Source organism: Phycodurus eques, chromosome 1, assembly GCF_024500275.1.
Source record: "Phycodurus eques isolate BA_2022a chromosome 1, UOR_Pequ_1.1, whole genome shotgun sequence".
NCBI lineage: Eukaryota > Metazoa > Chordata > Actinopteri > Syngnathiformes > Syngnathidae > Phycodurus > Phycodurus eques.
Genome location: NC_084525.1, coordinates 20,805,051 through 20,872,419, shown reverse-complemented (window position 1 = coordinate 20,872,419; position 67,369 = coordinate 20,805,051). Strand labels below are relative to the sequence as shown.

General features: G+C 42.4%; 5 protein-coding genes across 14 annotated transcripts in view; 1 reads left to right on the top strand and 4 right to left on the bottom strand.

Moving 5' to 3' along the window:
- rprd1b (regulation of nuclear pre-mRNA domain containing 1B) overlaps window positions 1–4,305 on the bottom strand; it is a 10,226-nt gene extending 5,921 nt beyond the window's left edge. For 2 of the 4 annotated variants that reach the window (XM_061688354.1, XM_061688611.1), the window contains exons 1-3: window positions 3,614–4,305; window positions 1,401–1,530; window positions 1–6 (exon numbers count right to left, since the gene is read on the bottom strand). The exon at window positions 1–6 is cut by the window's left edge and continues 128 nt beyond it. In XM_061688354.1, the coding sequence (XP_061544338.1) occupies window positions 1–6; window positions 1,401–1,530; window positions 3,614–3,764 (287 nt within the window). In that variant the 5' untranslated portion in view covers window positions 3,765–4,305. The remainder of the gene's footprint in view (window positions 7–1,400; window positions 1,531–3,613) is intronic. The other 2 variants (XM_061688525.1, XM_061688441.1) reach the window with 2 other exon arrangements.
- Window positions 4,306–7,258: 2,953 nt separating this feature from the next.
- Window positions 7,259–20,407, top strand: LOC133413933 (taste receptor type 1 member 1). The gene is made up of 6 exons (XM_061698875.1): window positions 7,259–7,446; window positions 10,318–10,624; window positions 12,441–13,202; window positions 14,405–14,626; window positions 18,186–18,306; window positions 19,482–20,407. The coding sequence occupies exons 1-6, from the start codon at window positions 7,259–7,261 to the stop codon at window positions 20,405–20,407; spliced, it is 2,526 nt and encodes an 841-aa protein (XP_061554859.1).
- Window positions 20,408–24,446: 4,039 nt separating this feature from the next.
- On the bottom strand, window positions 24,447–27,911 carry her12 (hairy-related 12). The gene is given in 3 exon segments (XM_061688232.1): window positions 24,447–24,833; window positions 27,743–27,826; window positions 27,828–27,911. Coding segments are annotated over 3 exon segments (555 nt in total).
- An 8,367-nt stretch (window positions 27,912–36,278) lies between these two features.
- LOC133408648 (transcription factor HES-5-like) lies at window positions 36,279–37,121 on the bottom strand. The gene is made up of 2 exons (XM_061687802.1): window positions 37,042–37,121; window positions 36,279–36,938 (listed from the first exon to the last, which is right to left on the bottom strand). Exons 1-2 carry the CDS (start codon window positions 37,096–37,098, stop codon window positions 36,525–36,527), a joined length of 471 nt encoding a protein of 156 aa, XP_061543786.1. The 5' UTR covers window positions 37,099–37,121; the 3' UTR covers window positions 36,279–36,524.
- Window positions 37,122–47,408: 10,287 nt separating this feature from the next.
- ubr4 (ubiquitin protein ligase E3 component n-recognin 4) overlaps window positions 47,409–67,369 on the bottom strand; it is an 80,034-nt gene continuing 60,073 nt past the window's right edge. For all 7 annotated transcript variants that reach the window (XM_061682417.1, XM_061682435.1, XM_061682451.1 and 4 more), the window contains 28 exons: window positions 67,268–67,358; window positions 67,037–67,121; window positions 66,741–66,868; window positions 66,370–66,499; window positions 66,117–66,277; window positions 65,917–66,026; window positions 65,607–65,748; window positions 65,322–65,403; window positions 64,260–64,433; window positions 64,015–64,136; window positions 63,712–63,909; window positions 63,537–63,617; window positions 63,354–63,441; window positions 63,011–63,138; window positions 55,918–56,025; window positions 55,680–55,796; window positions 55,386–55,576; window positions 55,108–55,281; window positions 54,925–55,024; window positions 54,592–54,810; window positions 54,383–54,496; window positions 54,146–54,288; window positions 53,919–54,044; window positions 53,471–53,665; window positions 51,669–51,893; window positions 51,484–51,574; window positions 50,507–50,669; window positions 47,409–48,534 (listed from right to left, as the gene is read on the bottom strand). In XM_061682417.1, the coding sequence (XP_061538401.1) occupies window positions 48,470–48,534; window positions 50,507–50,669; window positions 51,484–51,574; window positions 51,669–51,893; window positions 53,471–53,665; window positions 53,919–54,044; window positions 54,146–54,288; window positions 54,383–54,496; window positions 54,592–54,810; window positions 54,925–55,024; window positions 55,108–55,281; window positions 55,386–55,576; window positions 55,680–55,796; window positions 55,918–56,025; window positions 63,011–63,138; window positions 63,354–63,441; window positions 63,537–63,617; window positions 63,712–63,909; window positions 64,015–64,136; window positions 64,260–64,433; window positions 65,322–65,403; window positions 65,607–65,748; window positions 65,917–66,026; window positions 66,117–66,277; window positions 66,370–66,499; window positions 66,741–66,868; window positions 67,037–67,121; window positions 67,268–67,358 (3,751 nt within the window). In that variant the 3' untranslated portion in view covers window positions 47,409–48,469. The remainder of the gene's footprint in view (window positions 48,535–50,506; window positions 50,670–51,483; window positions 51,575–51,668; window positions 51,894–53,470; window positions 53,666–53,918; window positions 54,045–54,145; window positions 54,289–54,382; window positions 54,497–54,591; window positions 54,811–54,924; window positions 55,025–55,107; window positions 55,282–55,385; window positions 55,577–55,679; window positions 55,797–55,917; window positions 56,026–63,010; window positions 63,139–63,353; window positions 63,442–63,536; window positions 63,618–63,711; window positions 63,910–64,014; window positions 64,137–64,259; window positions 64,434–65,321; window positions 65,404–65,606; window positions 65,749–65,916; window positions 66,027–66,116; window positions 66,278–66,369; window positions 66,500–66,740; window positions 66,869–67,036; window positions 67,122–67,267; window positions 67,359–67,369) is intronic.

The window sequence follows — 67,369 nt, the reverse complement described above, 5'->3', positions numbered from 1 at the left end:
ACTTCACTGCAAAAGGACAGCGGACTTCAGTGGAAGAGCAAGCGCTTAACGTAAAAGTAACATGTAAAGCTGTCGCATTATGACTTCAAGACCTTCTAGGTTTATGTATGTTCCAAATGTATGTTAGTTAGCCAAATACACTTCAAAAGAGCTGAAAACAATGAAATTCACAAACTATCCACAATTAGGTTGATGTACAAACTTTACAAGAAAGTTTTTCACACTACAGTGCATGTCAGCATTAAGATAGCGGACTTTCATTACATAAAATTATATGGCTTGGTTGAAGATTTAGGTGTTTAAATATACAATGTTTAATTTTTTTTTTTTAATTTGTGTCAGTGTTTAAGTAAACTTCAATTGGGAGCGACAAACAGCTTGAAGCAACTAAACTTTGTGTTTTATTGTTGAGTCCATGATTATTGTGGCAAAGCTTTTCAAGTTTTCCTGCTCTTGGTTAAGTGGTCCTGTGAAAATATCGTCCTTGTTTTCAGTAGTTCAATCACCTGCTGTGTCAGCAAGACAACTCGTCTGCTTTCACAACTGCCTTTTTGTGGCAGGAAACACCGGCATTTTGAGACTCTCTGCAGTTGTCCGTTTCTCTGAGTTTTCCCCAAAAGACGAATAACCGACGTGCAGGTTCCGTGAAGGCGATAGCTAGTCGGTAGCCGTTTTAGTCGTTTCCGTTAGCAACACGTAGAAACAAAAACAGCTTGGAGGTAAAAGTTAGCTTCGCGGCAAAACTTGCGCTTGGTCTGGCGAGCCATCAATATGACGGCGCTGCCTGATGACATCACTTCTAGGCGACACACAGTAAATGAACTCCAATTCCCAAAGGACTGTTCGATCTTCCTTTCGTATCCATTATGTATCTATGTATATATCTGAAATAAATACATTTAAAATCAAATCTGAAAGCTCATGCATAAAATTAATCGACAAAGACGAACACGAAGTAAATTTTTGCTTTAATTATAGTTAGTTTTGCAAACATAAAATGTCGTTTTAGTTAGTTTTCTTTTTTAAAAACACTCGTTTTTATTTCATTTCGTTTACGAAAATGTTTTTCCAATTTTAGTTTATTCATTCGTTTACTATAATAACCTTGCTCTGAACAGCAGATTAAATGATAAAATACATTTTAAATGAAGCTTAAAGCAAAACCCACAAACAAGCAGTAAGTGAAGGTGGCTGCAATAACAGTCTGGCAAAGCATCTCCAAGGAGGAAACCAAGAGGTTGGTGATATTTTTGTGAAACCGCTTAAACATTTAAAAACACAAACATTCTAAAACTATTTTGTTGTCTTAGCAGTTCTGGGCCTTTAGAAATACGCAAAAACTATCAATCACATCATTCCCTAAATTAAGATTCCGAAAAATTTATTTATCCACCGGGTACCTTGCAACATGAGAGCAGGCATCAATAAGGACCGTCTCAAAGTCTTTGGTGAATTCGGGTCCTTTCTTCTTGCTGTTTTGGATGACATCATTGGCCAGATAGAGGAAGGTCAGCTTCCTGTTGGTTTTAGCTGTCGGACAACAAATTACATTGAAATGTCACGACAACATTGTACCGGCTTTATTGAGCCAGCGGCACATATTTACATAAGAAAAATCTCATAGCATGCCTCCACACAAAAGTGTAAATACCAAAATAATGATGAGCTTGTCTTAATCTACTCACAAGTCTCACTCAGTGTGAAATCTGGTCCTGTCTCATATCGCAAAAAAACGTGATGCCTCCACCCCCAAAATGTTTATTTAAACCTTAAATGTACCACAAATTACGATCCCAAAACGTTTTATCATTTCAAAATCAGCTTAAAAAATATTACTTACAGATGATTTGATTTAAAAAATTAGCAATTCATGGGCAGCACAGTGGATGTCTAGTTAGCACATTTGCCTCTAAATTCTGAGGACCCGGGTTCAAATCCCACCTCCTCTGTGTGGAGTTTGCATGTTCTCCCCGTGCCTGTGTGTTTTTCTTTTTTTTGGTACTCCAGTTTCCTCCCACATTCCAAAAACATACATGGTAGGTTGCCTGAAGACTCTTAAATTGTCCGTAGGTGTGAATGTGAGTGTGAATGGTTGTTTGTTTATATGGGCCCCGCGATTGGCTGGCAACCAGTTCAGGGTGTACCTCGCCTCTCGCCCAGAGTCAGTTGGGATAGGCGCCAGCACACCCGCGACCCGAGTGAGGATAAGCGGTTAAGAGAATGGATGGGTACTAATGCACATGTGGCAAAGAATCTCAACAATCCAGACTAAATTTAGCTCCTCCCCATCAAAGCTTGTCTCTCAGTCTCTCATCACTGAAACATATTATACTCCATTGGAGAAATTACTGTACCACTTTCCTATTTAGACAGGGCAATTTAGAGCATTTCAGAAAGAGCACACAAAAAGCAAATCAGTGAATCCATGAAAATTTAACCAAATTCGTGGAAGATTACTGAATACCAACTCCATGGACAAAATAATGGTTTGCATCAATTTAAATTATATTATACCCAGGTCTCGACTGTCAGTCATAATCTCCAGACACAACATTAGGTCTATCTACACCATCTGATCAAAAACGGTCTTTATCAACACATTAGTCTTTCAATATCTTTTTTTAATTGTCATTGTAGTTAGCAATGGTGTAGTGCTAAGAGCTGTTTGAGGGCAGTTTTTGGCTAGTCTCGTGTATGTTATTTCTGAAGTGGATCATGACTGTAAATGAGTCACTATCCCCATAATGCACCTTTGGGACCTCCCCATTTCACTCCTAAAAGTTGAGATTTTCCAATGAACTTCATATTCCTTGGACTGACTATCTGTTACACAAAGAAATGCCTTCTGGTCAAGATTTTTAATAAATTAACAAACATAATGTGCATGCAAACAGCAAATTATGCAATCTTGCTGACAGGGTGGACATACAGTCCCCTCCAAAAGTATTGGAACGGCAAGGTCAATACCTTTGTTTTTCTTGTATACTGAAGACATTTGGGTTTCAGAGCAAAAGATGAATATGAGACAAAAGTTCAGAATTCCATCTTTTATTTCATGGTAGTTACATCTAGATGTGTTACACAACTCAGGACAGAGCACTTTGTTTGAAGCCACCCAGCGTTTCCGTTCCAATACTTTTGGAGGGGACTGTATGTGTCCTCGATTGGCTGGCGACCAGTTCAGGGTGTACCCCGCCTTTCACCCAGCATTAGCTGAGCTTGGCACCAGCATGCCTGTGACCTTAGTGAGGATAAGCAATATGGAAAATGGATGTATAGATAATTTAACCACTTATTACCCACACTGTAGTTAACACAGCAATGTGTGGAACATGACAAAATCACATACAATGAATAAAAATTGTATAAAATGAGGCAAAAACATTTTAAAAGACTTGTCATTGTCCTGGTAGGTGTGCAAATGTTTGGCCAATTCTAACCCATTTATAATCATTATTCTACTACATTTTCATGACCGATTGATTGATTCTGATGAGGACACTGAAGGCACTTCACAGTGACAACGACACAAATAACGTGGATGGTCATATTCTGGGTCAACATCCAGGCAAAAAAACAAACAAAAAAAACAAAGAGTGCATCCGAGCCTCACCTTTCTTCAGCTCCCTGTGCCAAACTTTGACGATGAGGCCCGAGTGTTTGCGGTGGTGAATGATCCACAGGGACAGAGTCTGGACGCTCTGCTGCGAGCTACTCAGCTCCGACAGCTTCTTCTCCAGGGCAGTCTCGGAGAACGACGACATGTCCGTGTGCTGCTGCGCGTCTCCTTGGGAGCACAACGACCCCTCTCTAAACCGACGGAGGTCCCAGTTAGTTGGAGGAAACCCGCACTGTCATCAAAACTAAAGTTGCACTTCAAGCAAGTACACGCGAGATTAAAAAAAAAAATGTTTAAAAAAAAAAAAGAATTGTCTTCCGCTACCTACTCGAGCAAAACAGGGTTATAACACATAAATGCCACTGACCAACGTGAGTGCTGTGAGGAAATAACAAACGTGCAGCTTTTGAGTTGGCTTGCGAACAGCAGTTTGCTCAAGTGTTTGTTTACAGCCGTAGCTAACGCTTAGCCAGCCACAGCTAACTTAAGTAGCCATCCGCTTACTACAAGTTACCCCACGCTTTAGCCCGAGTTTAACTGACACAACTTCTGCAATATCTGAGGAGAATACCTGCTCGGCACGACTGCGGGGTTAATAAAACGGTAAACGTCAAGGTGGAGCGACTCGTAAGTGGTCTCCTTTAACGCAACTAATCAGGAAGAATGATGCAAAAATGGCAGCTCGCACTTTCACCTCAACATGTGCGTCGCGAAGTAGTGACGTCACTATCGGTGGAACGTCTCCTTTTTAACTCGTTATTTTTACATCCTTGCATGAGCAATGTTACTAAATTGTTCAAAATATCTTTATGTCAAAATCGAGGACTGTCACACGAATAAAACAAGCCATAGATTGTAAGAATCGGATAAGGATTATGGATTTTATGTCACTTTTTATGTTGAAAATTTGCCAACATTTTCTGGCCAGAAATCAATGTAATCACTAGGAAACTTGGGACCGAAACCTTAACTCTTTGGTAGAAAAATGGCCGGATGACATTTCTGGACTTTCAATGGCGGCGTCCGCCAGAGCCATCTCAGCATCCCCTTTTGATTATAAAACTGAGAGCAAGCAAATCGTCAAAATTACTTCAAACTTCACAGAAAACAAGAATAATAATAGTGAATCACCATTATATAGTTTTCTATCGTCACCAAATCCTATTATCGTGTGGTTTTCAAAATCGAGGAACATTTTCATCTTTGTCAGGACCACAGAAAATCTCAACCGAATTGAAAAAATTAAAAAATGAGGTGGTAAAGTGATTTCCCAGCAATGTAATCTGAAAAGAACAAGTATTAGCTTGCGCGAAACAATGAGAAAACGTGATTTTGGTGGACCTGCGCTAACTAAAAATAATTTCCGGCACAGCGAAATGGGAAGAAAATGACGACCGATTTTCTGGATTTAGTAACATTCCAACTTTCATATTTTCAACTTTCTTACAGGCAGAAACAAGCTCCTTTAGTCCCCTCCCACGCCCACCCCCCACCCTAAAAAGTAAAAGACATCATGTAAATGCTATTTTATATCTTGTTTTCTAAATAGATGTTTCCTATGTATGTATGTATGTATGTATGGCTGTCTAAATAAGTTAGTTACTGTAAGTTACTGTACAGGTAAATCCTAGCTATATTTTAAAACAGGATTTTTTAAAATTTATTTGGGATTTTATTTATTGGTAGCACAGTGCCTCATCAGGAGTGGTTTCTGATTTGGGCGATATGGGCAGCCGCCCATGCCGTCATTCTGATGTCCATAGGTGTGTTGTTTGTCATTACAGGTATGTGTCCTGCAATTGTTTGGTGAGTAGTCCAGGGTATGTGTACTCTGCCTATCTGGGATAGGAAACAGCTCACCTGTGACCCTCGTGAGTTGACAAGTGATGTAGGAAATAGATGGATGTGTAAAACAAAAATGACCCATCATGCTCTTCAGTACAGTAACACTCTCTTGTGTATAAGTTCATATAAAATCTAACAATATGGAAAATATTTTTATTGTAATTTGGGAATTTGGATAACTTTGTACTAAACCAGAATATATTTCTTACTAAGATGCTAATTTGTTTTCATGCTTTATTTTTATTTTTTTTCCCAAAATTAATTCTAATTATTCATTTAGCTTATTTTCTTGAGTTGTATTATTCAGGGCGGCACGGTGGCCGACTGGTTAGAGCGTCAGCCTTACAGTTCTGAGGACCCAGGGTTCAATCCCCGGCCCCGCCTGTGTGGAGTTTGCATGTTCTCCCCGTGCCTGCGTGGGTTTTCTCCGGGCACTCCGGTTTCCTCCCACATCCCAAAGCATGCATTAATTGGAGACTCTAAATTACCCATAGGCATGACTGTGAGTGCAAATGGTTGTTTGTTTCTGTGTGCCCTGCAATTGGCTGGCAACCAGTTCAGGGTGTACCCAGCCTCCTGCCCGATGACAGCGGGGATAGGCTCCAGCACGCCTGCGACCCTAGTGAGGAGAAGCGGTTCAGAAAATGGATGGATGTATTAATTAGTGTGTGTGTCCGTTTTGCATTGTAAACACTGTTATTATTCAGTAATTGTGTTCAACCATTTGAGAAAACAACAACTTTGTTCATTATCTTTGAGATTTTTATTTGATGCTCCTTTTCTAACATAATACCAGTGAAGTCAGAATGTTGTGTTTTCAAACATATGTCATGATATGTTGAATATAATTCCGCAACAGCTTGCTTTTGCAAATATGTTCATTCAAATTTTGTCATTACAAACATTTGCATGGCCATTTGCATGCTCCATGCTGTGGTTAAACGAAATGCACCGTATTGCTGTCAAAACATAATAATTGTGGCTTGGATGCAGGTGAGAGTCAAATTGTTTGTCAATTCAACAGGCACATCTGAAAAAATATGCTTCATATATTAGCCGGAATGCAAATTACACACTTCCATCCATCCAACCATTTTCTGAGCCGCTTCTCCTCACCAGGGTCGCGGGCGTGCTGGAGCCTATCCCAGCTATCATCGGGCAGGAGGCGGGGTACACCCTGAACTGGTTGCCAGCCAATTGCAGGGCACATATAAACAAACAACCATTCGCACTCACATTCACACCTACAGGCAATTTAGAGTCTCCAATTAATGCATGTTTTTGGGATGTGGGAGAAAACCGGAGTGCCCGGAGAAAACCCACGCAGGCACGGGGAGAACATGCAAACTCCACACATGTGGGGCCAGTCCTCAGAACTGTGAGGCAGATGCTCTAACCAGTCGCCCACCGTGCCGCCAAATTACACACTTAAATAATAAATTTCATTCTGGACATTTCATACACGGCAAGTAAATCCAGAAAAACCTGACCCTTCATGAAATACAGGTTGTGTTTTTCAAATCACTAAATGTGCTATTTTCAAAAACACAAAACAACTGAGATGATGAATGACCTTTTTCACTGGTTACAGCATTTATGCAACATGGGAAGCGCGCATTACACAAACAAATTAGACATGTAAATGCATACTACTTACCCCGAGAGAGATGCAAAAGTGATCCTGTCATCCCACAGCCTTAAATCCACACCTGGAAAACCTCCCTTCATACCCTGCATTTCAGAAGTGGAGTGTTGCTTCCATATCAGCCTTGATTACGTTTTACATGTGCTGACATGTGTGCGACAACTCTATGTCTCTTCTTATGTTGCCTGGTGCTGCAGGCGACTGACGGAAAACTGGACTATGTCTCCCAGGGAGAAGGACTACATCTGCAGGGGGACTTCTCGATTGCTGGACTCTTTCCTCTCCATGACACAAATGGCCCAAGTGCTGGTTTACCCGCTCTGGGTCCATGTAATGAGTGAGTTTACTTGAACCCAAATGTCAACATACACTGTTTGGATGCATATTAAAGCTAGTCTCCATGTGAAATAAATCCACATTACGTTTATTGACTGTTTGACACACTGACAAGCATGTTGTGTAAAAAGTGGTACTACTTAATGTACCTAGTAGTGATGTGTTGGTATAGAGCCCGCTCTTTGGCTCCTGATTGGGAGCTGATTTCTTGTTTTTTCTCATCTTGTTTCTGTTAAAACGGCATGTGATTGATCAAGATGTGTGGCTGCGTCTGTGTGTCCACACTAAGCAGAAGGGGAAAGGGCTAGGTTACAGACACCCAGCACAGTGGGCACACAAACTGGAACAAGGCAGAGACCAGAGAGGGCGAGAGAGCATTGCTATATAGTGAGAGACTACATGTAGCCAGGGGGAAAGGGGAAAAAAGTAACATTTGGACAGATTTTAATGTTAACAGATAGCGTAAGCACCAAGTGCAGAATTTGCAAAATAAAATTTCATATCAGGCAGGCTCCATAAACAACCTGCATTAGGCATATGCTGTATGTACAATTCGCCCATTTCAGCTCGAGGAGAAAAGAGAGGCGAGGGAACTGCTGTTAGTGAACATGCGTGTCTCCTGCAATTGTTGCTTCTCCTACAATAGTTACACAATACACAAAAATATTACAACTTTTATGTGCCCCTTTGTGTTCATCTTCTGTACAACCCCAATTCCAATGAAGTTGGGACGTTGTGTTAAACATAAATAAAAACAGAATACAATGATTTGCAAAGCATGTTCAACCTGTATTTAATTGAATACACCACAAAGACAAGCTATTTAATGTTAAAACTGATAAACTTGATTGTTTTCAAATAATCATTAACTTAGAATTTTATGGCTGCAACACGTTCCAAAAAAAGCTGGGACAGGGTCATGTTTACCACTGTGTTATATCACCTTTTCTTTTAACAATATTCAATTAACGTTTGGGAAATGAGGACACTAATTGTTGAAGCTTTGTAGGTGGAATTCTTTCCCATTCTTGCTTGATGTACAGCTTCAACTGTTCAACAGTCCGAGGTCTCCGTTGTCGTATTTTACACTTCATAATGCGCCACACATTTTCAGATTTTGGGAGACCGGTCTGGACTGGGCGGCACGGTGGCCGACTGGTTAGAGCGTCAGCCTCACAGTTCTGAGGAGCGGGGTTCAATCCCCGGTCCCGCCTGTGTGGAGTTTGCATGTGCTCCCCGTGCCTGCATGGGTTTTCTCCGGGCACTCCGGTTTCCTCCCACATCCCAATAACATGCATTAATTGGAGACTCTAAATTGCCCGTAGGCATGACTGTGAATGCGAATGGTTGTTTGTTTCCATGTGCCCTGCAATTGGCTGGCAACCAGTTCAGGGTGTACCCCGCCTCCTGCCTGATGACAGCTGGGATAGGCTCCAGCACGCCCGCGACCCTAGTGAGGAGAAGCGGCTCAGAAAATGGATGGATGGATGGAGGTCTGGACTGCAGGCAGGCCAGTCGAGTACCTGCACTCTTTTACTACGAAGCCACACAGTTGTAACACGTGCAGAATGTGATTTGGCATTGTCTTGCTGAAATAATCAGGGGCGTCCATGAAAAAGACATTGCTTGGATGGCAGCATATGTTTCTCCAAAACCTGTATGTACCTTTCAGCATGAATGGTGCCTTCACAGATGTGTAAGTTACCCATGCCATTGGCACTAACACAGCCCCATACCATCACATATGCTGGCTTTTGAACTTCGCATCCATAACAGTCCGGATGGTTCTTTTCCTCTTTGGATTCTTTGAACCTTTTGATGATATTATGGACCGTAGATGATGAAATCCCCAAATTCCTTGCAATTGTACGTTGAGGAACATTGTCCTTAAACTGTTCGACTATTTTCTCACGCAGTTGTTCACAAAGAGGTGAACCTCGCCCCATCTTTGCTTGTGAATGACTGAGCAATTGAGGGAAGCTCGTTTTATACCCCATCATGGCACCCACCTGTTCCCAATTAGCCTGCTCACCTGTGGGATGTTCCAAACAGGTGATGATGAGCATTCCTCAACTTTCTCAGTCTTTTTTGCCACCTGTCCCAGCTTTTTTGGAACGTGTTGCAGTCATAAAATTCTAAGTTAATAATTATTTGCTAAAAACAATCATGTTTATCAGTTTGAACATTAAATATCTTGTCTTTGTAGTGTATTCAATTAAATATAGGTTGAACATGATTTGCAAATCATTGTATTCTGTTTTTATTTATGTTTAACACAACGTCCCAACTTCATTGGAATTGGGGTTGTAGCATTCTGACTATGTGACCTAATAACACAATATAAATAATGCATATTTGATATGTTGTATTTTTTAGTAATTCATCCTTTACATAATTGTTCACAAAATTGAAGAGCCTCTGAGGAGCTGAGCTGAGGGAGCCGAGCCTAAAGAAGTGACTCAGTCCTGTATGGTTATGAAATAAATTTTCCGAACTGCTTATTCTCAATAGGTTCGCGGGCTTGCTGGCGCCAATCCCAGCTATATCTGGGCAAGAGGCAGGGTACACCCTGAACAGGTTGCCAGCCAATCGCAGGGCACATACATTATGGACAAACAACCATTCACACTCACATTCACAACTCCGGGCAATTTAGTCTTCAATTAACCTACCATGCATGTTTTTTGGGATGTGGGAGAATACTGGAGTGCCTGCCGAAAACCACGCAGGCACGGGGAGACCATTCAAACTCCACACAGAACTGTGAGGCAGATGTGCTAACCATTCGACCACCGTGGCGCCGTTATAAACACAGACTTTAAAAATGTCATATGTATTTTTTTCTTTAAATTCCATTGTATTTATCTTATAGAGGCCGGCACAACAAGCATGGCTTCCATATGATGCTAGCCATGCGATTTGCTATAGATGAAATAAACAACAAGTCTGGTGCACACCTTCTCCTGCCTGGAGTGTCTCTTGGATACCAGCTGTACGACATTTGCTCGGTTCCGGCCAGTGTGCTGGCTACACTGGACATACTGGCCGATCATTACCATGACCCGGCTCCAAACACAGAAGCACTCATTAACAACATGACTGTGGCTGTGATCGGGCCCGACAGCAGCAGCAAAACTTTTACTCCTGCCGCTCTACTGGGGGCCTACCTCATTCCACAGGTATGGTATATTAGCATAACTGATTTTGTGAGGATGGTCGTTCACGAGTAGGGGTGCAAAGGAGGAGAGCATTTGCTTCTCCATGGAAATTGTAAAGGGGGCATTTTTAAATTATTTCAAGTTAGGAGACTTTGCATGGAAATTTATGTCACTTGGCGACAAAGTGCAAAGTCCACACAGGAAGGCCTGAGCCAAGATTTGAACCTAGAACCTCTCCATTGACTGGTGCAGATCCTTTACTCTGACCACTACACTCAGAGTGGAAATTGGAAAGATCATTGCAATACACCTTAAGGGAGTTTCCATGCTCTCACCGTGTGTGCATGGATTTTCTCTGGGTACTGCAGCTTCCTTTCAAAACATGTATGTTAGGTTTATTGAAGACTCAAAATTGTCCATAGGTGCGAATTTGAGTGTGAATGGTTGTTTGTCTAAAGTACCTTGTGGTATGACTTTAATTTGTCCTGTGACCAAACGTGACTCAAAACACTCGCATCTCAAATCATCTTTCCCCATTGACATGAATGGAGATGTCGTTAATCCGTTTTCAGCCATCCCCCCACGAAAAAATGTTGATGTTTTTTTTTTTTAATGAGAAAAACAGCACTTTATTTGTACTTTATTAAAAACAACAACAACATACAGTAACGATGTAATTAAATGTAAAGATTTTTTTGTAAAAAATTGGTCATGCTTTTTACTTCAATTAAATTGACATTGTGCTGTTCCTTCTGGGTTGCACACCTTGTCCATATGGGGGCAGTATAGTACAGACAAACTGTTATACAGGTACATCTCAATGAATTAGAATATGGTAGAGAAGGTCAATTATTTCAGTACTCATACATTATACAGTAAAGATTCATTAAACACTCGGAAAATGTTTTTCCGGACAAATTCCTGGCTAATTTCTACATTAAAAATCATTGTTATTGTCTCTTGATAGTTTGTTGCGTAATATTCTAGTTTGTAGAGATGGTGGATATTGGGTTTTTGTTTGCTGTACATAATAATCATTAAAATTGTACATATATTTAATAAAAACATGAAATATTTCACTCTGAGTGTGTGCATCTCTATTATATGAGTATCACTTTTTTAATTGAATTACCTAAATTAAGCTTTTGACACTATTTTATTTTATTGAGATGCTCTTGTACATAGACTCCTCATTCCTGGGTAAGCCGCTCTAATATTAATTGTTCTTCTTAGAGATTAAATAATATATACCTGTGAGTATTGTTATATTATATGTGTACATGTCTGGCTTCACTGTTTGTGTTCAAATGGTCATTGCTTTAAAGGTTATAACACGGCCACATAAATGCTATGGTGTTTCCCATTTTGTGTTAGTATAAAGCTAGTGGAGGCTATGTGGTTGTTTGAAATACAACCATTTGGTTTATGTTTAGTTTGACAGTAGACTTCAACTGGGAGTTGCAATAAACAGCTTGAAGTAAGAAAATTGTTCACTAATTCTATCTGCCTGTTGTGAAGTGACTTGATTCACTGCCACCAAATATCCCTCGTATCTCAAGTTAAAGCAAGAAATCAGCCGAACAATGGCTTGTATCTCGAAAAGGTCGTAAGCCGGGTCACTCCCATCGCAAGGCACCACTGTATGTGACTGGTGGCCAATCGCACGACTCGCCTAATGTCAGGTCGGTTTGGTTCCAGCTGACCCGTGTTTCGAATGAGAAAAAGTACTATACCAAATGGATGAATGGATGTATTTACATTTCTAACAATAAGTAAGGGATATTAGGCTTTCAGGTGAAAACTTCTTGTGAGTAGTAATGTATTCTCTTTACCACAGATCTCTTATGAAGCATCAAACAAAAAGTTGAGCAACAAGGTCCACTACCCATCCTTTTTCCGCACAATTCCCAGCGACAAGAATCAGGTGGAGGCCATAATCCATTTGCTGATCCATTTCAAATGGAACTGGATCGCTCTGTTGGGCAGCGACAACAACTATGGCTTGGATGGCATGCAGAGCCTGTCCCAGCAGGCCCCGGACCACGGCATCTGCGTGGCCTACCAGGGAATCATCCCGGCCTACAGCAGTGAGACAGCTGGCATGATGAGGAGCATGGTCGAGGGCATACTGAGAGCCAAGGTCAACACCATTGTGCTCTTTTCCAGTAAGTCCAAACTCAGCGGCTTCTTCCCGTTCGTTGTCCAGGGCAACGTGACGGGAAAGGTGTGGATTGGCACAGAAGACTGGTCAACGGCCACGCTCGTATCCGGGATCCCTGGGATCCAAACAGTAGGCACTGTGATCGGCGTGTCCATCAAGAACGCGGCCATAAGTGGCTTTGGGGCGTTTGAGAGGAACATTGTGGAGGCTTCGCTCCGTCACATCAAAGCTCAGGCGGTTTCAGGGGCCAACAGCAGTGTGTGTCTGCAGAGCACTGACGTATTCAGCCTAGCCAGGCACAACTTCACTTTGGAGAAGTATGACGTCACCTCCTCCTTCAATGTATACAAGGCGGTGTATGCCGTGGCTTATGCTCTGCACCAAGCTCTTCATTGTGACTCTGGACAATGCCAAAAAAGGAGGGTGCACCCTTGGCAGGTCAGATCTGTTGTTTTTTTCCCACGTTAAAGGACTGTGTTAAGAATAATTCAATCATTTCCTACTCCCCAATCACTATATAGTGTTTTTTTTAAATTATTATTTCTGGTGGTCTATATACAGTGGTGCCTTGAGATATGAATTATCTGAAATCCAAGTTTTTTTTAGATACAAGTTGTCAATCGGACGAATTTTTTTGCTTTACTTTGCGGGCAAAAATGTGACTTAACGAGCACGGTATGGTGGCAGGGAACTCAACTCACTTCACAACAAGCAGCAGTTTGGAAGACAGTGAACAATTCTTCAAAAAAGAGGCTTCAAGCTGTGTAGTACCACTCCAAGTGTACTGTCAATAAACATAAAATAAAGAGAATTACACGTTTATTTAACACAAGCACATAGCTTTGCCTGAAAGTCAGCCAGCTTAAATAAATAAATAAAAAAAAAGACGGGCTAAGAATAGCATGCAGTGTTGCAGTGTTATAACCCTTGGAGCAATGGATACTTCAACACAAACGGTGGAGCAACACATGTAGATCGATAATAAAACAATACTCACAGGCATATACTACATCCTAAATCCTCTGTGAAGAACGACTAATATTACTGCAGCTTACTAAGAAATTGTTAGTCTAATTCATGTACTGTATATCCATATGTATGTATTTATACTGTCCCCAAGTGACCAAGACGCACACACCAGAAGGAGCGGCACAATGTCCATTGAATAAATATCTTATTGAATTACTTCATTACTGCATGTTTGTTCAAGTAGAATACAATATTTTAGAGTGTTCATTTTCTTAGTAAAATAACACATTACATTTTTGTTGTGTTCTAGGGGTTGTGCTTTACTAGTGAACATTGGTTGTTTACTACTTCGAGATGCATTGTGGGATAAGGGCACAATAGTGGACCAAATAAATAAATATGCTCTATATATGATGTACATAAACAGTATAAAATATCTAAAATATCTTTACGCACACTGGTGGATTGGTTTTAGTGTTTTCATTAAATCAATGGGCAAAATGTCAAAATGGCATCCTTCCACTTTTCTGTATATGGCAAGTTTGGACATAAGTGATATAGGGCATAAGCTATACTCACTACACATTTGAACAGCACTACATAGTGGATAGGGAGCGATTCTGACCGCAGCCAAAGTCGTTTTTCTCCTAAAACTCCCTCTTTTCTCTCAGCTCCTGCCCATGCTCAAGGACACGAGATTTTCTCTGGAAAACACCTCTGTGTACTTTGATGTGAACGGAGACCCTCCCACTGGATATGACATAGTGACGTGGATTTGGAGGGGGACGGAGTGGTCCCACCGAGTGGTGGGCTCCTTCAGCCCAGATCCCCCTCAGCTCATACTTGATGAAGAGGCTATTGAGTGGCACAGCACAGGGATGACAACCAGATCAGTAAGATTTGGAATTGTACCTTTCGAGAAATCAACACTGGAGTGGTGGGTACTCTTAAAGGAAAAGTTTCTGTGAAAAAAGAGATACTAGCAGTTACCTTGGAATTCAATAACTAATTCTCTGGGGTACATTAATGTAGATCAGTAATTCAAAACGGGGTCAAAATGTATATTCCAATATTTAATGTGTATCCAATGTTGGATGCATTATGGTTTGAAACCAAATGTGTTAGACATGACCCAAAAGCAGACTGAGACAGAAGAAGCCGTGGGAAAGGGGTTTTATTGTGAGTTGTGCGAGATCCAGAATCCAGAGGCGAGAGGGTGTTCCTTGCAGGAAGGCTGAAGAGTGAACAGATAAGTGAGCTTGGCAGTGTGGTTGAGGCAGGAGGCATTGTAGGAGACACAGGAAGGGACGAGAGTAAGTATGAGCACAGGTAATTAAATAACCTTTTTTCTTTTCAGGGGGGAAAGGTTGATGAGGCGACTTGAGGGGAGAGGGGAATCCAGGAAGGAGGTCGATGGCGCAGTCATAAGGGAGGTGTGGGTGTAGAGAGATGGCCAAATCCTACCGGAAAACAGGAGGGGTCGTGGTATTCTTCTGGAACGAACGAACGTACGAGAGAGAGACTACTGGTGACAGAGGTTCACTGGAGGTCTGGACGGCTGAGAGAAGATAGCGAGAATGGAAAGAATAGCTCCAACCGGTAATTGACAGGTTGCTCCAATCGATGGTGGGGTTGTGTTTCTTCAGCCAGGAAAGTTCAAGAACTAACGGAGTCTCAGGAGAGGGGATGACGAACAGTTGGAAGGTCTCCCGGTAGTTGCCAGAGATGAGGAGGGTGATCGATATAGTCCAATGGGTCACTCGGGAGAATAGGTGCCCCTCCAGGGTAGTAACCTTCTTGGAGAACGGGAGAGGCTCGAGCAGTAGCCGGAGTTGACACACCAAGCCCTAATGAATAAATCTGTCATCAGCTCTGGAGAGAGCTTCGATGAGAACGGTGACCTGAGGGTTGCAGTTCCCCCCTGAGGATGCAAGAGGGAGAGCTGGAGGAAGAATTGGTCTGGCTGACCACAGCGCTGTCAGTCTGTGTGGAGCCCTGTCTTTTGGCGTCTGCGGGCACGAGGCGATGAAATGGCCAGGCTGCCCACAGTAGATGCATAGCCAGTGACTCAAGCTGCTCTGACACTCCAGAGGATCCAAACGAGCCTTACCGAGTTGCATGGGCTCCTCCAGTCCAGTAGGGGGTGATGAGGAGACCGTGGGGCTTCACAGGCAGGGGAGTAGCTGGAGGGACAATGCCCACAGAGGTCACTAAACTGCAGGCTCTGTCCCCTCTCTCTAACTCTCTCCCTCAGTCGATTGTTCAACTTGATAGCAAAAGAAATTAACCCCTCCAACGAGGTGGACTCATCTCTAGCCACCAACTTGCCCTTAAGCTGTTCGGATAACCCTTTAACAGAAATCCCCATCAAGGCCGCTTCATCCCACCCACACTTACCAGCTAGAATCCTTTAAAAAAAAAAAAATAGGAGGCTACAGATCGGGAGCCCTGAGTGAGGGCCAGGAGACGCAGAGTGGGTTCCCTGCCCTTAACAGGGTGGTCAAAAATTGTTGTGAGCTCAGCAGCAAACAAGTCAAATGAGGCTAACACAGGTGAGGAATTGTGCCACAAAGCGGTAGCCCATCTAGCAGCTCTACCGCACAGGTTAATTACGAAGGCAATTTTAGCTTTATCAGTGGGATATTTTAGCGGCTGCAGATCAAACACTAGAAAACAGTGTAATAACTGACTACAAGAACCCAGATCTCCAGAGTAAGGTTCGGGAGGGGGAACGTGAGGTTCTTTCTTTGGGAGGGAGTTTTGGTTGGAGGCAGGGGGCTCGGGAGGAATACTCACGGGGAGGTTCGGTGAGGTGGGGGTTGCCGGGGTGCATCTGAGCAGACATGAGGGATACTTGCTGTGTGAGGGTATTGATTGAGTCTGTGATTTCCCGGAGAGCTTTTGTCCTCTTGTCCGATGTGGGGGTACTTCTCTTAATGCTTCCGTCGCTGAGTCCATGCTACCAAGAGTATTCTGTTACGGTTTGAAATCAAATGTGTCAGACATGACCCAAAAGCAGACAGACAGAAGAAGCTGTGGGACGGGGTTTTATTGAGAGTTGTGCGAGATCCAGAATCCAGAGGCGTGAGGGTGGTCTGTGGGAGCAGGAGCGTGCAGGAGGCCGAAGAGTGAGCAGATAAGTGAACTTGGCAGTGTGGTTGAGACAGGCAGTGTTACAGGAGAGACAGGAAGGCACTGCAGAAGGAGGAGAAGACACAAGGGTAAATATGAGCACAAGCAATTAAATAACTTTTTTCGACAAGCAATACTATACGATATACCACAGAGGTGCGCGAATACTCTGGCGCTCGAACTGCCTCTGAACTGTGAGGCAGATGTGTTAACCAGTCGCCCACCGTGCCGCCTAGACATATTACAAAGAATAAAATTTACATAGTGTATGTATTACTGTCGGCACGGATAGCACAACTGGATAGCACATCTGCGTCACAGTTTTGAGGACCGGGGTTCGAATCCCGGCCCCGCCTGCGTGGAGTTTGCATGTTCTCCCCGTGCCTGTGTGGGTTTTCTCCGGGTTTTCTCCGGGTACTCCGGTTTTCCTCCCACATCCCAAAAACATGCGTGGTAGGTTGATTGAGGACTCTAAATCGCCCTTAGATGTGAATGTGTGCGCGAATGATTGTTTCTTTATATGTGCCCTGCGATTGGCTGGCGACCAGTTCAGGGTGTACCCGGCCTCTCGCCTGAAGGTAGCTGGAATAGGCTCCAGCACACCCGCGACCCTTGTGAGGATAAAGCGGTACAGAAAATGGATGGATGTATTACTGTGCATTACTGTATGTTTGAGAGTTTAAAAGGTGTTGAAGAGTGTGAGAAAAAGTGTTTGGTTAGTATGGAGAGTAGAGTATGGTTTATGTTAATTTGAGTATGGGGAAGACTCAGGCAGCTTTAAAAAAATTTATAAATATAAATTAATAATAATATCAATACAAAAAAAATATATATACAGTATATGTGGCCGCTACTTTGTGTATTTCACCTAATGCGGGCGTGGTCCGGGACCTAACCCGTGCAATGAACAAGGGATTACTGTGTAGCTATATTTTATTTTCTGTTATGAACCAAAATTTGAGGTATGAGTGAGTTTCAGATACACAGTGGCTGCTGAGTGGTGTTCGCACGTTCCCACATTCCACAAACATGTTTCTTAGGTTATTGAAGACTGAATTGATTTGTGTGAATGTAAGGGAAAATGGTTCTTCGTCTATATGTGCGACAAGCACGATAGAAAATGGATGGATGGTAAAACAAGACACAGTGTGAACAAGACCATTTGCCGTCAATGGCAGTGAATGAATTACTAAAAATTACATTTAAATAGTTTTTCGGGGGGGTGTTTTCAACTTTACAATAACATAAACAGGAGGAAAAAAACAAACATACCAGGAGAGTTAGGACAAACTTTCTGCCTCTTGGTTCTTGTGTCTGCAGGTGCCCACGTCCATCTGTTCTCCGCCCTGCCCAAAAGGCCACAGGAAGTTGATGAGAGGACAACACTCCTGCTGCTTCGACTGCCAGGCCTGTCCTGCTGCCACCTTCCTCAACCGAAGTGGTACACATTTCTGTCCATTTTATACACAACTTATCCACTCCAGGGTGAAATGTCCATCTTTCTGTCACCTGATTTCAGGTGAGGAGTGCGGTACACTTTGGACTGATCATCTGTCAGTCACAGACAACCCCTCAGTCATGTCTGTTCAGTTTTTGTTTGTTTGTTTGTTTGTTTGTTTTAATAAGTGCCTACCACAGGAGAAAAGTGACAAAATAGGACTCACTAGTTGTAATTTTGGGATCGGCCAGCAGTTAGCGCTAAACACTAATAGTGTACAATTGTGCTTTAGGGTCATATTTGATTTTTAAAACGGACAGATTGGTCAAATAATTCAGAGATCAGGATTTTAAAAAAAAATGTAAAATAGTTTATTAATAAAGAAAACAATTATTATCATAATTCTCACCCTTAACAGGAAGTAATATATCAAATGGATGGAAAGACATCATAATATCCATCCAATCCATTTTCTGAGCCGCTTCTCCTCACTAGGGTCGCGGGGGTGCTGGAGCCTATCCCAGCTGTTATCGGGGAGGAGGCGGGGTACACCCTGAAATGGTTGCCAGCCAATCGCAGGGCACATAGGAACAAACAACCATTCGCACTCACAGTCATGCCTACGGGCAATTTAGAGTCCCCAATTAATGCATGTTTTTGGGATGTGGGAGGAAACCGGAGTGCCCGGAGAAAACCCACGCAGGCGGGAGAACATGCAAACTCCACACAGGCGGGGCTGGGGATTGAACCCGGGTCCTCAGAACTGTGAGGCTGACGCTCTAACCAGTCGGCCACCGTGCCGCCACATCATAATTTTTTTATTATTACAAATAAAAAAGTACTAATAATGAATTTTATTTTGGGCACCTTTCATCTCACTCAAGGTCACCTTACATGTTTAAAGGAACAATATTAAATTAAGAAATACAAAATGAGGAATAAGATCAGCACATCTGCACATTCTGAGGTTGGGTTTGAATCCAGGCTTCGTGTGTCAACTTTGCATGTTCTCCCTGTGCTTGCGTGGGGTTTCACCTCTTGGTGATCAGGCGGGCCGGTAGAATAAATTGAACAGATGAGGATGACCTAAGAGAAGGTGTGGGTCTGTTTATCTGTATGTGGCTAATATAGTAATGACAGAAATCCTCTGTGATGTTGAATCTGCACGTGATTCCCAGAATCCATTCAATGCCAGCCGTGTCCACGCGAGCAGTGGGCTCCAGCGAGTAGCGAGCGGTGTCACGACCGCAGCGTTCTTCTTCTGGCCTGGGACGCCCCCCTCGCCATGGCGCTGCTCTGTTTCCTGGCCTGCTGCCTCCTTCTGACCTCCAGCTCGGCCGCCGTCCTCCTGCTCCACCTCCGCACGCCCGTGGCCAAGTCGGCCGGCGGGCGCACCTGCCTGCTGATGCTGGCCGCCCTGACCGCCGCCGCCTTGAGCTCTCTGTGCCATTTCGGCCCCCCGTCTCGCGTGTCCTGCATCCTCGAGCAGCCTCTGTTCACGTTCAGCTTCAGCGTGTGCCTGGCCTGCATCACCGTGCACTCCCTGCAGGTGGTCTGCATTTTTAAACTGGCCTCCAAGCTGCCACCGGCCTACGACAAGTGGGCCAAAAAACAAGGGGCCGAGCTGACCATTTTTGTTGTGTCTGCCATCGCTTTGCTCATTTCTGTGACGCGTGTAGCCCTTGACCCACCTGAGCCATCCCAGGATGTGGACTTCTACCACGACAGCATGGTCCTGGAGTGCAGCAGCACCCTGTCATATGGGGCAGGCGTAGAGCTGGCATATGTGTCACTCCTCAGCGTGGTCTGCTTCTCCTTCAGCTACATGGGCAAAGACCTACCGGCCAACTACAACGAGGCCAAGTGTGTCACCTTTAGCCTCATGGTCTACCTCGTTTCCTGGATCAGCTTCTTCACCGTCTACCTCGTCAGCAGAGGCCCCTTCACCATGGCCGCACACGTCTTTGCCATACTTTTCAGCGTTCTGGCCGTCCTGGGTGGCTACTTCCTGCCCAAAATGTACATCATCGTACTGAGGCCACAAATGAACACCACTGCTCATTTCCAGAACTGCATTCAGCTGTACACCATGAGTAAACAGTGAATGGTAAATGTTATTCTCTGATACTGATCGACAATTAGTGCAGGGATGTAACAAAGTGCAAACACTTTGTGACTGTACTTAAGTAGATTTGTCCAGTAATTTGTTTAATTCTCAGTATGAGCACAATGCAAGTTAATACAAAAAGAAAACCACATTGTTTAGAGTTTTCATTGTGCCAAGTTTTTAAAAATGGCATGGTATTTCATTGACAGTAAAAATGCATAAAAATGCACTTTGTATTTTTGTGTTTTGGACAATTTACAGTCTCCAATGAACCTGGGGGCCGCCACATAACGAGTGACGCCACCAAACTCAAATGATCTGGAAAAAAAAACGATTGTGGAAAAGAAATACAGTTGGAGATTCACCATGCTCACAAGGCACTTATACCAACTAGCTGCAACTAAAAAACAGTGACCCCTGGGCTTCTTACGAGTGACCCGACTTACATGTTTTTCGAGATGCAAGCCTTCGTTCGACCGATTTTAATTTATTTTTTTGCTTTAACTTGCAGCAAATATTTGAGATACGAGCACAGTTTGGTGAAGGTGAACTCCACTCAACTCACTTCACAATAAGCAGCAGTTTGGCAGATAGTGAACAGTTCTTCAAAATAGGCTGTCTATTGCCACTCCCACTTGCAAACTAAACACCAATAGCATATATATTACATTGGCTTACTGAGGAGCTATGACCATATCTATTTATATCTGTATGCCTGTATTATACTGCCCCCAGGTGGCCAATGCACGCACATTATAAGGAGCAGCACAATGGCCATTGAACTGAAGCAAAAATCCAGCAAAAATTGTTGAATTTCTTTCCATTATTTTTAATTATGACATTACTGTAGTACAATATTATAGAACGCTATTTTTGTTATTAATAAACAGATTACACATTTTTTTTTTTTTTTTTCCAGAACAGATTAATTGCATTTTTATTCATTTCAATTTTGAAAGATGAATTGAGATACAAGTGTTTTGAGTTATGAGCGTCGTCATGGAACCGATTAAACTAGTATCTCAAGGCACCACTGTACTATAAACATCTTGAATAGGTTCTATACTGCTACATTGTAACTAAATTATTTTCCTTTTTGGCAGAGCCAATCAAAACAACGCATTTTATATTTTTAGGGAGTCAACAACAAGTGGTAGCTGCTGAAAAAAAGCCTGCAAGATCTTATTAAATAGATCATTTAACACTTTGAATAAAGGCACAATTGGCCTGTCTTCTTTCTCTTTCTGTCTTACACGCACGTACGCACACACACACACACACACACACAGTGCTGTTAGCCACTGTTTATGAGAGTAGATGAAAAGGTCTTTTGTGGCTGGGAGGTCATCCCCATTGACGAGTAGACGTGTGAGTAGAGTCCGCGAGGGGCTTTCCCACAGTCTGCGCCGCACCCTTGGCTTCGTGGGCTCGGTCAACAGGCGAAGTGTGCCACTGAGCAAGAGGCGCCACTTTTATTGGAAGCCATTAAGGTGCAGTTGGAGACACTGGAGCTCAACTTCTCCAGCTTTTTTTTTTTGTGGGGCAATTTGAAGAGGGGCTTGAAACATTACTGTTAGTAGCATTAGATCATGTTTTGAAACTGCAAATTCAAACTGTTATATGATGCCATGGCAATCTCCAAAATGGATGTGTCACCAATCCAATCTGTCTACCGACCTATCCATCCATCCATTTTCTACAGTACTTGTCCTCATTAGGGTCAGCGGCAGGGTGCACATTAGACTGGTTGCCAGCCAATCACAGAGCTTCGTTCATATCAAATCAATTAACCAGGCAATACCTTCCCCTGGAGGCCCCCAGGATGCATTCAATCCAGTCTTTAACTGGGCCCAGATTCACACTGGAATATTTTGCTTGGGAATGGGATAAGAGATAAGAGCAATAGGTTGATAAGAAGATGACAGCCTATCATTCTCCCTCTAATTTAGACCCTTTATCTCCCCTGGTCAGCCCTGTGTCTAATCTGCCCCACCTTGGAGTTATTGATGTGTCTCCCATTGTTACGGCAGTCCAATCCCCTTGTGCAGTCACACAGGCTTTCTATGCTAATCAGACCCCATCACCGAGGTACTAGTGCATCCAGAAGAAGCACAAAAATGGTTCCTTGCTCCTCGACTCTAGTCTTTCATGCAAAACGTCAGGATCTCTAAGCGGGACAACATCTAAGGACGGTTAAGTATTTTACAGCCTTATTAGAAAATGGAATAAAAAGATTTTCTTCTCCTCAGTTTATACACCTGATGGTTTTATTTCTCACGTCAGCCATATCGGTGTAGACCAGAGGTGGGCCACATTTGATTTTCAAAACGGTAGCTCATCTAAAAGGTTTCAGGCTTTAGAGCTACTTAAAAGTCTCCCTGCGGACAAATGTAAACATTTATAGTAGTTGTTGGAGGGATGCTAGTCTGCTTACTGGCTCTTGTGGGGTGCCCTTGAGCAAGGCACCGCTCCCGGACCATGAGGTGCAGCACTATTTGCGGGCCCCTTTCACTTTTTCGCTCCTTGCATGTCTGCATGTGTGTAATTTGCTTCTTGTATGTGGTGTGCAACACAAAAATATATAGCAGAGTGGGAATTAGATTTTCCCTTTGAGGGATTATAATTCATTCATCTTCCGTTCCGCTTCTCCTCACTAGGGTCGCGGGCGTGCTGGAGCCTATCCCAGCTATCTCCGGGCGAGAGGTGGGGTACACCCTGAACCGCTCGCCAGCCAATCGCAGGGCACATATACACAAACAACCATTCACACTCACATTCATACCGTGATTATAATTAGTTTGATAAATAAATTAAAAATAAAGATTTTTTTTCATAGTAGGTCATGAACTATGGAAGCCGTTTCCACCAGTAAAAGGGGAAGAAAAAAGAGGACGAGTAGCAGAACTGTGGAAAATAATGAGATACCATAATTATGATTTAGGCCAACAAACAATAACAAAGTTTGGCCTATGTTTGTGAACTTTGACCTATGTTTATGAATGTATTTGAATTGTCTCATGGTGCAAATGGGTTTTAATAGTACTTTCGTGTAAGGATGTTCGATACCACTTTTTTTCAGACTGATACGAGTAGGAGTATTCACTCTTGAGTATTCACTGATACAGATACCTAGTACCTGCTAGTACTTTTGATATATAAACTTGCAATTAACACAATGACAGATCATTGTGATCAAAGACCTTTCATTTTTTCTGACAGACATGATGATTCACCCATGGGTCAATACACTGCAGTGTAGCGCCAACCTCTGCTGAGGAGGCCATACTCAATGTCATTTTTTTTTTGCCTCAAGTATCGGTGGCTGGTATCGGCAGCCTTCACAAGTATCTAGTATCTAGAAATAAGGCCAGTATTGGCCCGATGCCGATACCTGGTATCAGTACTCGCTCATCCCTAGTTTCGTGTAACAATTGGACTCGAAAAAATCATTAATTCCTGTTTGAATGTGAAAAAACAATTCATTTCTAAAGCCCTCTGTGACTTTACAAAAGATTTTATTGCATCGTTGAGTCAAAAATCTAGAACGTAATGATTGTTTTCATGATTGGTTTATTCTTATTGTTAATTGTCATACAAAATGGGGTTTAAGAGCATAAATGTCATAGCAAAAACAGTAACATGGTCACATTCACACGCACGGCCACAGACGTCACATCACTCAGCATTATACAATTTGGCATTATACAATTTGGCGTTCATCAAACGATAAGAGAGAAATATTCTCAACATGGGCTGTCAGTACGGCACAATATGGCAGAGATACACTGTTACAATCGAGCAAGATACTGTATACTGTAAAACTCCACTGGAGTAAACGATTCATTAAAACCATCATCACGCAAAACCAGAGATCAAAGGTCGAATGGTGAATCACAGTCAAAGCAAAGAGACTTCTAGATAAGTGGGAGCTATGGCTTTCACAACGTCTCCATCAATATGATGAGATGTTGAGGAAGGAGCAAGGCTGGAAATGCATTCTGTATTTCTTACAAAGCGAGGAGGGGTTCGAAGTCTTCTACCAGGGCCTCCACACCACTGTGCCTCCATTGCTCTCCTGCAGCCTGGGGCCTCTGCTAGGCGAACCCCCCGGAGAGGAGCTGTGGTCCCTCCAGACTATCTCAGCCCGCAGCGAGGCCCCCGTGCTGCCGGGGGCCACTGAGAGGAAGTGCAGCGAGTCCCTCCAGCAGTGAGAGTAGCCCCGGCTGTATTCTCCGCCACTCATACTGGCGGAGGGCTGCAGCTGCTGCCTCAGAAAGCTGACAGTCATCTCCAGGATGTCAGCCTTTTCCAGCTTGGAGTTGGGTTCTTGCTTGTGGAATTCTTTCTCCAGGATGAGCTTGAGTTGCTCGATGCAGCTGTTGATGCGATCTCGACGCATTTTCTCCACGACGGGCTTTCTTAACTGAGCGGGGAGATAGCAGAGGAGAAACATGTAGGTCAGCGCAAAGGCATTTTTATCATGGGCCACAGTGTAGTTATGGTTTCTCTGAGAGGTCTGTCATGCCTCAAAGGTGTCATTATTTTACAACCCCAATTCCAATGAAGTTGGGACGTTGTGTTAAACATAAATCAAAACAGAATGCCATGATTTTCAAATCATGTTCAACCTACATTTAATTGAATACACTACAAAGACAATATATTTAATGTTCAAAATGATAAACCTGATTGTTTTTAGCAAATATTCATGAACTTAATCATTAATGGCTGCAACACGTTCCAAAAAAGCTGGGACAGGTAGCAAAAAAGACTGAGAAAGTTGAGGAATGCTCATCAAGCACCTGTTTGGAACATCCCACAGGGGAACAGACTAATTGGGAAAAGGTGGGTGCCATGATTGGGCATAAAAGAAGCTTGCCTGAATTGCTAAGTCATTCACAAGCAAAGATGGGGCGAGGTTCACCTCTTTGTGAACAAGTGTGTGAGAAAATAGTCGAACAGTTTAAGGACAATGTTCCTCAACGTACAATTGCACGGAATTTAGGGATTTCATCATCTACGGTCCATAATATCATCAAAAGGTTCAGAGAATCTGGAGAAATCACTGCATGTAAGGGGCAAGGCCGAAAACCAACATTGAATGCCCGTGACCTTCGATCCCTCAGGCGGCACTGCATCAAAAAACAAACGACATCAATGTGTAAAGGATATCGCCACATGGGCTCAGGAACACTTCAGAAACAAATGTCAGTAAATACAGTTCGGCGCTACATCCGTAAGTGCAACTTGAAACTCTACTATGCAAAGCAAAACCCATTTATCAACAACACCCAGAAACGCCGCCGGCTTCTCTGAGCCCGAGCTCATCTAAGATGGACTGATGCAAAGTGGAAAAGTCTTCTGTGGTCCGACGAGTCCACATTTCAAATTGTTTTTGGAAATTGTGAACGTCGTGTCCTCTGGGCCAGAGGAAAAGAACCATCCGGACTGTTATGGACGCAAAGTTCAAAAGCCAGCATCTGTGATGGTATGGGGCTGTGTTAGTGCCAATGGCATGGGTAACTTACACATCTGTGAAGGCACCATTCATGCTGAAAGGTACATACAGGTTTTGGAGAAACATATGGTGCCATCCAAGCAACGTCTTTTTCATGGATGCCCCTGCTTATTTCAGCAAGACAATGCCAAACCACATTCTGCACGTGTTACAACAGCGTGACTTCGTAGTAAAAGAGTGCTGGTACGAGACTGGCCTGCCTGCAGTCCAGACCTGTCTCCCATTGAAAATGTGTGGCGCATTATGAAGCGTAAAATACGACAACGGAGACCCCGGACTGTTGAACAGCTGAAGATGTACATCAAGCAAGAATGGGAAAGAATTCCACCTACGAAGCTTCAACAATTGATGTCCTCAGTTCCCAAACGTTTATTGAATGTTGTTAAAAGAAAAGGTGATGTAACACAGTGGTAAACATGACCCTGTCCCAGCTTTTTTGGAACGTGTTGCAGCCATAAAATTCGAAGTTCATGATTATTTGCTAAAACCAATCAAGTTTATCAGTTTGAACATTAAATATCTTGTCTTTGTAGTGTATTCAATTAAATATATGTTTAACATGATTTGCAAATCATTGTATTCTGTTTTAATTATGTTTAACACAACGTCCCAACTTCATTGGAATTGGGGTTGTAGGTGGCACACTTAAGCAAGACAACATATGTCTTGCTGAACGGATTCTGTACCAAAAGTGCGTATTTTTCTTCACTTTTAACTGATATTGACAAAAATTCTTTAACCAAACCCCTTCTTAGCATGTGTTGAAAATTCCCAACCTTGATTATACTTTACAAAAATCCCATGGCACAAGAAAAATGGCACAAAGTGTATGAATACTGAAATAATGATGATCTCATCTCAATTTACTCACAAATGGACTTACTCAGTATGAAATCTGGGTCTGTTCACAAAATCAGATATACTCACAAGAAGCCATGACTAGTATGAATGGCAACAGGTGGAAGCAAAGCTTTACTTTACCTTCTGTCACCTAATGGAAGAGCTTTTAATTGTTCTGTACCTGTCACAATACATCACTGGCATAGATAGATGGGCAAAAATATATTTGTAATTAATAAGTAATACTTTTCGGACAAGTTAAGTGAAATTGACTAATTTTCCCCAGCACTCTGGATTATCTCTCACGGCACACTGGTTGTGAATTTTTGAGTTAGTATACTAAATATGTTGTGATGTCCGGCTTGCGACAGGTAATGGCTAGGTATTGGTTCAATGGCTGGGAATCGAACCTGCGCCGTAAATATAAATATATACATCTAGATCCAAATTTGGTCGGTCAATTTTTTATTTTTTTACAAAGCCATACTGTTGGGGTCGGTGGGTATGTTATTTTTTCAAATTATTCACCAATCTAGTTTGTTGAAAACGGCAAACAAACATGCTGTTTTTGTGGTTTCCTTAAAAGCGATGGTTTTGGAAATGTGAGGATTCTGCCCAACGTAAGCAAATATATGTGCTAATATAAATGTATAGTATAAAAACATCATCATAGTATTACACATCAACAACAAATTGATGGATAACTAGTTTTGAAATCAGAAGACAAGGAATATTGTTTGTTGATCTATTGTTTATTTGTATTTTTTGATGTGACAGAAATGCTTGCAATAACGTTGTTATAAGTGAAGACAATTTGCAATTTTGCTTCAGATTTTAGCAAGAAACATGAAGGAGGCACACATGATTGAATTATAAAATTATGTGACTGCCCTGAGTTTGACACCTGTGCTCTATCATCACCTACATCTGCTGCTCAGTAATACATTTGAGAAAAGATCGGCTCCATGACTTACTTTGATGTTGTCCCTCTCAGAAATCCTGGCATGTTGCATGAAGGAGAAGTTGGAGGAGCAAGGCGCCATTTCTATCCAGGCGTAGAGGAGAAACTTCTGGCAGGATAGTAGTGTAGGCTCTGGTATCTGTGCGGAGGCTGCTCTTCATTTTATAGGTTCATATTAGCATAACAAAGGCATGTGGCTCAGGCCCGGCTGGGGTTCCCACACTCTGACCAGTGGGACTCCCAACACAACAATAGAAGAGACATCAATAACCCAGAGGTCATGTATCTGTGCCGGGCATGTTTCCCAAGATAAGCAATGAGTGGTAAAGCAGGGCACAGTAACTCATCGCACATTTATGGTCAAAATACAATAGTGGGGAGCTAAAAATTATATGAAGTGACAAACTTGGGGCTGCGGCTCGAAGAGAACTTTGCTGCCAGTGAAAGACCAAATGTCACCGTACTAAAACAACATAAAGTGCAAGTGTGGCAGTGGACCTGTAACATTTTCCAAGGGAATCTACCTACCTACCTACCTACCTACCTACCTACCTACCTACCTACCTACCTATCTATCTATCTATCTATCTATCTATCTATCCTATGATATCTATCATAGGAACCCTTTGGCATTTCTTAAATTTCTTCATAAATCGGTCATCAAATGTGGTCTGCTCTTCATCTAAATCACAAAAATAAATTAATTACACTAATACCACACATACAATTATATTTGTTGATATTTTTACAGCACATAACATGTACACATTTACAGGGCAGGGAGGACAAAGTAAGCAAACCCTTGGATTTAATAACTGGTTGACCCTCCTATGGCAGTAGTAACCTCAACCAAATGTTTCCTGTCAGATGTGCACAACAATCAGGATGAATTTTGGACCATTCGTCCTAGCAAAGGTTTTGGAGTTCAGAAAGAATCCTGGGATGTCTGGTGTGTATAGCTCTCTTGAGGTCATGCCACAACATCTCAGTCGAGTTGTTGTCAGGACTATGTATGTATGTATATATATATATATTTAAACCGCCATCACATCACAGAGAGAGAGAGAGAGAGAGAGAGAGAGAGAGAGAGAAGAGAGAGAAAGAGAGAAGAGAGAGAGAGAGAGAGAGCGAGAGAGAGAGAGGGAGAGAGCGAGCAAGTGCGAGAGGGAGATTTTATTTATTATTTATTTGGCCACTAACTTAATTGCTACACGAAATCTTTCACTACTTAACGTTGTATAAAACACTAAAGACACAGGTACTGGCTATTGTTAACAGGGCACTTATATATGTGTACTTGCGTGTCGATACTCACTTTTCATTATAGCACAGCCAAACAAACTTACAATTCTGTACTGACACTATCTTCTACCAACTGCATCGTATGTTTCGCACCTCCAGCCACTGTGACATTACCACCCATGCACAAATCATGTGACAGCTCAAATAACAATAAAACACACATGAAAAGGAAACTAAGAATGCTTAAGATAACCAAATTTAATAGATTAATAGAAAAATACTTTCAAATTCAAAATGTGTGTGAATTCTGGCTTCTCCTTCAATTTTTCCCTTCAATGCAATTCCTGTCTCTTCGTGCATACATGTTTAGTTGTGTGGGTGTGGTTTTCTAAGCAAGAAATACACTTTACAAGGCAAATCTTTGTACAGTGCCAATAAACTCTATTCTATTCTGTTCGATTCTGTTCTATCAAAACTATATTACGCTATATTCTATCAAAACTATATTACGCTAGCAACATTTAAGCAGCAAACACATCTTTTCCAGTTATTGCTCTTATTTTGAAACTCAAAATTTCGCCACTTCTGGTCAGTGGCAGAACTTGACGATTGCCCGGGAGAAATTGAATAATTGCACGTCACATATGCGCAAATGACGTAAATTAGACTCCTCAAACAACATTACACACATGCATCACTCGGGGCGTTCTTGGTAGCCCTGTTGATTGAATCTAAAATCTGATTGGTTGAAAAAAATAATAAACAGCCATTACCCTCGTGTGTGGCATGGGCCAGCATTTGCATTGAAGGCCCTGGGCAGATTACACTTATTTACATGGCAACACATAGAAGATGAAATCTGATTAAACCCCCCCCCCCCCCCCAAAAAAAAATTAAAAATCCACACATGACTGGAAGCTAGACAGCCAAGACAAACACTATAAAATGAAGACAATAGACTGTTCGAAAAACAATAAACCATATTATGATATATTAACTTTAATACATATTAATATATATCTATCCATCCATCCATTTTCCATACCGCTTATCCTCACTAGGGTCGAGGGCGTGCTTGAGCCTATCCCAGCTATCTTCGGACGACAGGCGGGGTACACCCTGAACTGGTTGCCAGCCAATCGCAGGGCACATCTAAGCAAGCAACCATTCACACTCACATTCACACCTTATTGCAATTTAGACTTTTTAATTAACCTACCATGCATGCTTTTGGAATGTGGGAGTAAACCACAGTAGCCGGAGAATACCCACACAGGCACGGAGAGAACATGCAAACTCCACACAGATGGGCCCGGGATTTGAACCCCGGTCCTCAGAACTGCGGGGCAGATGTGCTTATATATATATATATATTTTGGAATGTGGAGTTTTCAGACCCCCTTAAAATTTGACCCCCTCTTTGTTATATTGCAGCCATTTGTTAAAATCATTTAAATTCATTGTTTTCCTCATTAATGTACACACAGCACCCCATATTGACAGAAAAAAAACGTAATTGTTGAAATTTCTGCTGATTTAGTAAAAAAAGAAAAACTGAAAGATCACACAGCCATTTGCTGTGACACTCATATTTAACTCTGGTGCTGTCCATTACTTCTGGTCATCCTTGAGATGGTTCTACACTTCGTTGGAGTCCAGCTGTATTTGATTATACTGATTGGACTTGAGGAAAGCCACACCCCTGTCTATATAAGACCGTACAGGTCACAGTGCATGTCAGAGCGAATGAGAATCATGAGGTCAAAGGAACTGCCTGAAGAGCTCAGAGACATAATTGCGGCAAGGCACAGATCTGGCCAAGGTTACAAAAAAATGTGTGCTGCACTTAAGGTTCCTAAGAGCACAGTGGCCTCCATAATCCTGAAATGGAAGACATTTTGGACGATCAGAACCCTTCCGTCCGGCCAAACTGAGCAATCGGGGGAGAAGAGCCTTGGTGAGAGAGGTAAAGAAAAACCCAAAGATCACTGTGGCTGAGCTCCAGAGAGGCAGTCGGGAGATGGGAGAAAGTTCTAGAAAGGCAACCATCACTGCAGCCCTCCACCAGTCGGGGCTTTATGGCAGAAGGGCCAGACAGAAGCTTCTCCTCAGTGCAAGACACATGAAAGCCCGCATGGAGTTAGCTAAAAAAACACCTGTAGGACTCCAAGATGGTGAGAAATAAGATTCTCTGGTCTGATGAGACCAAGATAGAAATTGTTGGCCTGAATTCTAAGCGGTATGTGTGGAGAAAACCAGGCACTGCTCATCACCTGTCCAATACAGTCCCAACAGTGAAGCATCGTGGTGGCAGCATCATGCCGTGGAGGTGTTTTTCAGCTGCAGGGACAGGACGACTGGTTGCAATCAATGGAAAGATGAATGCGGCCAAGTACAGGGATATCCTGGAAGAAAACCTTCTCCAGAGTGCTTAGACCTCAGACTGGGCCGAAGGTTCACCTTCAAAAAAAGACCCTAAGCACACAGCTAAAATAACGGAGTGGCTTCAGAACAACTCCGTGACTATTTTTGAATGGCCCAGCCAGAACCCTGATTTAAACCCAATTGAGCATCTCTGGAAAGACCTGAAAATGGCTGTCCACCAACGTTGACCATCCAACCTGACAGAACTGGAGAGGATCTGCAAGGAGGAATGGTAGAGGATCCCCAAATCCAGGTGTGGAAAAACTTGTTGTATCATTCCCAGAAAGACTCATGGCTGTATTAGCTCAAAAGGGTGCTTCTACTAAATACCGAGCAAAGGGTCTAAATACTTATGGCTGTTTGAAATTTCCGTTTTTCTTTATTAATAAATCTGCAAAAATTTCAACAATTACATTTTTTTTCTGTCAATATGGGGTTCTGTGTGTACATTAATGTTGAAAAAAAATGAACTTGAATGATTTTAGCAAATGGCCGCAATATAAAAAAGTGAAAAAGGGGCGTAACCTGTGTGTGTGCGTGTGTGTATATACATATACGTGTGTGCGTGTGTATAGAGGAAGTCCTCGATTTACGAAGGAATTCCGTTCCTACGCTGGCGACGTAACACGAATTTCCACTTTGGTCGGATTTCACCGTTAAAGTCGAAATTTACAGCGAAATACTTGTGTTCCGGGTATTGTCCCACGTGATTGTGACAGCAAGCTCAGTGTGTGTGGGTATGTGCGTCGATGTGCGAGTGAGACGGGACTGCGAAGGAGGAAGGAGTGCGCTCCGGTGCGAGTGTGTACAGTGGCAAGTGGAGTAACGGCGACCAGGTAAGAGTAGCGATTAGCGGAGGACCCGTTGACGTTGAATGGGCAGAGGAGCAAATAAAGCCATTAAAGCAGCAAATCGGTGCTTCGTGCCTTTATTGGAGAGAAAGGAGTTAACCCCTGCGTCTTCCGACCACAGTCAGGTGACCGTAGCAGGAAAGGTTAACACTTCGTATAAAGAAACTAAAATACATTAAAATTAAAAAATAAGATGCTGTACTTACCATTACTGCTGAGAGTGTGAAAAAAGGCAAAGATACTCCCGGCGCACAAACACAGACAAGCACTATGCACTAGCTAAGCAGAAACACGATGGCGCTGGGACAAAATGGCGGACGAGGCACGGGCGTCGTAAAGTCGAAACGTCGTACGTCGAGTGCGTCGTAACTCGAGGACTTCCTGTATATGTATATGTGGAGTTTGCATGTTCTCCCCGTACCTGGGTGGGGTTCCTCAGGGCACTCCGGTTTCATCCCAAAAACATACGTGGGCTAAATTGCCCATAGGCGTGAATGTTTGTACTGGACAGAGCCAACGCCAGTCCATCGCTGGTCCATGACCCCACTACCGGCTAATACATACTAGCCTAGTCGCGAGTGGGAGTCTTTTCCTCCTCTTCTTTACATACTCTTATTTTCAAGGTTCTTGGCTATTTGGTGTCTGGACCTTATGTCGCATGATGATATTTGCAGCGCCAAACCAGTGCCGGCCGGCACACTTTGCCTGCAGGTGGTGTGGTGACGTGACATGTCACATTAGTGTCAACTAAATGGCATTATCAGCGCTCCTTAGAGAGAGTAGTGGAGTAGCTGTACTGTAGTAATGGAGTAGGCCCCCTCGATATGGGTGTTCAGTGTGAGTAGGCCTGTGCGCCCACTTTCCCACCAGTTCCCACCATCAGGCTCAATGCACTACAAAGGCCCCGAGCCGCTCCTCCCTGCTCAACTGGGAATGTTAATTGATCTTTTGTGGTGGCTGGGCAGAAGCACACGCGCGCGCACACACACCCACGCGCACACTCACAGACACACAAAAATACACGCGATCTCTGCACCATCTGCGTCGAGTCAACTGTCTTCATTGCAACGACCCCGAATCTGTCTACCTACCCATCCATCCATCCATCCATCCATCCATCCATCTATCTATCTATCTATCTATCTATCTATCTATCTATCTATCTATCTATCTATCTATCTATCTATCTATCTATCTATCTACCTACCTACCTACCTACTGGCTCTCAGCACATAAACGTTCTCTTCAGTGTGGCCTCCAAAGACACAATAGTTTCTTTATGTGTCATCTTCTTTATGTCTTCTACATTGCTTGGCTGTCTTGTTTGGGCCTGCCGGAGGTCTCTATTTTTGCCCACAAGTGTGTGTGAAGACGAGTTCCCCTCCCACTTGCACATCTTCAGAATTCCTGCCATAAAGTGGGGCTGGTCGGCAACAGAGAGAGTCTTCACGTCAAGCCATCCCTCTGTGAGTGCGCTCTCTGTCGTTTCCCACAGTCCGTGGCCATTCAGCTCGGCCCCTGGGCAGGGACAATGGAAGTGTGTCTTGTTACACATCACATTAGCTACGGTGTTTGATCTCTTGTTGGAAGTGGGTGGTGGGGGGGGCTCAGGTCTGTCGGGCCATCTGGCTTGGCCAACTAGACCCTGAGAAAGTCCCAGGAAAGGAATGCCACATTCCAAACACAAGTTGTACATGCGCGCGCACACACACACACACACACACACAAATAGTTGGCAAAGACTTTAGTGGCACTTGACACATAATTCAAGCACGAGACAGCACGCCCCGACCACCACAACACAAGTGGGACGCACGGGGCGGGGGGCGGGGGTCACCCAATGTGCACCAACCAGATGAGAATTGCATGAGAACACAAGCTTTTTGGCAGCAGACACCTGCAGTGAAATCAAGTATACGGGTGCAACTCACATTTGCGCGAGTTGGGAAGGGGGCTTTCCATAGCCACCAACAATGTTCGGCACTTGACTGCATACTAAAAGCAGCTCACAATAATTAATTCAAGTTCATGATCCAGTTTTTACCCCTCTGGCAGCTCATTGTTTTCATTTCATTGCCTTCGTTTGGCAGTGACAGCAAAAATGATCTTGTGTCAGTTTTCCTGAAATGTTATAAGGCCAAAATATTCAAATAAACACTGTTTATGTCAAACTGGTAACTCAATTACTAACCATTTCAATCAATATTCAGTGAACTACCTCACACAGATCGATGACATTTTACTCATTTTACATTTCAAATAACATTGTATTTATTTATCCTTCAAACGGGTCAAGTTAGGGCAGCACAGTCCTCTAGTGGTTAGTAAGTCTGCCTCACAGTTCTGAGGTTCTGAGTTTGAATCTCACCTCTCCATATTTTCTTGGGAGTTTTCTCTAACTTCATCTCTCATTCCAAAAACATCCACATTAGGTTCATGACTCCAGATTGTCCAAAGTTGTGAATGTGAATGTGGAGTTTGCATGTTCTCCCCGTACCTGCGTGGGTTTTCTCCGGGTACTCCGGTTTACGCCCACATCCCAAAAACATGCATGGTAGGTTCCTTGAAGTCTCTAAATTGCCCCTAGGTGTGAATGTGAGTGTGAATGGTTGTTTGTTTATGTTTGCCCTGCAATTGGCTGGCGACCAGTTCAGGGTGTACCCCGCCTCCTGCCCGAAGATAGCTGGGAAAGGCTCCGGCACACCCGCGTCCCTTGTGAGGATAAGCGGCTTGGAAAATGGATGGATGGATGGACGTTCTGTCGTGTACCGCAGTCAACTGAGGACCCCGTCTCCAGTAAAATATTCAAAATGCATGCCACGTTCGACTTGACCTATTTGGAAAATAACATTATTTCGACATTTCTAAAAAGAAAAGATCAGTGCCAAGATAAGTGACAATTTGTAGCGGTATTTTGTGCAATTATGGAAGCTAATTTTACTTTATTAATTTTTCTACATGAAGTTGTCATGTTCCCCCTCGGTTTAAGGTGCTCTGAGAGGCATTTTGAACATGTAAGCACGTGTTTTTATGCTTAAAAAGACAGTATGATATTCATATGTTTCCAAAGGCTATTTTTGAACAATTTATGTTCATTATTGTTCTTCTCTTCAGTGAAAGTGGGTTGCGACTTGGCGGCAAGAACAAAATGCGGGTCCCAGGGTGACAACCGTTGAGAACCACTGGCGCAGTCGGTGCGCGATTGACTTGCGATGAGTCAAGGGTGTACCCTGCCTCTTGCCCAAAGTCAGCTGGGATATGCTCCAGCTCACCCGTGACCCTGATGACGATGAGTGCTATAGAAAATGCATGGGTGGGTCAATTCGACCCAACACATAACAGGAAGGTTCACGTAAAAAGCATTTGACGAAAACAGCAATATGAAATAATGGTACAATTAATTGATTCCCAACAAGTGTGCTGCGGCATATTAGTCTGTCATATTTATTTACAACAAATAATGTCAACATGTTGCATTTATTCAGCAGAATACAAGCTTTGTGTTCAACTAAACCGGCCCAGATTTCACACGAAGTAATCAAGTCGTGAGTAAATTGAGAAAAGATCATCATTATTTCAGTATATACTTTTTTGAGTACATACTTTTTCTGACATTTTTGTTTTGTGATATATTTTCTAATAAAATGTTGGCAAACATTGATATAGTGTGTAATAACATCCTATATAAATTACCCAGACATCTGCTTTGACACAGTTGCCAGTGTTTCCTTGAGCACATTGTGCAACAAATGCTGATTTCATTGTGTCATCATTTTAATCCTGTGACACTTTCTGGAATAAACACGTGAAGAGTATAGGATTTGCAAGCTTTTTATTTATTTTCTTCTCAGGGAAGCACAACATTCCTTTTCAAAAGGCATTCAAAGTAGAACATGACAATCATCCATTCTGAACAATAGAATTGTAAAGACATGTAGATGTGTTGTCGAACATAAAGCCATACACATAGTGACAATAGTGTTAAATCAAAATAGGATTTACAGCACGAGTAAATCCATAGGATGCATTGCAGGACGCTTAACTGATACACAGTATCAAAGACAAAGAATTCTTCAATAAATCGGAACCCAACGTGGGTGCGATGTCACAGTCAATACACACGGTCACACGGTGACGATGGAAGTCGTTCAGTAAAACCTTAACCTCATCAAATCCTCCCAAAGGAATACTGGCAGACGGCGCCTATTTGGCCACCCAGTGACCCAAAAGAACTTGACTTCACAGAGTCTTTACCTTGTGGCTTGTGGTCGTCAGCATTTACCAGGGCCTCCACAGGGCAACACCAGCCGGGCTGGCACCCTTACAGGAGCTGAGAGGTGAGCCCGGGGGCGACGGGGTTTTCGGAGCGCCCCTGTTGGTCCCGCTGGACGCCTGCAGGTCTTGGAAGTGTCCGAGCAGTCGCCTCTGGGCCGGGCTCTGGACCTTGCAGTGGGAGAGGAAGCTGACGGCCTGATGAACACAGTGGGCGTAGCCGTTGGAGGAGGAGGAGGGGATACGCTGCCGCTGCTGCCAGCTCCTCAGGTAGCACACGGCCATCTCCAGGATGTCGGCCTTCTCCTGCTTGGAGTCGGGCTGCTGCCGGAGGAACTCGGGGCCCAGCAGGGACTTGAGCTGCTCGATGCTGGTGTTGATGCGGTCTCGCCGCAGCTTCTCCACCATTGGCTTTCTCAGCTGAAAAAGACAGCGTAACCATTGAGCCCCCAGGAACTGTTGAAGGTTTACAACGACACTTGGTTCGTTTCAAGAGAGACGCCCAGTGAGGAATGCGGTTTACCTTGTGAACTGAAGTCTCCTTGAAGAAGTGACCCGGTCCGTAAACAGTGGGAGCCATGGTTGCAGCCAGGTCTGCTCGCTCTCCAAGTGTGAGCTGCCTTCCTCTCTGCCTTCTCCTTGTATTTATACATGCCCATCTCCATATGAATGTGTGGGTCTCTGGCTCAGCTGAGGTTCTCACACTCCCCGAGCCAATGGGAAAGCCGGGAAGGGCTCAGAGGAACGCAGTCAGGGCCGCCACATGCTCAATGAAATGTTTATGGCCCCAGGGACAATGGAGCGTGTCTCCGGGGAGCAGGTGGGGGGATAGATTGGGAGAGAAAAGAGTCGTGGTGGGGCGCTGGAGGTGGACGTAGGTGGGGGGGGCGGAGACGGGGGACATGACGGGCGGGGGGGGGTGGGGGTTTACTGACCCATTGCTTGTCTTGATATGGGAAAGTGGTGACCCTCAGAGGGAAGCACGCCACACTCCCGTGATGTAATGACACACAGTCAATTTGACAGTGTGCGCACGTGGCGCATAAAAAAAAAAAATCGCTTTCTTATACCTGTGGATGGATGGATGAATAAGTATTTGTTGCTTCCACATTTGAGCTACAGGGTTAGATGGTGGCAGTAAACTCAACTCACAGGACAACAAGCTGCCATTTGAAAAAGGAAGAAGAAAAAAAGGCTTTAAGCTGTTTAATTCCATCCAAAGTTAACATTTATCCATCCATTTTCTGAGCCGCTTCTCCTCACAAGGGTCACGGGAGAGCTGGAGCCTATCCCAGCTATCTTTGGGCAGGAGGCGGGGGTACACCCTGAACTGGTCGCCAGCCAATCGCAGGGCACATACAAACAAATAACCATCCGCACTCAAATTCACACCTATGGGCAATTTAGAGTCTTCAATTAACCAACCATGCAAGTTTTTGGGATGTGGGAGGAAACCGGAGTACCCGGAGAAAACCCACGCAGGCACGGGGAGAACATGCATACTCTACACAGGCGGCGCCGGGGATTGAACCCAGGTCCTCAGAACTGTGAGGCAGACGCTCTAACCAGTCGTTCACCGTGCCGCCAGTTAATGTTTACTGTCAATTAAATATAAACAAAGAGAATTAAATGTTGCGGATTTAAACAAGTGTCCCTGTTGGTGTAATGGTACACTCGCCTGACTTTGGTGCAGGCAGCGTGGGATCAGTTCCCACTCAGTGTCAGTGTCTATATGTGCCCTGCGACTGACTGGCGACCAGTTCAAGGTGTAGTCCGCTTTTCGCCGGAAGTCAGCTGGGATAGGCTCCGGCACCCCGTGACCCTAACCAGGATAAGAGGTGTTGAAAATGGATGGATGGATTTAAACAACTGCATAACTTTGCCTTTGAGTCCACGATCTTAATGCTAAGACATCAGGGCCAAATTAAGAAATATACTTTTGGACAATTTAATAACGTAAACTAACATGCATAATATTCTCTTAGAAAGTTTTGCGTGTTATTGTTGGAGCTGCTGTAGTTGTTTCATCCAGATGTTATCCACATTGGCAAAAATGGGGACTTGAATCATTGTGACTTGGACTCCAAGTTGACTCGATTCACTGTTTTGATGACACGAAAACTTGACTTGGCTGGATTACACTTGCAAATGTGTGAGTGACTTTGTCCCATCTGTAAATGATATGGACTCTTAGGTAATCACCCTCATGTCAAAGATTTAGTAGCAAATCTCTTTTAAGACAATGTCACATAGAATTAGGCTAAGAGGTCCTAGAGCAGGGGTGTCAAACTCATTTTTTGTCACGGGCCACATTGATTGTAGTTACGGTTTCCCTCAGACGGCCGTTATGACTGTGAAACCATAAAAATCTTTAATCGCCTCATCATATTTACACACGAAATGTATGAACTAGTTTTGGAATCAGAAATCAAGAGTAATGGGTTTTTCAACTATTATTGTTTGTTAACACAAAAATGCTTATATCTCAACATTATCATTTATGATATATGACAATTTGAAATTTTGGTACAGATTTTAACAAGAATCATGGAAGTTAACGCACATGATTTTCCCTTTGTGGGCCACTTAAAATCTTGGCGGGCCGGATCTGGTCCCCGGGCCTTGAGTTTGACACCTGTGTCCAAGAGAAACGGCGGCACGGTGAGCTACTGGTTAGCACATCTGCCTCACAGTTCTGAGGACCGGGGTTCAAATCCCAGCCCCGCCTGTGTGGAGTTTGCATGTTCTCCCCGTGCCTGCGTGGGTTTTCTCCGGGTACTCTGGTTTCACACACAAAAATCCAATCCAATGAAGTTGGGAGTTTGTTCAAATATTATTCAAAATCAATAGAAATCGGGGAGGGCCGTCCTTTATAAAATGATGTCATCAGTGCTGCATTTTTTTTGTACCTGCTGATTGAAATGCACAAACGACACATAAACCAAATGTCATATCTGCTGTTATTTGTCGCTGTTGGACATCAACACATAAAGCAAATGTCATATTTGCTCTTATTTGTCGTCGTTGGACATCGACACCAAATGAGCGTGAGAACAGTGCAAACTGACTTATATGTGTCAGTGGGTCCCTTTGAAAAAGTGTACGTGCGAGTGCGTACTTCACAGTAGACGGCAATGTGTAAACACACACTAAGCGTCCACACACTCCCAGCACAAGCTCACGCATCCGACACACTCCTGCCTGCTCCCCCGTTCCCATGGCCTGACACACTTCTGCACTATGCCTCTCACTCACACAAACACACACACAGGCTGCAGCTGGCCGTGTCTTGGTCACACGCTTCTTTCCCCTGCCTTGAGCTGAACGTGGGAGATGAGGTGCTTTCGAGCTTCCCACACTACAGCGTTAATGACACTGAGGCCGCCCACACAAAGGAAGTGTGCCCTATTCAACAGAGATATTGAGTGAACAACCCCCCCCCCCCCCCCCCCCTCCAAAAAAAAAAACCCAACACACACACACACAGAGGAACACAAGCTTATCAACAGGGCTTCCAGGCAGACCATCTGGACTCATGGTAAGCTTTTGTGAATTTGGGAGACGTTCACCGTGAGAACTGGAGGCTGAAATAGAGACTGAGTTAAAGAATATACTTTGTGCGTGTGTGTGTGTGCATGCATGGTGAGAGTTGTGTATGTTCGGTGATGTTTGCTGTACTTTCCCCGACGGTTAGAGGTGACAAAAAAAAATACAGCAACATTTTAAGCCTCCTGTTATGTTGAGGGTCAGAAAGACCCATTTAAACCATCCTGTTGTCTGTTTCTTACCAACGATGGTCATGAGTCAACGTGAGCCACTTTATGTTTACTCATTAAACAAGTAAAATAACACAATCAAAATTAATTATTTATTGATTTTTAAAGTGGGGAAAATATGGCCAGCAGAATTAATTTAATCATAATTCTAAAATCGTTAGCGTAATAGCATAATAGCTTAAGTCATTTTGGGGGGATTTTTTGAAAACGATAAAAAACAACAACAACAACAACAAATTCAACAAACCATAAGAGTCCAGTTGCCTCAATTCAACCCATGACCTTGATGACTGAAAATTTCCACAGATATAAAGACATATAAGCACGACGGCATTTTTGTTGATATCGTGATAGTAAATTCAAAGTGAATTAGGCAATTATGCTGTGAAGTTCAATAAATCTGTGCTTTGATTGATGATTTCCAAATCATGTTCAACCGCTATTTAATTGAATACACTACAAAGACAAGATATTTAATTTTCAAACAGAAAAACAAATAATCATTTACTTAGAATTTTATGGCTCCAACACATTCCAAAAAAGCTGGGACAGGTGGCAAAAAAGACTGAGAAAGTTGAGAAATATCTAATCAAACACCTGTTTGGAACATCCCACAGGCGAACAGGCTAATTGGGAACAGGTGGGTTCCGTGATTGGGCATAAAAGTAGCTTGCCAGAATTGCTCGGTCATTCACAAGCAAAGATGGGGCGAGGTTCACCTCTTTGTGAACAAGTGCTTGAGAAAATAGTCGAACAGTTTAAGGACAATGTTCCTCAACGTATAATTGCAAGGAATTTCGGGATTTCATCATCTACGGTGTAAGCGGCAAGGCCGAAAACCAACATTGAATGCCCGTGACCTTCGATCCCTCAGGCGGTACTGCATAAAAAAAACCGACATCAATGTGTAAAGGATATCGCCACATGGGCTCAGGAACACTTCAGAAAACCAATGTCAGTAAATACAGTTCGGCGCTACATCCGTAAGTGCAACTTGAAACTCTACTATGCAAAGCAAAACCCATTTATCAACAACACCCAGAAACGCCGCCGGCTTCTCTGAGCCCGAGCTCATCTAAGATGGACTGATGCAAAGTGGAAAAGTCTTATGTGGTCCGACGAGTCCACATTTCAAATTGTTTTTGGAAATTGTGGACGTCGTGTCCTCTGGGCCAGAGGAAAAGAACCATCCGGACTGTTATGGACGCAAAGTTCAAAAGCCAGCATCTGTGATGGTAAGGGGCTGTGTTAGTGCCAATGGCATGGGTAACTTACACATCTGTGAAGGCACCATTGATGCTGAAAGGTACATACAGGTTTTGGAGAAACATATGCTGCCATCCAAGCAACGTCTTTTTCATGGATGCCCCTGCTTATTTCAGCAAGACAATGCCAAACCACATTCTGCACGTGTTACAACAGTGTGGCTTCGTAGTAAAAGAGTGCGGGTACTAGACTGGCCTGCCTGCAGTCCAGACCTGTCTCCCATTGAAAATGTGTGGCGCATTATGAAGCGTAAAATACGCTTCATAATGCGCGAGACCCCGGACTTTTGAACAGCTGAAGCTGTACATCAAGCAAGAATGGGAAAGAATTCCACCTACAAAGCTTCAACAATTCGTGTCCTCAGTTCCCAAACGTTTATTGAATGTTGTTAAAAGAAAAGGTGATGTAACACAGTGGTAAACATGACCCTGTCCCAGCTTTTTTGGAACGTGTTGGAGTTAATGATTATTTGCTAAAAACAATAAAGTTTATCAGTTTGAACATTAAATATCTTGTTTTTGTACTGTATTCAATTAAATACAGGTTAAACATGATTTGCAAATCATTGTATTCTGTTTTTATTTATGTTTAACACAATGTCCTAACTTCATTGGAATTGGGGTTGTATTTTGAAGTATTGGGGCAGATGTTTCCGTCCGTGTTCCCACCACACATCAGCTGGCGGTGACAAGGGCCAGTAAGCTAGTGTGGGTCGGGGAGGCCACCCACCTGTTTGTTTCGACTGAAGCCTTTGTACGTGATGAATTCAACTCATTTATTCCCATGTTGCATTGTCATAGCGCCTATTTGCGATTGGCCCAACGCCATGAGAACCAGGGCCCCAAATCGAAGGCAGAGGGTATAAAAATGGGTCTTGGGGGGCCCGTTGTGACACGAGTCTGGACTACAACGGGAACGGCAGCATGAGGGAGCAACACACAGCGTAAGTGTAGACATGCTTAAATTGTTATACTTAATGTTAGAGTCAGATTTGTTCCTTGAAATTTATTATTGTTATTTATTATTGTTTATTTAATTGTATTTATTTTTATTTATTCCCAAAAGTCTATTCTGATCATTTCCTCGCGTTTCTCTTGGCTGCACTGCTTCCTGTACCTACTATATGTGTAAGTGGGTGTTGGATTTTTTTTTTTTTTTTGTCCAAGCAGATTTGAGCCTCTGTGTGCTGCCATGTCAATCTAATTTGCCGAGGATCTTTTAAAAAAAAAATAAAAAATAAAAAAAAGTAGTGCTGGCCGATGTAGCCTAAACTGCATTAGAAATGGGACTGTTTCTTTAACCAATCAAATTCGCCTCTGTTTTCTGTCGTCTGATTGGTTGGTCAGAACAAGCTCAGTTCGACCAGCAAAACACATTAATACATTCAATCATCAGCATCTCAGATGAGTATTTTATTTACATTTGTTTCACGTTATGAGATAAATATTAGTTCTGAACTGTTCTGTCAGTGGTGTGTTTTTGTAAAATATTTGTGATTTCTATAACTCTGCCGTGATAGTGATTGCATTAGGCGGTGGATTAAGTCGGGTAAGTGCCCACTGAAGGCCCTGGAACGAAATGCAAGGTCCACTACTGATCGATTGCAATGGTTGGTAATGGTGTTAATAATGCGATATAAACTTTCCATCCATACATCCATTTTCTGTACCTTCTTATCCTCACAAGGGGGGCATGCTGGAGCCTATCCCAACTATCATTGGGCGAGAGGCAGGGTACACCCTGAACTGGTCACCAGGCCAATCGCAGGGCAAATTTAAACAAACAAGCATTCGCACTCACATTCACACCTACGGGCAATTTAGAGTTGTCAATTAACCTAGCATGCATGTTTTTGGGATGTGGGAGGAAACCGGAGTGCCCGGAGAAAACCCACGCAGGCACGGGGAGAACATGCAAACTCACCAAAGGCGAGGCCAGGATTTGAAGCCCGGTACTCAGAACTATGAGGCAGACTAATGCGATACAAACCGATGCAATACTTTTCAGATGATAATACAGTGGTGCCTTGAGATATGAGTGAATCGACATGATTTCTTTCGAGATACGAGCTGTCCAAATGATTTTTTTTTGCTTTGACTTGCAAGAGTCACCGTCAAACTTAAACATGAAAAAAGAAAATTACACTTTGTGTATTTAAAACAACCACATAGCTTAACCCTTCAGTCTGCTAGCTTAATGCTAATGCTAAATACTGTCAATGTTGCAGTTGCCATCTCTTTAAGCAACAAATTGAAGACAGTGCAGCAATAGATGTAGACAGACATTATAATAGTACATATTCTTTAGCCTTTGCGAAAGAGCAATATTAGTGCCGTACTGATGAGCTAGAAGAGTTCAGATTTTACAATGAACAGTATATCCGTCTGTCTGTATTATATTACCACCAGGTGGCTAAAGTGGGCACATCCGAAAGATAAACCTTTTATATTTAATTATGTCATTACTGCATGTTTTTATAAAGTACATTGAGTGCTATTTTTCTTATTTTTGATCCACGTTTCATTGTTTGTTTTTTTGGGTGGGAGGATGGAAGTGGGTTATGGCATTTTCGTTCATTTGAATAGGGAAACGATGATTTGAGATACGGTCAAATCATGGTCACGGAACGAATTAATCTCGTATCTCAAGGCACCGCTGTAGTTTCCATGATGTCAGAGGTTTTAGAGATCGAGGCAGGCTAAAATTAGAGATATACTTCTTTCGGGCAAAATTTGAGGATCAACGTAAAACGCACTATAACGACAGTTAACTGGTGAACTTAATTTGACCTCTAAACTTTTGAATGCGCATGTTCAACTGTTCAGTGTTTCCGTACTTTTTGTACAAATGATCCATGAATGGACCAATTAGGTTTCCTGGTGTAAATAGAATTGGTATTTAACAGGAGGGTTAACATGGAAGCCTTGCGCTAATTGCACTGGATTTACCTTTCGAATGTGTCCTTCTCATCCCCAGCATGTGTAAGGTGATGCTGATGGAGAGGAAGTGCACAGCCAAAGCAGCGAGGATGGGCTCGGCCCTGCAGAGGCAACTCAGCGCAGGGATGTCCGGCGTGACCTTGGACGCGTGGGAGAAGACGGTGTCCTTCTTCGCGGTGAAGAAAACCTTCATCTTCCACAACGGCTACACCAAATCATCCAGGGAGGCTCTGCGCGTGTTTCCCTCGTCCGCTGATGACGTCACCCCGCTGTGCTGCCTGTGACCAAGGGACTCTTAACGATTGATGTTTCATATTATTGAGCTTTTTTATTTTTTTTTTTGTATCATTAAACCTTTTTATTTGGGGGTTTAACTCCCAAATGATTGATTGGTCCAAAAGTGGGCCTTGAATTATTTTCCTTTATACACTGTGAGCCTTAAAATTCCTTGAAAGTGGTCTCAGAAAGATCACGTTGTCATGTTTTTTTTTTGGGGGGGGGGGCATATTCCTTTGTACAAAGGATGTTTGTTTATGCTGATGCATATTATATACTGTTGTTAATTTTTGTATTGTACTACAGTGATGTTATTTTAAATATCCACAAAAGTTGAAATAAATACAGTGATACAGGCCTTGCCTGCGGCAAATAGCGAAAATCCTCATGGAATTGACACCCCACCTTAAAAAGCTCGTCATTGCCTATAGATGCCACAAGATGACACCAAGCACTTTGTCGAAATGAAACTCCTCAATTTACTTCAACATAGCTCCTCCAAGTAATACAGTGGTGCCTTGAGATACAGTACGAGATAAATTTAACACCTGGCTCGTAACTCAAAACCCCCATTGAAATTAAATGCCATTAAGGCTCCTAAACAACAACAAAAAAAGAAAAACAAATACCTGCCTTTAATATTGTTCCTTCATAAAAACATAGGTCACACTTAAATTGAATGTAAAAAATAAAATTTCTGCCACATTTTCTGCTTCATTCAATAGAGATTGTGCTGCTCCTTTTGGTGTACGTGCCTTGGGCTCAAGGCAGCAGTATTATACAGACATAGGCACACACAAAGAGAGAGTTTCACAACTGAACGCCTCGGGATCCCCCCGGAAGAGGATGAAGTGGCTGGGGAGAGGGAAGTCTGGGCATCCCTGCTAAAGCGACTGCCCCCGCGACCCGACCCGGATAAGCGGTAGAAAATGGATGGATGGGCATCTTGAATGAAAAATTCAACTATTCAAAATGCAATTAAGGGAATTCATAAAGACATTGATATCGACAATGTTAATTCTGGATATTCAAACTTTCTTTTAAATGTTAAGAACACTTGCAATAAGCTGCGGCCGTGTCCAGAGATGTGCGACGTCACTGGAAAACTAATCAATCATCAAATACACGAAAAAGGCACCATACCCCACCCCTGCTATCAGTATGAAAAAAGTACTGGATTAAGGGATAGGGACCGGGCCGGACCGCAATTAGTGAAAATACTCGCCGAACTGATGCCCATAATAATTGCATTGAAAAAAAATTGACTTGGTATTGATATTATCGATTTGGATCAATCCACCCACCACAAATGTTTTATAATGCTCACTATTGTGGTTTCGGCAGCACATCTGCATTACAGTTCTGAGGACCCGGGTTCAAATCCGGCCTCACCTGTGTGGAGTTTGCATGTTCTCCGTGTGCCTGCAGGGGTTTCCTCCCACATCCCAAAACACATGCGCGGTAGGTTGATTGAAGACTCTAAATTGCCCGTAGGTGTGAATGTGCGTGTGAATGGTTGTTTGTTTATATGTGCCCTGCGATTGGCTGGCGACCAGTTCAGGGTTTCTGCAGCTGACTGCTCAAACAGTGTGAGAAATCCATCCATCCATTCTCTGAACCGCTTATCATCAGACGGGTTGCGGGAGTGCTGGAGCCTATCCCAACTATCATTGGGTAGGAGGCGGGGTACACCCTGAACTGGTCGCCAGCCAATCGCAGGGCACATATAAACAAACAACCATTCACACTCACAGTCACACCTATGGGTACTTTTAGAGTCTTCAATGAACCCACCATGCATGTTTTTGGGATGTGGGAGGAAACCGGAGTGCCCGGAGAAAACCCGCGCAGGCACAGGGAAACCATGCTAACTCCACACAGGCGGGGCCGGGAATTGAACCTCAGCCCTCAGAAATGTGAGGCAGACGCTCTAACCAGTCGGCCGCCGTGAAAAATTAAACAACCCAGAAAATCCAGTGCTGTGAAAAAGTAATGGCCCCCTAAACCTAATAACTGGGTGGTGCCATCCTCAGCAGCAACAACTGAAATCAAGCAGCCTTTTTAAGGTCATTCCATTGCATTTCAATCGAACTCAAGTCAGGACTCTGACAAGACCACTCCAAATCCTTCATGCTGTTTTTGTTTTTTTTCAGCCATCCAGAAGCTGACTTGCTGGTGTGCTTTGGGTCCTTATCCTGCTGCAGAACAAGTATGCTGCAGTTTGAGATCACAAACTGATGTCTGAATATTCTCCTTCAGGATTTTCTGTTAAAGAGCAGAATTCATGGTTCCATCACAGCAAGTTTTCCAGGTCCTGAAGGAGCTAAGTCGTCCAAGACCATCACACTACCACCACGTTTGACTGTTGGTGTGATGTGCAACTTTTACACCAGATGTAACAAGGCACCTTCTAAACTTTCATCTAGTCAGTCCATATAATATTCTCCCAAAAGTCTTGGGAATCATTCAGATATTTTTTTTCAAAAGGTGTTTTTCAAAGGTGTCGTTAGGTTAGTAAATTTGAGGATGGCACAAGGATTAAATAGTGACAAATGCAGGTGTTACTGCAAACCCTGCTGGACATATTGTGTCATGAAAAAAGTGAATGTTTGCAAAAAAATTTAAAACTCAAATCATTGTTACCATATATCAACTTTATTAATAATAGGGCTAATTCAAAAAGCAGACATTCAGCAACATTTGAACAACTGTAGCAGCGGGCGAATGAACAATAAAGTGAGTCAAGTCCACACCATGCATTCAACTGGCAAACCACTACTTTTGCTCAAGGTCCGGTGACCATAAAACTCAGCCGCACCTTGCTGTGGAGAAACAGCAGCTGTGTTGCTACCTTTTTTCCCTCCTCTCTTTTTTGGGGGACAACTTCCATTGGAGCACTAATTTAAAAAAAAAACAATAATAATCCAATGCAAAACCCTAAGTGGAGAGGGAAAAAAAAAAAAAAAGTGTTTTGGGATATAACGTACATCTGCTTTATTATGTAGGCGATCTAAAATATCACGGCAACAGATGAACTCTGACAAACGGTTAAGGTGACCAAGGCATAGTGTCAAGGATGAAAATAAAACTTACTCATCATTACTTTCCTTTTTTTTTTTCCCTCTCTTGTTGCTTGCGAGGTTGATAAAATAAAACCTTGATCATACACACTAAACAAAAATGGCATCTTTCACTCAAATTCCAGTTAGGACCAAACGTGACGACCAAAGGAGGATAAGTTAGATCACAAGCACGTGGGGGGGTTCTCTCAGCCATTTTAAAACACACTGACCAAAACCTTTAATAGGAAACGAAAGCAAAACAAGATAAAACTGAATAGCGCACTCATCGTGTTGTGGGCCCAATTTGCAGCCACTGGACATCCGCTTAACCAAATCAAGCCCTCAGCTCAACACGGGGCGTCGCCATCTGTGTTTGCTTTATGTGGAATTAGCTCTGTGTGCAACGTCATGGTGTATTACAAGACTACACATAGATTCTGCTTAAGGTTCAATTGAAGATTATCATTAGAGGGGGGAAGACGGCGTGTGTGTGTGTGGGGGGGGGGGAAACAAAGCATGGCGTATACACTGTGTGCACAACGGGGAAAAGTGTTTATTTGGTGGCTGTCCCAAATGTAGTTGTGATGCAGATTTGATTGGGAAACTGGTGTGTGGGTGGATAATACTACCCATCAGGGCAAAGAGTTCAACAAATCCTGCAGGAAGAGGTCCGGATCTGGGATTTCAGAGAGGAGACCTGAAACATGTCGACAAAGGATCTTAATAGTCAGTTGTTATTTCTGGTAAAGGAAAAACAAATGTATTTGTCATCATGTTTTTGAGATCAGTGCTTCTAAAACCTTTACCACTTCATAAGAAATACTTAGCTCTCCAACTACGACAAATAATAACCAAAATTACAGTAGCATAGTAGGCCTAAGTGTTCATCAAACATGAGGCAGAGGTTTTATTCCAAGCCACTCGAACATTACAAGTTTAAAATTGTACCTAAATAAATGTTTGAAAAGAAACAGTTGCAAAATATTAAATGCAAATGTATTGTACTTAAAAGTAAAACAATTTAACTGTCCTGGATTAAAAAAAAAAAAAAAAAAAAGCCACAGTGACATTATGCATGCGTTTGAACATTTAATTAGGTTATTCTTCACATACCACGAGAGGGAGCCCGTGAACCACACTACAAATCATTCTTTCTCAAAGGATTTGAATTTTAATGATGTAAACTAATTCAGTTTTACTTTTTTTCAAGATGAAGTTACAGTACACTTGCTACCACTTGTTCTTCTATGCAGCTAAAATTCAGGCGATATTAAATCAGTTTCTTTCTGAAATTACTTATAAAATCTATCAGTTTGAATATTGTTGGAATTTTGAAAAATATTTTAACATTTATTTAAATGTTACGCCTATTTCGTTTGCGTAGGATGTAATTATTCATATTTGAAATTACTAGACTTTACACGATCAGGATTTTTGGGGCCGATCACCGATCAGCGAGTTTAAAAAAACGATAACCGATCACAAGATGGAGGAATGTGCCTATTTAAAAGTTCTGTTCATTTACTGTATATACTTGTGTACTTAATTGCTAAAAAAAATTATATTTACAATAAATAATGCATCTTTGTTCCTCTAATTATGCCAGTGAGGCATAGTGCCAGACAGAACAAATGAATGGTCTTCTATTAGATGGCAGGAAGTAAATACAGTAATTAATGTATCCACTTTTTGTGACATTTTTGTCTGTTGGGGTCCCGTGAGATTTTTCAATTGTAAAATATGTTCCTTGCCTCCATAAAGGTTGGAAATCACTGCTCGAGTCAGATCGTGTCTTCTAATCAGTCAGGTCAAACCAACATTACATGACAGAAATAATGGGTGCTAACTTACTGTAATTAAATTACTTTATTTTTAATTAAATTACTTCACCCGCACCGAAACTTTAGAGCATGAGTCGACAGAACGGCGGCATGTTTACGTCCAACCGAGTGTTCTACCGCTAGCTTGCTAGGCTACATAACATTTTATTGCCTGCTTGTGAGCCGTATCGTATTAAAAGTACGTGAACATACCCCAAGCAAGCCTTAAACGAACGTCCTTTCCTGTCCTGAGCACTGGTGACCACCGACACACGTTTTTGTCCTTATAATACCGTCAGCTCGCTCCACTTTTGTTGTCATCGCCACGGTAACGAGTGTATCCGGTCGCATTTGAGTTGACAAGATAAAGCCCAATGATCGTAAAAAACGGGATGCAGAATACAAGATTTTATTGCAATAGTCTGACAGTGCAATCGTCAAAGAGCAATGTTGTCTTGTAGTCTGATCCGGGCATTACGTGTTGTCTGTCTCCGACGTGTTTGTCTGTCCCACACCGCTGAGATTATTTTTATTTTTTCATTTTTAAATAACTTCTTTGGCCGTCAGATATTTACAGTACTACGTCAAAAGACATGCGACAAGGCTAAAAATAAACTTGCTTTTGGATTCAAATATACTGTGCACGCGGCACAAAGAGTTAGTCTTTTGCGGAGCCGATCAATGACGTCATTAAAGCCGATCACCCGATCAACATAAAATGCCCCATATCGGCCGATACCGATCTGCCCGATCAAATTGGCGTAAAGTCTAGAAATTACATCACTTTTGTGTTTTTAGGTTGTTTTAATAACTGCATACCTCTGTTTTGTGTGTGCATGTAATACTGACCTACAACATCAAAGAACTCCGCCAAGGATTCGGCGGGCATGAGTTCATCCTGGAAAGCCCTGAGCACGCGCTCCGAGGCCTCGTAGATGGGCATGTCGTTGTGACGCACGTATTCGGCAAGCGAGAAGGACCAGCCACCCTCCGTGTTGCTGGTGGGAACTTTCTGCAGAGCCAAAACGCCGAGAAAAGGTGAGCACACTCGGTGTTTGAGAGACTTTATCGGAATCACTGCAGCCAATAAGCTAAATATAGTGGTGCCTTGACTTACGAGTCTCCCAACTACGAACTATCGCTTGGTCGATTTTTTGCTTTGTGTGGGCACCAGTCGGTAGGATGCATGTATAACAAAGTGAGTAGCGACACACAAGTACCTTGCAAGTATTAGCCATTACTTGTTACACCAGAATATGCTGTTAAGAGTGTTTTATTACTCACACACGTATTGTGCACCAAGTAACTTCCGCTACCAGAAATGGTACACTTTGCCTTCCAGAATTAGAACATAATGTAGAAGAAATATGTTAACTGCGTAAATGTTGCTAACTTGATTATTATTAATCCTATGTTTGTGTGCCCTTACCAATCTGTCATTGGTTAGTCTGTTTTACACAAAATGGGAAGCCCAAACATATAGTTCATTTTTTATTCTGTTTTTATGTATTTAAGAAGAAAATTGTTCTTATTCCCCTCCTGATATATTTGTTTTGGATCCATGACAGGGGTCAATGTTATGTTTTTATTCAACTTTTTACAAACCCTAATTCCAATGAAGTTGGGATGTTGTGTAAAACGTAAATAACAGAATACAATGATTTGCAAATCCTTTTACCTGTATTCAATTGAATGACACTACAAATATATTAATTGTTCAAACAAAAAGTTTTTTTGTGTTGCAAATATTCACTCATTTTGAGAATGGTCATGGAATAAATTTAACTCACAAGTCAAGGTACCACTCTTAAGTTTTAGTACGTTACCCTGAACATGTCATAGACGAGATCCACCAAGCCCCAGAAGAGAAGGGGAGAGCGATAGACTGCATATTCCTTTGGTGATTTATCTGTCAATCTGAGGAAAGGAAGGAAGGAGAGCAAAGATCGTCATTTGAACTCATGTGCTTTAAAAGCGCAGTCACTCATAGATGTTCACACTTGAGACGTACTTATTGGCGCTGCTCGCCGACACCTTGCGGGCGTGTGCGTTGACCAGGAGTCTCCGGAGGAAGTAAATCCGTGAGGTTCTCCAGCGTTCGGGTGGCATGATGTGCATGGCCAGGACAGTGTAGTAGTGCGGCCCTTCCACCTCATACGAGCTCTCCACCCATTTCTCACACAGCTGCTCCTGAAAACTCTGCAGGTTCTTCTCCTCTCGGGAAGTAGCGCGTGTCCTGCAGGGTTTGGGAAAGGGATACCAATAATACATAAGCCACAGATTTTAGTCTAACCTAACCCTGTTTTATTTTAACCTGTGCAAAGTTTGGGAAATTTACAGTTGTCTTCTTTTCACAACCGAAACTACATTTTTATTATGGTAGTCAATTTGGGCGTTTTACGGTAGTCTTCTTTCGTAACTTTTTTTTGTTTAGGTTTATTTTTACCTGTTCAACCTTTTGAGTTTTTACAGTAGCTTTTACCTGCACAAATTTTTTTTTTGTTTTTAAAAAAAAAATTGCGTATAATATTGTTTCAGCATTCACAAATTCAGATTTTCAATAATAGTATTGCTTTGATGCCCCCTGGTGACATCTTGGTGCCAAAGAAACAATTTGAAGTGAGTTGAGAGCGTAAATTAGACAAAAGGAGCTCTTTGCCACCACCTTGTGACAGCTATAGGCAATTCCAAACCCGTTTAGGGGCAGCGTTAATTATTCATGGTTCTCGCTATTCGTGGCAGAGCTGGGGTTTGCGGTCGTTTTATTTTTACCTGTGCAACTTTTATAGTTTTTACAGTAGTCTAATTGTAACCTGCACAGTTTTTTTTTTTTAACCTCTGCAACCACCCCCCCCCAACACACACACCTCAAACTCCCTTATGGGTTTTCACAGCGGTCTTTTATCTGCGCAATTACAATCTTTTTTTTTTTTTTAAACTGTACAACTTTTAACAGCTTAATGTTTTTACCTTTTCTGGTCTTTACAGTGGTACAGTAAATGTATGCAAATGAACTACATCAACCAGTTGTGTGTCTTGTCATGCCTCCTATCAACATTACTTTGGGGGCACTTTTTACTGTCTGAAAACCATTTATTGACAGGGAGCTCATTGAACATTTTCATCCCAAAAACCAATCGTTGATTTAATTTTTCCATTCCTGAAAAAGGGTATTGTGGGCCACAAAAGGGGCACATTGCACACACAGGGGCACATAGGGTAAAAAGTGAGGAGGGTAGGGGAGGGGACGTGCCACCCCGGTTCAGCCACCTCTGCCTCCTACAGTATGTGACAGTTGTTGACCAATCAAATGGTTTATTCAGAGCAGCTTTGCAAGTTGAGCAAGTGTGTGCGGAAGGGATGCAAGCAATGAGGATACTCTATTTAGTTGTGCATTATGCATTCTATACATTATGACAAATGTTCCTGAACTGGACCTCGAAATATTGAGGCCCCTGATGTAAATTCACATTGAATCGTGGCTACAATAAATTGAATTGCAAGTGCAGCGTCCACAGTATGTGTACCTCAGGTTGTCGTCATGGTGACAGTGAGCAAAATGTAGTGCTTTGTGTGTTGAATAGAAAATAAATAAGCTATTCAAGTAAATTTATATATACAGTTAGCTTTAGCCAGCTAAGACGACCACAGCGCATTTGCAAAGGACTTTCATCTTTGCTCCTGTCTCGCTGTGAAATGCAAGACTGCCGTTTTTTTGAGCTATGACAGCAAATTCTTTCAGCTGGCCAGAATGGTACAGTGAAGAACTTGAACTTTAAATCTCATATATTCCAGTTCTCTTGCAGTACATACGTGTTTAGCACATAGAGCACAGTATGGATGATGTAGGGGATGAGATGGATGTTGCTCTCTCGGCCGCCTCCTCCCGTGTCCACACTGAATGATTGTTCGGTAGCAAAGCGAAGGAAGAGCAGTTTGGTGTCATGGATGTTGAGTTGGTAAGTGGGCTCGCGCTGGCCGGTGCACTCCTGCAGATATGTGTTGTGTCTGTGCGGCACAGAACAACAAGAGTTTAAAAAAATAATAATAAAATAAAATAAAAACAAATTCAGCCTTCAATGGTGTAATTTCCAACCAGAGGACTCAATGGGGCTATCTATTTTGGGGGAAATAGCTCATTAAAAAACAGAAATTGGGACTGCTTGACGGGAGAGCCAGCAGGCAGAGGGATTAGAATTCTACCCATCTATGGAGGACAATTTAGGCCGTTTGTGTGCTGAGGCATTTTTATTTTTTTTACCGTGCTAAGCATGTAGCAAATGCCGATTCTGGCACATGCGGGCCCCAAACAGGAAGCAGTCCATTGCACTTGGTGTTGGCATTCTGGAGAGCGGCGCTCTCCCACTCTTCTCGCCCACGGGCCAGCCTGCAGCACAGGTAAAAGCAATTGCATTCGTATTATTATATATTTTTTTAACTTATAACGAGAATAGGTGACGTCGTCTTAAAAATCAACGATGTTGTTACCTGACAGCTGCCAGATGGCAGTCGTAGTGGACAATGTTAAAGTGCGACACAGTGCTGTAGCCTTGCTGCTTGCGAGGCTTGTTCTCAAACTCCTCTAATGACACCCGCTTTGTGAAAGTGTAAATACCCAGGACCTTAGTGGGCTGGAATCAAAAACATACCCGGTAAATTGCTATAACTCACTAAAAGTAACACCACTGGCAGATTACATAAATAAGGACATGTGCCTTGTTGTACCTGGAATTTATAACCTTCTCTACAGATACAACACGTCAAGCCTGGCTCCTCTATCAGCTCCTCCATTTGTTTCAACAGTGAAGTCTTGGTCACCACCTGGCCCTTCTCATTGGTCTGAAACGCAAAAGGCACATACCCTGTCACTTAAACTTGTTTTTGACAGAAATAAAAAACAACAAGAACAAAGTTGTGTGAAAGAAAGAGTGTACCGTCATGCCCAGTGTTCCTAGAGCCTTCTGTCTCATGGCCATGGCCATACGCTTCTTCTCAGCCCGGGTCTCCCTGCGCGCCGCTTCTATTTTTAGATTGACGTCGCCGTGCTCCCTCAGAGCTTCCAGAAGATTCTCCGCAAGCGTACCGATACCTTCATCGCTGGAAACCTGCTCCAGCTTGTGCAGGTTGGTAATTGAATCAGTGCCTATCAGCACCTGGACAAAAAAAAGGTCAAATATTTATATTCATTCATGGTCTTAATCCTGACTTTTGGCATTATTAAATAGTATTTTGTGTAATACACTACATTTTATTAAAATGTTTACTACCTGTGTGGGGGGATGCTGGGTAGCCAAACCACGGAGCAATCGTAGAATGAAGGGTAGCGCAGGTCGAGAGAGGAACTTCTTCCAGATATCGGCATCCAGACTGATAAGAAAAAAAAAAAAGATGAAACTTTCACAAATTTCTATGCCCTTATCAAAGGCGTGAAAGAATAACAATGCCCATACTTTTTGGCATTTGGGATATGTTTCTTCATGTAGTCCAGTGCATTTTGTGTGATTCCTTTTTGCAGAATAAGGTCCTTTAGCTGATGGCCATTGCTGTTATTTTTTATTCCAGCAGCAATTTTACAGAAGCAATCCAGAAACACTTTGTCATCAGCACTATGTTCCTCATCATACCTGAAGGGAAAAAAAGTTTCAATATACTGTGTAAAAACACTTGAAGCATGGCATTAAGACATTAAGACTGCAGTTTATCACGAGAATACAACAGTGATACTCACTTGTCAAAGCTGCAACATGGCTTAAAGCGCTCGACCAAGATCTTCATCTTCTCCAGTTCGCCAAACGACAGGTATGGAATGATACGAAGCAGACCTTGCAGTACGCTGGGGTTGGAGCGCACAAATGGAGTGTTGATCTGGTCCAACAACATGACCAGCTGATCTTTGTCGCCAGTCAGCAACAAGTTACCCTACAAAAACAATGAGACTTATTACAAAGAAAATTTTGACCCCAGCCAAAGGAGGTTAGTGTTTCATTAGACACGGTTTGTGTTTTTGTTTGTTTGTACCTACCTTGTCCTCTGAAATCTCAGCATTAGCTTCATCCAGAATGATCTCCATGATGCTCAGAACCTGCTCTGCTATGGAGGCCCCACCACTGTCCTTACTTTCCTGTTCTGCCACTAAAGCCTAAAGATGCAACAAGATAATGTTGTTCCTCAACAGCATAATAAAAGCCTGGTTGAAAATGCATCACAATCACCATCAACTCCTCTTTTGCTGCCGTACTACGGGAACAAAAGACACTTACCAGGTTTAGAGTTCCGAGCATGACGTTGAGTGTGTTCATCTCTGGTTTGACTAGCTGTTGTCGGTTGATTTTCACTTTTACACAATAACTGAATAACTTCAGTAAAACCTTAAAAGATACAGATCAGCTTTGAATTAGAAATAAGATTTTTTTCACTCATGTGCATACATATTGCCACTGTTGGGCAGAATCCTTGTATTTCCAAAACCACAACATTTCATCAAAAAAAAAAAAAAAACACCATCTTGCTCGACACTGCATTGTTAAAGTTGGTTTTATACATTATATTGCTATTATATACTGTTATGCACCAACATCAACAACTTACCATCATGTTCAATTGTTAATTTAATTGGGGGAAAATAAAAAATAAAAAAAATCAAATCATTACATCATTGATTAGAATGGTACGGACACGTTCCTGCCGCCAGTCATGCTGTGATATAATAAAAAAAATCATTTGCTGATTCGTCAGTGCAATTGGCGGAAATTAATCTGCACGCAAATTTACCTTAATGTCTGACGAGCTTCCGTCTGCAATGAAGCATTACAGCTCTCTATTTTTAACAAAGCAAGCCCTACTCAAATGTATCCAACCCAAGGCTTGACTTAAGCATTTTGCGCCTCATAAGACACATTGAAAAGCAAAACTGCTAATCACAGATTGTTCGCTGTGCATGGGGGTGACAACGTAATTATGTCGTCGTCAAAAAGGTGGAAATGAAGCCACGCCTGGTTGCTGGAGCGGGATGGGCAAAGCTCAATTGATAAGAAAAATGCAGGTGCAAAAGACGGAAAATGGCACAAGTGTGGTAGCATTTCATAGTGAAATGCAAGTTTGTAATAAACAGACCTGTCGCCCCTGAAGACGCAGGGTATCATGGCTGAACCCCAGCTAAACACACTATACGAGCCTTCATATCTCAGGTGATAAACAATTTATCCAGAAGATGACACTCGCCATCTTCGTTTATCATATAAACCGTATTTGACAACCGATTCAGAGCGCCCGCTGACCCCATTCATGTTTACATTGCAGCTGGTGAGTGCGCGAGGTGCGTTCAGGGACACAGCATAATTGGGAGTGAATGTGTTCTTTTGTAATACAGTACATAATTGTAAAAATTGAATACAAGGAAAATTATTTGTATCAGAATGCTTTTGTTAAAACACTGTACGACCAGTCATAAAATTTAATTAATTTTGTTTTCTAATATAATAGATCAGATCAAATATTTTGTTAATATAGTCAGCCAGAGCTCCAAGGGATGCAAAGTTATCAATGTCCTTTCACATCCTTCCTTTCATACTGTGTTGCGGGTTTTTGTTTGCACATTAGGGACAAAAGCCCCGTTTTTGTTTTGATTCCTCATAAAAAAAAATAATAAAAAAAAATTTAAAAAATGCCCAGTTTTTCCACCTGTTTTTGAGATTTTAGGGTGAAAGCTATAGCTGGATACTAGTGTGAACTTAATGGGTTGCAACATGGGGGAAAGGAAATGCCAGTATTTTGAGGGTAATAGACAGTCAGCAACATACTCAGAGGGGGAAAAAGCACAATGAACTAGTTAATTTTTGGAATGGTGAATTTGGTTAAAAAAAATGTGAATTATGAACTGTACTAGTTTATCTTTGGAATGGTAAACAACTTTTTTTTTTTTTAAAGTAGTTTGCGTAGAAAAATAACTTTCCCAAGACTGACCTTAGGACCATCTGATCTGTAAGTGGGTAGGTACAGAGTCATGTAGGTTAGTGTTTCTCAACCAAGAGTCCGTGGACCCCTCGTGGTCTGTGGTGTAATTGCAAGTGGTCCGTGAAAATAAAATACCTATGACATTTATAGAGAGGATGAATTTACTCAAATGTGACTGACACCTTTATCTACCTCAACTACAGAGGGTACAGGTTTCTCTAATTCCATCTGTTTCACAAGTGTAATTCAATGCATTTTAGGTTAGGCCTGTCACGATAACTTTTCTAAGACGATATATTTGACCTAAAACTAGTTTTTTTAATGCCTCTGAAAAATAAGGAACGCCCTTATTATTATTTTTCTTTATTCTTTATATTTTATTTTTTGCTTTATAAATCGTCATTATTCTTGTTGCTCAATTAAATTGTTTTTCTATGATATGGATCCCCTTACGTCTGAAATAAAGAATAGCTGCAACATTAGCCTGGTTTACATGGAGCCTTCTATTTCTGTCTGTGCATGCTTCATTTTGAGGTAAATACGCAGTGACATCAATTACTTAAATTGTTTTCATCAAGTCACTGATGGTGTAGTGGTACACTCGCCTGACTTTGGTGGAGGCAGCATGGGTTCAGTTCCCACTCAGTGACGGTGTGAATGTGAGTGTGAATGGTTGTCCGTGTCTATATGTGCCCTGTGACTGACTGGCGACCAGTTCAAGGTGTAGTCCGCCTTTCGCCCAAAGTCAGCTGGGATAGGTTCCAGCGTCCCGCGACCCTAACCAGGATAAGCGGTGTTGAAAATGGATGGATGTTTTCATCAAGTGTTGTTTAAAACAAATGAATAAAAACAATCCCAGCTATTGTGCTGAATAAATGACGGACCTCCATCTTTTTTTTTTTGTCCTGTTCGGCTGTTAGGTCAAGCAGAATGGAGGATCTGTATCCCTTTTTATGCCGGTTTTACTGTGTCACAGTGGAGTTTTTAAGCTTCCACTGTGGTTTCTTATTATTATAATTGAAGTTTATTGAGAATCAGAGTCGAACAGAACAAAGCTTCTAGAGGGGAGAGAGAAAACAAAAGACAAAGCACTAATTGTAAATAGGATGAGAAAAGTAAGTCAGTATATTATCTACAACAATGAAACATTAAATATGAGTGTTGCATGGGGCTGTAGGGTCGTGAACCCGGCTGTACAACTGAAGTGTGGTGGGATTGACTATGTAAATTATAAAAGTCTATAGGATGAGAGTATGAGTGAGGGGACACACAAGCAATTCCCATATTCATGAGTTATTTGTCGCAACAAGTGAGTGGCCCCACACCCAGTGAAAGAGTCCAAGGGGTGTGTGCCTGCGGACACATACAAATGAATTGACACCGTTTTACATGCAGAAAGACTGACAGAAGTGTCCTGTAATTGCTGTGCCCGGACCGCGGCGGCTGAGAATACCACCCAATCAACCAAGGGGCGGGATCGGGCCCAGGGGTCCATCCGAGAGCAGCCCGGTGGACGGGACACGTCCCACACCGAGGGACCTAGGGCGGTCCCGCCAGCCCCACCGAGGCGCCCCGACAACTGGCCACCCGGTGGGGGACGCAGGTACCCTGCTTAGCTTCTGAGATCTGAAGAGATCGGACACTCCCAGGGCACCGCGCGGAAAACAAATAGTGAAGGTTCCCTTATGTGTCTCTGTTGTGTAAATCTACGTGCTGCACATGGAGCAAAGCCTTGGAGCATTGGCAAGAGCCAGCACCGGCAAAAGTGTACCAGTCCGCCGGCGTTCCATGAGCAGCTAATAACACAGCCAATGGCACAGCCGTCCAACTCTGTCGGCTCACTGTGTGATCTGCACAACGGCTCACCACAACAATGACCATTTACCGAGTCCTTAAAAACTATTGATGTCCATTTTATTTATCGAATGATAAGTCAATATAGTAATTCTTGTGACAGGCCTAAATAAGGTGTCTCGCCCCCATTTCGCACTTCCTGCGGCTTCTGAGAAAGCACGGCCTGCCACCGGAGCTGCTGAGACAGTTCTACACAGCGGTCATCGAATCAGTCCTGTGTTCTTCCATCACAGTCTGGTTTGGTGCTGCTACAAAAAAGGACAAACTCCGACTGCAACAGACAATCAAAACTGCTGAAAGGATTGTCGGTACCCCCCATTGAGGACCTGCACGCTGCCAGAACTAAGACAAGGGCGTGCAAAATCCTCTCGGACCGTCTGCACCCCGGTCACCAGCTCTTCCAGCTGCTTCCCTCAGGTCGGCGCTACCGATCAACGCAAACTAGAACTAGCAGACATTCCAACAGCTTCTTCCCTCTTGCGATCAACTTCTTAAACACCTATCCTATAATTCCATTACAACAAGCTGGAATTTTTTTGACTTGAGTTCGTTGTCACATTTCTGTGGGGCCAATTATGTATTACTCGTGCACTCACTGTAGTTGTCTCGCCATGCTGCACTATTTGCATATACTGGCCACTCAAGCCAGAGTAGCATCTGCTCCATTTGCACACTGATTGAGGAGTATCTGTAACATTTGCACAACCATCATTGTCCCAGATGATCGCACTACTCGTCACTTTAAACCGCATACACTCCTTGAAGTCTCGGCGCCCTTTGCACAATGGTCATTGCACCGGACGGACTATTGCAATATTAGTCATTCGAACTGCTCTAAGTGCTAGAGGACTCTGCATCTTTTTGCACAATTGTTTTTGTCAATGTCTTTATGTCTCCAAAGTGTTCTGTAAATTGACTGTCTGTTGTACTAGAGCGGCTCCAACTACCGGAGACAAATTCCTTGTGTGTTTTGGACACACTTGGCAAATAAAGATGATTCTGATTCTGATTTGCAATGTTGAAGTCAAGGGGTCCTAAGGGTCAATCAAAAAAACCGCAAAGCCGCCGATGTACAATTCCAATGAAGTTGGGACGTTGTGTTAAACATAAATAAAAACAGAATACAATGATTTGCAAATCATGTTCAACCTATATTTAATTACATACACTACAAATACAAGATATTTAATGTTCAAAGTTTAACTTTGAATTTTATGGCTGCAACACTTTCCAAAAAAGCTAGGACAGGGTCATGTTTACCACTGTGTTACATCACCTTTTCTTTTAACATCATTCAATAACCGTTTGGGAACTGAGGACACCAATTGTTGAAGCTTTGTAGGTGGAATTCTTTCCCATTCTTGCTTGATGTACAGCTTCACCTGTTCAACAGTCCGAGGTCTCCGTTGTCCTATTTTACGCTTCATAATGCGCCACACATTTTCAATGGGAGACAGGTCTGGACTGCAGACAGGCCAGTCTCATACCTGCACTCTTTTACTACGAAGCCACGCTGTTGTAACACGTGCAGAATGTGGTTTGGCATTGTCTTGCTGAAATAAGCAGGGGCGTCCATGAAAAAGACGTTGCCTGGATGCAGCATGTTTCTCCAAAACCTGTATGTACCTTTCAGCATGAATGGTGCCTTCACAGATGTGTAAGTTACCCATGCCATTGGCACTAACACAGCCCCATACCGTGACAGCTGCTGGGTTTTGAACTTTGCGTCCATAACAGTCCGGATGGTTCTTTTCCTCTGGCCCAGAGGACACAACGTCCACAATTTCCAAAAACAATTTGAAATGTGGACTCGTCAGACCACATAAGACTTTTCCACTTTGCATCAGTCCATCTTAGATGAGCTCGGGCTCAGAGAAGCCGGCGGCGTTTCTGGGTGTTGTTGATAAATGGGTTTTGCTTTGCATAGTAGAGTTTCAAGTTGCACTTACGGATGTAGCGCCGAACTGTATTTACTGAAACTGGTTTTCTGAAGTGTTGCTGAGCCCATGTGGTGATATCCTTTACACATTGATGTCGGGTTTTGATGCAGTGCCGCCTGAGGGATCGAAGGTCACGGGCATTCAATGTTGGTTTTCGGCTTTGCCACTTACATGCAGTGGTTTATCCAGATTCTCTGAACCTTTTGATGATATTATGGACCGTAGATGATGAAATCCCTAAATTCCTTGCAATTGTACATTGAGGAACATTGTCCTTAAACTGTTGACTATTTTCTCACGCACTTGTTCACAAAGAGGTGAACCTCACCCAATCTTTGCTTCTGAGTGACTGAGCAATTCAGGAAAGCTCCTTTTATACCCAATCATGGCACACACCTGTTCCCAATTAGCCTGCTCACCTGTGGGATGTTTCAAACAGGTGTTTAATGAGCATTCCTCAACTTTCGCAGTCTTTTTTGCCACCAGTCCCAGCTTTTTTGGAACGTGTTGCAGCCATAAAATTCTAAGTTGATGATTAATTGCCAAAAACAAAGTTTATCAGTTTATTATTACAAACGTTTATTGAATGTTGTTAAAAGAAAAGGTGATGTAACACTGTGGTAAACATGACCCTGTCCCAGCTTTTTTGGAATGTGGAAGTTGATCAGTTTGAACATTAAATATCTTGTCTTTGTAGTGTATTAAATTAAATATAGGTTGAACATGATTTGCAAATCATTATATTCAGTTTTTTTTATGTTTAACACAACGTCCCAACTTAATTGGAACTGGGGTTGTAGATGAAAACCGTAGCAAATGTGGTCAGAGAGGAATAAGTAAAATGGTTTATGCACCCAAAAACTAGACTGTTTCGAAGGCTGCCCGAGAACTAAAATATTCGATAGCTGCAGCCCTACATTCAATTCCCCCATTATATTGTCATAGTTTTATTGTTTAATAAAACCCCTGCTTTGGGTCCCTGTGCGATACACCTGCAAAAAATTGCTCCTCAAATTAGTCCTTAAATTAGGAAATAATTGGCAAAACTGCTCCTCAAAGAAAAACATATATTTTGAGCCTTGCCAACCTAACATATTTCACTTGTTTTTTTTTTTGTCTGAAAAAACAAACAAACAAACAAAACCATACAGACTTCCAATCATGAGACGACATAACGCCATAAGGCTCAGGGGGAGTCAAGATGTGGAGTTATGTGTCATTTCTCAGACAGTGTCTGAGAGAGGTATTAGATTTGCTCTTAAACTATTGTCAATGCTTTAGATTGGGTGATAATTTGTAAAAATAACTGAACACATCGGAATTTACTCAGTTTGTGAACAAATATTGAAATGGTCCTTATGTGCAACGTACAAGGTTTCTGCCCAACAGTGACGATATGCAAAACTGACACAATACAGCAGCTAATACAGAAATCATACACCACTGATGAGATACTAAAACAGTTATGCGTGTTGCTCACAGGCACTACAGTTGCAAGGACAGAGCGCATCTTTTTACATGCTTATTCGAGGGGCATCCAACCAGGCATTGATTTTTTGCATCATATTTCATTCTCCCACTGGAAATAAGCACAATATCATCTTACCGTGAGCAGATGACGTCCCTGTTTAAAATCTTTTATTCCTGATAGGCGATTGAGCATACACTCCAGTCCCCCACACTGTGCCATGACTCCTGCCATCTTGTACACCTCCTCATCATCCTCCTCCTCATCTGGACAAAGATGGGGGGAGGGAGGGAGACATTTTTTATTTATTTATTTTTTTACTCTATTGTGAGATGAAAATCCATAGACACAAAAATGGTTGAATGAAGCAGCATGAATAAGCATGAATGAAAATTATTTGATGAAGATAAACAAGAAAGCTTGGCAGACTTGACAGTCAAAATCATGTGGGACACTACGTATATTAGGCAAGGGATACAACCTGTGGTTGAGTCAAGCGACTCAATGAACTCCTCTGTTGCATCTCCTAGCAGACCTCTCATTCGATAAATGATTCTCATTGGTTCACCCTTGAAAAGAGGGAGAAATGTTATTTGATGACGAAACTATTTCAGTTATAATCTTTAAGGCTCCGCCGTTATTGGGTTTCGCTTTGGAAACTTACCTCATTCGTTGGGCACCAGACCTTTTTGTAGACTTCAGCTACAGACAGATCCAAGCTAATGATTTTGTTGTTCACGAGAAGCTGAGGGAAAAAAAATCAGTTAGGTTGATGATCATAAGTGGTGAGGAGGAGGACATCATGTTGAAATGGCAATACAAGTACAGATTATTTTTACCTCCATGCCACTGTCATCTTCAAGGAGTGCCACTAGGTCGCAGTCTTGGCAGATCTTGTTCTTAATGTCCCTCATAAGGGGGCCGATGCCTGGCTCATTACTACTGTACGGGTTTCCAGGCATGCGACCTTGAAGGAAATCTTCCTGCTGAGGATCTTTTTCCAGGGTTACAAAGAACTCTGTCACCTCGTTCTCCTCCTTAAAATAAAATAAAAAATGTTAAATAAAAAGTTAGGATAAAGACTCACATTGTTTCTGAAGTAATTATCCGAGTCAAGTACACCTGGGATGAAGCCAACTTACAGGATAAATGATACTACACAGTCTCTCAAAAATGAACACAGGTGTTCTGTAGTCATCCAAATTGTATTGCTTGGCAGTCTCTATGCAGACTGCCATGAAGGCCTTCGTTTCCGACTCGGTACCTATGAACAGCGCAAGATGGTCAGTCTCATTTTGTATCATGTTAACTGTGGGAAAACAATAATGATAAGATATGACACGCTACAGGCTTCAAAAGCAGTTGTTAAGTTTTCACTTCAGCTGACCTGTGGTCATGTCCTCGAGCATCTCCAGCAGCATGTCCTGAGTCTCGTCGATGAGTTTGGTACGCTGCACTACTAGCTTCCTCAGACACAGATAGCCGTTCAGCACTGTGCCAACAAGCCGGCTTTTAAAATGACGCTTAATGGATTCCACCTCCACAAATGACGATAGTAATCCTGCCGTCACACAAAACACAAAATTTTATCAACTGTTTCAGAAAGAAAACTTGGAATCACTTTCTTTAAGACTGTGATTCTAAGGAAAGCAATCTAATGTTACCATAATTTCTCGTGTATAACATGCACCCCCAATCTGGACCTCAGAATTCTGGAAAACCCTTCTACCCATGTATAATGCATTTTTACAATGCATGATTTTGCTCTACCCATATGATCATGTATTACCTGTATTTTGTTAGTTTTTTTCCAAAGAATTATTCTGAAGTTAAGCACTTTATTTGAACATGTAATACTTTTTATTTACTTGCTCTTATTTTGAAATTCACAGCCCTACTTTTATTTAGTATATTAGAAAACACACAGTTGTGCTCATGTTTGATTACCGAGGCAGAATTTGTAAGATGGGTACAATTATTTAAAGAAAACATGAAGGGCCAGACGAAACACATTTAATTGTATTTTAATGGGTTTCAAATTAAATGGTCAAGCATTTCAGAAAAGCATCATCATTAAATAAAACGTAACCATGAAGAAATGAATGATGGTTGTTGTTCAGTCATCAGTCATATTTAAAAAAATAAAATAAAATACAATTTCACAAATTCTGCCAAGGTATGTAAACTCATGAGCAAAACTATACATATATGCAGTCATACGTACCCCTGTCATATTGGAATGAAAGTGTAGGCTACACCTTTTACATAACCACTAGGTGGCGGCGGCATTTTGGAATGAAAGTGTACAGCTTTTTCATAAACTCTAGATGGCGTTTATATACCTTTATAAAATGTTTGGGGGGGAAAAACATTTGGGGGAAAAAATGCACATTATACACGAGAAATTACGGTATGTTGGGTTAAAGAAATGTGAGTGAAATCTGCACACCAGTAAAGCTCTTGAGGGCATAGCCTTGCTGCAAGTGTGTGCTCAGGGTTGCCTCCTCCAGGGCCAGCAGGTTGGCGATTTCCTGTGAAAGACAAATGCACAAATAACACTGAAATAATTGCACAACACAAACTTTAACTGCCACATGGCTGTAAACATATTTTACAGGGGACTATCAATAGCAGTTTAGGGAAGTTACTGTCTTGATCACTTTGTTGAGCTCAAATAAATCCACTAAATGTTGTTGATTTTAGAGAGAGAGAAAATTTCAAAATCAGGCTTTACCTTGGTGATGAGGTTTCCGATATAAGGAAGGACACCCCGTGCTGCCAGGTAAACCTTCCAGTGTGTTGGTTTGATCAGCTTTTGGTAGAGACCCAGGTACTCAGCTGCACACTCTCCAGCCAAACTCAGCTCATCCAGATAACTGACCGACAGAGGAAAAAAAGTTACACGACACATGACTTTCCCGTTGGCTATATAAGACTTGGAATTGTGAGAGTACAGTAAACCCGATTACCAGTACATCGTCATTTTACAAATGCTTACCATAACTTACCAACATGTGCCGCCTTAATTTTTCAGTGAGTATTACCTGGTGAGCAAGCCCAAGACTTGCTGTTTACGGCTAGGGATTGTCGTAAGAGCCTCCACAATCGTGCAAGCTGCCTGTCTGGCGGCTTGAGTGGCAGGTGTGAAAAGGACCTGTAGCAAGAAAAATACTTGTGTCAACTCATTTCTAAGATGACTACATTTCCGAATCCCGCAAGACATAATTTGCACATTTTTATTTACCTGCCGCAGCCAATTGTTGTGGCTTAGCTTGAGCAGGCGAGGGAAAAGGCTTTCACCTCTTCTGGACCTCATAAACTGCTTCCACTTCCACACATATTTCTCCAGCAGATACTGCTTCCGCAGTTCACCTTTCTCCTGTGGTTTTGTCACCATTTCATGGCCTGTCATTTTCATAAATTGGCAGGAGCATTGGAGACAAACATTAGTATTCAGCTATAATGAGAAGTTTGCTACTTGTCTGTACAACACTTACATCTTGCAGGTAGGCATTTTTTCCAAGCTTCGTATGAAGCTTTGGGATCCTTCTTGAGCCACATTTGGGCCTGAGCATGGATTTCATTACTGTAGGGCCTAACGGTGGTCAGGGATTCAGTAGCAGCATCCTTTAACAGACAGATAGTTGGTGAGGTGTCATCAAAAGCTACATGTCCAAGAGCTGCCATACTTTTAAATATTTTTTATGACTCTGTGTAATTCAATATAATAATACATCTTGTAAGGTTGGGGTTTTCTATTTGGTTCCACATCAACTTTACAGCTAACTGCCTACCATATAACTAAATCGCAAATTTTAATTGAACCTAAAGCAAATGCAAAACATCAGCATGATGACTCAATATTCACCTTGTTCTTCTTGCTAGTGGGGGCAGGGGGTTTGATCAGCTTCTGCAGGATTTTCAGGCACATGAGAGTGATGTTCTCCACCACGACAGGTGTCTTGATGTTAACTGACATGAGGAACAGACTGAGGGCTAAAAAAAGAACAATATACATTTAGACATAGCTTACAATAGAAATTGAAGTATAAATAACATTGACAGCATGGAGACTGTGAGATAGTTGGGCCATTGGCCTAATATTGATGCATGAATTGGACACAAATATCTTTGCTGATGCTTCAAAATAATTCAGCCACTTACCACAGCGCAGCCGTAACTCCCAGCATCCTCCCTCTTTTGAAATGGAGTCAGTTAACAGCAGCATTTCATACTGCAGATTACTAACCTGTTGTAAACACATTCTCGTCAAACTTGGCACTGCCTAGTAGCTTTCTTTAATGCTGAGGTAAATGTGTCACTGCATCCATACACTTAAGACAGAAGTACAGTATAAATACAAGGCCTTGCATGAGGAGATGAAAGCAGACATACCAGGTCAGGATTGGCCCAGTGACCTTTGAGGGCTGCTGAAACCTTAGCAATGATAAGATCATTCATCTGCTGAGTGGCTTCTGGGTGATCTCTGAGAAACAA

Bases quoted from the DNA above. Each gene is read 5' to 3' on its own strand.
- LOC133413933 (XM_061698875.1), top strand. From the start codon at position 7,259: ATGTGTGCGACAACTCTATGTCTCTTCTTATGTTGCCTGGTGCTGCAG. The intron at 13,203-14,404 runs GTCAGATCTGTT...CTTTTCTCTCAG, and splicing joins GGAGGGTGCACCCTTGGCAG to CTCCTGCCCATGCTCAAGGA. The intron at 14,627-18,185 runs GTAAGATTTGGA...TTGTGTCTGCAG, and splicing joins CAGGGATGACAACCAGATCA to GTGCCCACGTCCATCTGTTC.
- LOC133408648 (XM_061687802.1), bottom strand. From the start codon at position 37,098: ATGGCTCCCACTGTTTACGGACCGGGTCACTTCTTCAAGGAGACTTCA. The intron at 36,939-37,041 runs GTAAACCGCATT...TGTCTTTTTCAG, and splicing joins AGGAGACTTCAGTTCACAAG to CTGAGAAAGCCAATGGTGGA.